Source organism: Anolis sagrei, chromosome 2 (genome assembly GCF_037176765.1).
Source record: "Anolis sagrei isolate rAnoSag1 chromosome 2, rAnoSag1.mat, whole genome shotgun sequence".
In the NCBI taxonomy this organism is placed as follows: Eukaryota; Metazoa; Chordata; class Lepidosauria; order Squamata; family Dactyloidae; genus Anolis; species Anolis sagrei.
Genome location: NC_090022.1, coordinates 300670776 through 300742705, shown reverse-complemented (window position 1 = coordinate 300742705; position 71930 = coordinate 300670776). Strand labels below are relative to the sequence as shown.

The 71930-nt window shown below is 44.2% G+C and overlaps 3 protein-coding genes across 3 annotated transcripts; all 3 read right to left on the bottom strand.

Annotated features, from left to right (window-relative positions):
• Positions 1–15582: 15582 nt before the first annotated feature.
• On the bottom strand, positions 15583–23353 carry RPP25L (ribonuclease P/MRP subunit p25 like). The gene is made up of 2 exons (XM_060761137.2): positions 23272–23353; positions 15583–20809 (listed from the first exon to the last, which is right to left on the bottom strand). The coding sequence occupies exon 2, from the start codon at positions 20799–20801 to the stop codon at positions 20244–20246; it is 558 nt and encodes a 185-aa protein (XP_060617120.2). The 5' UTR covers positions 20802–20809; positions 23272–23353; the 3' UTR covers positions 15583–20243.
• A 5235-nt stretch (positions 23354–28588) lies between these two features.
• LOC132766808 (NACHT, LRR and PYD domains-containing protein 3-like) lies at positions 28589–51062 on the bottom strand. Its single transcript, XM_067464695.1, is given in 7 exon segments — positions 28589–29103; positions 30288–30476; positions 32437–32646; positions 35420–35590; positions 38049–39717; positions 46365–46736; positions 50826–51062. Coding segments are annotated over 6 exon segments (2685 nt in total). The 5' UTR covers positions 46648–46736; positions 50826–51062; the 3' UTR covers positions 28589–28940.
• A 6843-nt stretch (positions 51063–57905) lies between these two features.
• Positions 57906–71572, bottom strand: DCTN3 (dynactin subunit 3). Its single transcript, XM_060761143.2, has 7 exons — positions 71415–71572; positions 69488–69572; positions 67761–67847; positions 65087–65170; positions 62966–63024; positions 60642–60701; positions 57906–58331 (listed from the first exon to the last, which is right to left on the bottom strand). The coding sequence occupies exons 1-7, from the start codon at positions 71529–71531 to the stop codon at positions 58242–58244; spliced, it is 582 nt and encodes a 193-aa protein (XP_060617126.2). The 5' UTR covers positions 71532–71572; the 3' UTR covers positions 57906–58241.
• Positions 71573–71930: the final 358 nt, after the last annotated feature.

Here is a 71930-nt window from a genome sequence, read left to right as displayed (position 1 = left end):
ACCACTGTACTTACTTAGGCGATCCCTCGTTGGACGAGTAAGATGGTCTTCCATTATGGATTTCCTTGTGGGTCCGTATGTGGCTGTGGAGCCCTATTCTTGCTCTGCATCTTCTTCCGCAGTGAGGGCATTGGTTTCCAGGTGGAAGGCGGTCCCGGTCGGGGTTGGCTTGACGCGCCTTCCTCCTGGCACGTTTCTCTCTTTCACCCTCCACTCGTGCCTCCTCGAATTCTGCAGCACTGCTGGTCACAGCTGTCCTCCAGCTGGAGCGCTCAAGGGCCAGGGCTTCCCAGTTCTCAGTGTCTATGCCAGAGTTTTTAAGGTTGGCTTTCAGCCCATCTTTAAATCTCTTTTCCTGTCCACCAACGTTCCGTTTTCCATTCTTAAGTTCGGAGTAGAGCAACTGCTTTGGGAGACGGTGGTCAGGCATCCGGACAACGTGGCCGGCCCAGCGGAGTTGATGTTGGAGGACCATCGCTTCAATGCTGGTGGTCTTTGCTTCTTCCAGCACACTGACGTTTGTCCGCTTGTCTTCCCAGGAGATTTGCAGGATTTTCCGGAGGCAGCGCTGATGGAATCGTTCCAGGAGTTGCATATGACGTCTGTAGACTGTCCACGTCTCACAGGCATACAGCAGGGTTGGGAGGACAATGGCTTTATAGACAAGCACCTTGGTCTCCCTACGGATGTCCCGGTCCTCAAACACTCTCTGCTTCATTCTGGAAAATGCTGCACTTGCAGAGCTCAGGCGGTGTTGTATTTCGGCGTCGATGTTGACTTTGGTGGAGAGGTGGCTGCCAAGGTAGCGGAAATGGTCCACATTTTCTAATGTTACACCATTAAGCTGTATTACTGGCATTGGAGAGGGATTGGCTGGTGACTGCTGGAACAGCACCTTGGTTTTCTCAATGTTCAGTGACAGGCCGAGCTTCTCGTATGCTTCTGCGAAGGTGTTTAGAGTGGCTTGTAGATCTTCTTCTGAATGCGCACAGACGACATTGTCATCAGCATACTGGAGTTCTATAACAGATGTTGTTGTAACCTTGGTTTTGGCTTTCAGTCTGCTGAGGTTGAATAGCTTGCCATCTGTCCGATAGATTTTTTCCACTCCTGACCACTGTAAAGCCACCCACTACATGGCTAGCAGCCTCCTCCCAGTAGAATCAAATCAAGGAAAAGCTTTATGAGAACTACCACTCCTCTTGGCTTCCCCCCAGCAACAGCAAGGGTCTCCCTCTGGGCAGCTAGACCAGGAAACCCCAACTGTATGATTCCCCCACAAAGGAGGGTTTTCCTCCAGCGGCAAACCAAGAATGGACAACCTGGAAGTCCCTGAACAGACTCAGAAGCGGAGTGGGCCGATCAAAAGACAACCTGGCCAAATGGCATGACCTAAAAGAATCCCACACCTTATTTATTATTTTATTTATTTATTTGACTTGTACACCACCACTCCCAATTTGGCTTGGAGCGGTTTACAGCAGTAGATTAAAACAATACAACCCACTTTAAAATACAATAAAAACGAGAACAGGCATAGTCCCGAGTTATTCACCCATCGAAAGCTTGTCGGAAAAGAAAGGTTTCACAGGCTTTCCGAAAAGCAAGTAGCTCTCGGATGGTTCGGGTTTCAACTGGCAGGGCATTCCATGAATAAGGGGCCACAATTGAGAAGGCTCTCTGCCTAGTTGAGGACAGATGGTAAGTCTGGATGTTGGGGACTTTAAGCAAATTTTGGTCTTTGGACCGAAGTAATCTCTGGGGTTGGTAGGGGGATACGCGGGCCCTCAGGTACGCCGGCCCCAGACCATATAAGGCCTTAAAGGTTAGTACTAGCACCTTGAAAGTGATCCGGTCCTCAATCGGAAGCCAGTGCAGCTGTTGTAGAATTGGGGTGATACGACACCTCGCTGGTGAGAAGATGAGCCGCTGCATTTTGCACCAGTTTCAGTTTCCAGATCACTGACAAAGGAAGGCCAATGTAGAGGGCGTTACAGTAGTCAAGCCTCGAGATGACCGTCACCTGGATCACCGTAGCCAGGTTGTTCCTAGATAGTCAAGCCTTGAGATGACCGTCGCCTGGATCATCGTAGCCAGGTCATTCCTAGATAGTCAAGCCTCGAGATGACCGTTGCCTGGATCACCGTAGCCAGGTTGTTCCTAGATAGTCAAGCCTTGAGATGACAGTCGCCTGGATCACCGTAGCCAGGTCATTCCTAGATAGTCAAGCCTCGAGATGACCGTCACCTGGATCACCGTAGCCAGGTCATTCCTAGATAGTCAAGCCTCGAGATGACCGTCGCCTGGATCACCGTAGCCAGGTCGTTCCTAGATAGTCAAGCCTCGAGATGACCGTCGCCTGGATCACCGTAGCCAGGTCGTTCCTAGATAGTCAAGCCTCGAGATGACCGTCGCCTGGATCACCGTAGCCAGGTCGTTCCTAGATAGTCAAGCCTCGAGATGACCGTCGCCTGGATCACCGTAGCCAGGTCGTTCCTAGATAGTCAAGCCTCGAGATGACCGTCACCTGGATCACCGTAGCCAGGTCGTTCCTAGATAGTCAAGCCTCGAGATGACCGTCGCCTGGATCACCGTAGCCAGGTCGTTCCTAGATAGTCAAGCCTCGAGATGACCGTCGCCTGGATCACCGTAGCCAGGTTGTTCCTAGATAGTCAAGCCTCGAGATGACCGTCGCCTGGATCACCGTAGCCAGGTTGTTCCTAGATAGTCAAGCCTTAAGATGACCGTCGCCTGGATCACCGTAGCCAGGTCGTTCCTAGATAGTCAAGCCTCGAGATGACCGTCGCCTGGATCACCGTAGCCAGGTTGTTCCTAGATATTCAAGCCTCGAGATGACCGTCGCCTGGATCACCGTAGCCAGGTCGTTCCTAGATAGGAAGGGAGCTAGTCGCCTAGCCTGATGCAGGTGGAAAAAGGCAGACTTGCTTACAGCAGAGACCTGGGCCTCCATTGTGACCAGCAGAGGGTCCAATAAGACACCAAGACTCTTTACAGAAGGTGACGGACATAGTGTCTCGCCATCCAGGGTAGGCAGCTGGATCTCCCTCCCACCCGGACGGCCCAGCCAAAGGATCTCCATCTTCGATGGGCTCACCCTCAACCTGCGACTGTGGAGCAGAACAGATAACGCTGCATCTGTATGCTTGCCCATTGTGCCCTGCCTCATGTACAGAGGAGGAATTGGAGTCTACAGACAGTGCCGTTGCTGTTGCCCGTTTTTGGTCAAAAGATATTTAGCTTTTTAATGATTGTTTTGTGATTTTATTGTTGGAAACCGGCCCGAGTCCCCTGATAGAGGGGAGAAGACCGGTATACAAAATTGCTAAATAAATAAATAGCTTCCTGCGCTCCTTCTATTTTTATCGGATTTATACTAATTTACGTAATGCTTTTGATATGAAATAAAAATTTAAAATTATTATTATTTATTTACTATGCTCACCTCGATAAAATAGTAAAGAGTAGAGACATCACACTGGCAACAAAGATCCGCCTAGTCAAAGCCATGGTCTTCCCTGTAATCACCTACGGATGTGAGAGCTGGACCTTCGGGAAGGTTGAGCGAAGGAAGAAAGATGCCTTTGAGCTGTGGTGTTGGAGGAAAGTGCTGAGAGTGCCTTGGACTGCGAGAAGATCCAACCAGTCCATCCTCCAGGAAATAAAGCCCGACTGCTCACTGGAGGGAAAGATACTAGAGACAAAGTTGAAGATTTTCCCAGGCTCAGGCAGGCCTTCAAATGCTAATGAAGGTGATCAGCTAAACATTCACACCTAACTGCAGCAGACAAGAGTCCTTTGTCCCACCCTGGTCATTCCACAGATATATAAACCCATTTTTCCTACTTCCAACAGACCTCACAACCTCTGAGGATGCTTGCCATAGATGCAGGTGAAACATCAGGAGAAATGCCTCTAGAACATGGCTCTATAGCCCGAAAAAACCCACAAGAACCTAGTGATTCCAGCCATGAAAGCCTTCGACAATACAAAGTTGAAGTCCTTTGGCCACATCATGAGGAGACAGGAAAGCCTAGAGAAGACTATTATGCTGGGGAAAGTGGAAGGCAAAAGGAAGAGGGGCCGACCAAGGGCAAGATGGATGGATGGCATCCTTGAAGTGACTAGACTGACCTTGAGGGAGCTGGGGGTGGTAACGGCCAACAGGGAGCTCTGGCGTGGGCTGGTCCATGAGGTCACGAAGAGTCGGAAACGACTGAACGAATGAACAACAACAACTATGCTCACAAAAAAATTAATCAGGGAGAGAGTCAGGGTTCCACTGAAAATGAATGCCATCCAAAGGAGAAGGGTGCTCTTTTCTGGACCTCTTGCCTCTTGTCTATCTCCTTCTTGCATGGCTTTGTCCAGAACTGGACACAGGGTCATTGTTCCAAGTGAAGAGCCCTGACCAAAGCAGAAGAAAGTGGGACCACAACACCCTTTGATCTGGATATTGTGGTCCTCTTCCTGCAGCCAAGAGCTCTGCCGTGAGCAGCGATCTGTCATGAGAAGACAATAGAAAGAGCATTGCAAATAGTCTGCATCAGGACATGCAGAAATGTTCGGTACAGAGTGTTCTCTCCCATCATGAAGGCGCATGAGGAAAGGGTTTGGCGCATGATCCCGGGCAGCTGCATTCCCTCCTTCGAGACACGCAATCCCTATTGATGCAGCCGAGGATCACGTCAGGCTCGGCACTCCAGTACTTTCCCCGTTGGGTGGCTTCAATGCCTTCCTTTTTGGCAGAAAGAAGAATTAATTGCAAGGGGAGCGAGGAGATTGCCTTGGATTTAGGGAGAATTCTTGGCCTGCTTAAATCGCACTTCCTTGGGAGTTGGCCCTGGTTTTATCTGGCTTGAAAAAGTACTTGAGAAACAACATGGATTTTGGTTTCCTTTTGTATAATCTAAGTGGAAGGAGGGTGGTTTTTTGAGATGATTTTCCCTGCTGATCCTGGGGATTTGGTGAGGCAAGGTTCATGGAGCGAGTAAACAGAGTTATTTTAGTTTCAGTGCCATTCTGATATTGGTTACAGAAACAAAGATAAATGAACGCATGAAGAATGGATTGAGCCTTTCCTAAAAGGATTACAGAGCTGAGCTGCAGACAAGAGATTAAAGAACTAATTTGACTTAGTTTGGTGGAGATGCCTTTGGCAGTCCTACTATATACGTCAGGGCCATGCATTATTATAGGTGCGATCGGAATTCTAATATCTAAAGATCTTAATCTTGGATCTCTGGCGTCTTTTGGGAAGGATTGATAGGATCACTATATAATAAATAATAATAATAAATGTTATTTATACCCCGCCACCATCTCTCCCGATGGGGACTCGGGGCGGCTTATATGAGGCCAAGCCCAAACAACGTATTACAGCAAAATAAAACCAAAACATAAACATCAAGCAACATCATAATTACCTAAAAACAAATGAATACGTTAGCAATATAACATTACAATAAACTAGGGCTGTCCAACCACGGAAAAAATTGTTTCTAAAATCGATTCGTTTTTAGGGGTTTTTTGCGTTTCGTTATTTAAAAGAATTCCAAAATTTTTCTTTAAAAAAGTTTGATATTTACGAAATTTCGGAAATCACAAAAAAAATACGAAACAATTAAGAATCGATTACGAATTGATTCGTTAATGGCGGACGCAATCGCGCAATACGCTAAAAAAACTTCTGAAGCTTCCCTCTCCCTCTGTTGTTGACTGTTGGTGTGATAATTATATTTTTTTTCACTGAGAAAACAAACAGCAACACTAAAACTTGCACCAGACATGCGGAAATAATAACGAAACAATTACGAATAAATAACGAATCAATAACGAATCAATTCCGAAACAATTACGAAATGAATTGGAAAAATTCGTTTCGTTTTTTAGATGCTCCAGAATGGTTCGTTATCGCTTCGTTATCAAAAAAATAACGAATTTTTAACGAATTACGAAATTACAAAACGAAACCGCCCAGCCCTACAATAAACACAATCACAATGACAGTGAGCGGGCCATGTGATGGCGCGAGTGGCGCCACCTATATGTAGAATTGTAAGTTGCAGGATTTGAACTGTTGTCTCATGCCTGATTTTGCCTTTTTACCCTGTAAATGTATAGTTGGATTGATTGGTTTTTATAGCTGTCAATCAATGTTGTTTGCACCAGTTGAATTGCTCCTCCTGCTCAATTGTTTGACCCCACCTCTTCCTAGAGAGCAGGACAGTGTTTCCTTTTCCATTCCACCATCAAACTTTCTATCAGATGGACGTGAGAGAGAGACTTGGCTCTGAAGCCCCTGATTAAGTTACCTCTCAGCACCAATTCTGAGGTTCTTACCCTTGAGACTTATGCTTCATGTTCAGATCAACCTGGACGATGTTGAAAAGTCTCAAGCACTTTCAAACCAGTTCTTTGGCACCAGAGGAAGGCTTTGTCCCTTCATAATATAGGCCATTGGAATGGGGTTGTGATTATTCCGATATTCACAGCCAAAGAGGGACCTGGAAAAGCTTCTCAGCTGTGAAATCTCCTTGGACACAAGACAACCAGAGACTGTAATGTATATTTTCCTTTACCTCTTTGAAACTTACAGCTTATTGTCTTAAAGAGATAACTCTTTGTGAACAATAAAGCCTATTTTGAGTTATCTACAGTGTTTTGGCCCTTGGGAGTTCCAGTTTTCCTAAAGGAGGGCAAGAACCAGTCCCCTGAGGGAAAGATGTCACGTCCATGCCTCTTTCACTAAGAGTTATAGCCCCCAGGTGCGACGGCAGAGGCCACATGTGCAGCATAAAATGTTTTAAAACTTGGGTGAGATAAAGGGTGAGATAAATATTGCTTTAACTGTTTTTAATTTTGCTTTTGGTGTTATATTGTTTGTGTTGTGTTTTGTGGCCTTGGCCTTTGTAAGCCGCATCGAGTCCTTCGGGAGATGCTAGCGGGGTACAAATAAAGTTAATAATAATAATAATTAATAAATAATAATAATAATAATAAAGGAGCAAACTGTATTGTCGAAGGCTTTCATGGCTGGAATCAATATTTTCTTGTGGGTTTTTTCGGGCTATAGGGCCATGTTCTAGAGGCATTTTCTCCTGACGTTTCGCCTGCATCTACGGCAAGCATCCTCAGAGGTAGTGAGGTCTGTTGGAAATAGGACAATGGGTTTATATATCTGTGGAATGACCAGGGTGGGACAAAGGGCTCTTCTCTGCTGGAGCTAGGTGTGGATGTTTCAACTGACCACCTTCATTAGCATTTGAAGGCCTGGCTGAGCCTGGGAGAATCTTTTGTTGAGAGGTGTTAAGATGTGCCTGGTTGTTTCCTCTCTGCTGTTTTGCTGTTGTAATTTTAGAGTTTTTTAATACTGGTAGCCAGATTTAGTTCATTTTCATGGTCTCTTCCTTTCTGTTGAAATTGTCCACATGCTTGTGGATTTCAATGGCTTCTCTGTGTAGTCTGACATGGTGGTTGTTGGTGTGGTCCAGCATTTCTGTGTTCTCAAATAATCTGCTGTGTCCAGGCTGGTTCATCAGGTGCTCTGCTATGGCTGACTTCTCTGGTTGAAGTCGTCTGCAGTGCGTTTCATGTTCCTTGATTTGTGTTTGGGCAATGCTGCTGCGTTTGGTGGTCCCTCTGTAGACTTGGCCACAGCTGGATGGTATACGGTAGACTCCTGCAGAACAACATACAAACAAACTACAGACCCACCAAGAAAATCCAACAAATGCTACGTTTAGCAAAGGACAAGAGGGATCCTCTCACCTCTGCAGGAGTCTCCCGTATACCATGCAGTTTGACACCAATTTAATTGCTATGGCTCAATGCTGCCAAAACTAAGAAACTGAAGTTCAACAGTGACAAATGCAAGACACTCCACTTAGGCAGAAAAAAAGGAAATGCAAAGATACAGAATGGAGGACAATGCCTGACTCGAGAGAAGGGTATGTGAAAAAGATCTTGGAGTCCTCGTGGATAGCAAGCTAAACATGAGCCAGGAATGTGATGTGGCGGCAAAAAAAAGCCAATGGGATTTTGGCCTGCATCAAGAGGAGCCTAGTGTCTAGATCCAGGGAAGTCATGCTCCCCATGCTCTATTCCGCTTTGGTTAGACCACACCTGGAATATTGTGTCCAATTCTGGGCACCGCAATTCAAGAGAGATATTGACAAGCTGGAATGTGTCCACAGGAGGGCGACTCAAATGATCGAGGATCTGGAGAACAAGCCCTAAGAGGAGCGGCTTAAAGAGCTGGGCATGTTTAGCCTGAAGAAGAGAAGGCTGAGAGGGGATATGATAGCCATGTATAAATATGTGAGAGGAAGCCACAGGGAGGAGGGAGCAAGATTGTTTACTGCTTCCTTGGAGACTAGGTCACGAAACAATGGCTTCAAACTACAAGAGAGGAGATTCCATCTGAACACGAGGAAGAACTTCCTGACTGTGAGAGCTGTTCAGCAGTGGAACTCTCTGCCCCGGAGTGTGGTGGAGGCTCTTCCTTTGGAAGCTTTTAAACAGAGGCTGGATGGCCATCTGTCAGGGGTGATCTGAATGCAATATTCCTGCTTCTTGGCAGAATGGGGTTGGACTGGATGGCCCAGGAGGTCTCTTCCAACTCTTTGATTCTATGATTCTATGAAATGCAGCAGTAATCCTCACTGAAGGCTTCGACCAGAGTTCACTTGTGGCCTCAGAGATGCAAACTGGTTCCCTCAAGGCAGATGCCATTTGGCCTCGTTAGCAGACACAAAGCTCTCTCCCTGCCTGGTACCCAAACTGGGCAACTTGAGAGAGACCCATTCCCTCCTGGGTTTGTAATTCTGGTCTCTTCCTTCCTTCCCCTCCCTTGGCTCAGAGCTGAAACGTGCTGTCAAAAGCCTGTTTTATGAAAGCCATAAATCAGCAGCGGCATTTTCCAGGAGAACTGGGGCAGAAATTAATCAAGGCTGGCTTTCAAGTTCATCCATTACTGCACAGAGAGGACAGAACTCCTTCTACCAGATCCCGCCAACAGAATGGGAATCATCGAATCCTAGAATCAAAGAGTTGGAAGAGACCTCATGGGCCATCCAGTCCAGCCCCATTCTGCCAAGAAGCAGGAATATTGTATTCAAATCACCCCTGACAGATGGCCATCCAGCCTCTGTTTAAAAGCTTCCAAAGAAGGAGCCTCCTCCACACTCTGGGGCAGAGAGTTCCACTGCTGAACGGCTCTCACAGTCAGGAAGTTATAGAATCATAGAATCAAAGAGTTGGAAGAGACCTCATGGGCCATCCAGTCCAACCCCATTCTGCCAAGAAGCAGGAATATTGCATTCAAATCACCCCTGACAGATGGCCATCCAGCCTCTGTTTCAAAGCTTCCAAAGAAGGAGCCTCCACCACACTCCGGGGCAGAGAGTTCCACTGCTGAACGGCTCTCACATTCAGGAAGTTCTTATAGAATCATAGAATCAAAGAGTTGGAAGAGACCTCATGGGCCATCATCCAGTCCAACCCCATTCTGCCAAGAAGCAGGAATATTCCATTCAAATCACCCCTGACAGATGGCCATCCAGCCTCTGTTTAAAAGCCTCCAAAGAAGGAGCCTCCACCACACTCCCTCCGGGGCAGAGAGTTCCATTGTTGAACTGCTCTCACAGTCAGGAAGTTTATTTATTTTATTTATTTATTTGCTTCATTTTTATACCGCATTTTTCAGCCCTTGACAGGCGACTCAATGCGGTTTACAGTGCAATTAAAACACAACAATACAACAACAGGGTCGACGAAGTCGCTCCACAACAATTAACAATCAGACAGGACAAATCAACAAACAACATATATAACGCCTCAGTTGAAATCAGATCCATTCTCATAGTCATTGTGCCGTTCCTATGTTTCAATTACCGTCTTCCTTAATTGGTTGCATTGTCTAGCCAAACGCTTGTTCGTAAAGCCAGGTCTTGACCATTCTCCGAAACGCCAGTAACGAAGGTGCCTGTCTGATGTCTGCTGGCAAGGCATTCCATAGCCAAGGGGCCACCACTGAGAAGGCCCTGTCTCTCGTCCCCGCCAAGCGCGCCTGTGACGCAGGCGGGATCGAGAGCAGGGCCTCCCCAGACGATCTTAATGTTCTAGTCGGTTCATAGGTGGAGATGCGTTCGGAGAGGTAAGCGGGGCCAGAACCGTTTAGGGCTTTATAGGCCAAAGCCAGCACCTTGAATTGTGCCCGGTAGCGGATTGGCAGCCAGTGGAGCTGGCTCAGCAGAGGAGTGGTGTGCTCCATGAGTTCTTCCTCATGTTCAGATGGAATCTCCATTCTTGTAGTTTGAAGCCATTGTTCCATTGCGTCCTAGTCTCTCTCCAAGGAAGCAGAAAACAAGCTTGCTCCCTCCTCCTCCCTGTGGCTTCCTCTCACATATTTATACATGGCTATCATATCTCCTCTCAACCTTCTCTTCTTCAGGCTAAACATGCCCAGCTCCTTAAGCCGCTCCTCATAGGGCTTGTTCTCCAGACCCATGATCATTTGAGTCGCTCTCCTCTGGACACATTCCAGCTTGTCAATCTCTTTCTTGAATTGTGGTGCCCAGAATTGGACACAATATTCCCAGTGTGGTCTAACCAAAGCAGAATCGAGCATGGGGAGCATGACTTCCCTGGACCTAGGCACTAGGCTCCTATTGATGCAGGCCAAAATCCCATAATATGTTTAGTATCTGCCCTTCAAATGTGGTGCCCAGAATTGGACACAATATTCCAGGTGCGGTCTAACCAAAGCGGAATAGAGGGGTAGGAAGTGGGGTGTGGGGTGGTTTCTGGGCCATTTGGCCATGTTCTAGCAGCATCCTCATGGAGAACAAGTTAAACATGAGCCAACAATGTGATGCGGTGGCAAAAAAAGCCAATGGGATTTTGGCCTGCATCAAGAGGAGCATAGTGCCTAGATCCAGGGAAGTCATGCTCCCCATGCTCTATTCTACCTTAGTTAGACCACACCTGGAATCACACAGTGTCCAATTCTGGGCTTCCGACTCTTGGTGACCTCCTGGACCAGCCCAGGCCAGAACTCCCTGTCGGCCATAGCCACCCCCAGCTCCTTCAGAGTCAAGCCAGTCACTTCAAGGATAACATCCATCCATCTTGCTCTGTCGCCCCCTCTTCCTTTTTCCTTCCATTTTCCCCAGAATCATTCTCTTCTTCAAGAGTTTAGATTCCACAAAAAATGACTTTATCACAGAATCATGGTATCATAGAGTCAGAAGAGATCCCAGGGGCCATCCCACCCAACCTCTTGCTGCCATGCCAGAAAAGTACCACTGAAACACCCCCAAGAGATGGCCATCCAGCCTCTGCCTAAGAGACTCCAAAGAAGGAGCCTCCACCAGACTCTGAGGCAGAGAGTTCCACTGGTGAACAGTTCCTACCATCAGGAAGTTCTTCCTAATGTTCAGGTAGAATCTAAACATCATTAAGTTTAGGAATATATCAGATGCGCATGTGGGGGTTGTACTCTTTTTTTAAGGCTGGCTTAAACTAGTGTTTTTAATAAGGTTGCTTTGATGAAAACAAGCAAACTACTTTTGCATTATGAACTGTTTGGGCGATATTAAATTTTGCTGTAAACTACCTTGGGTTCCATATTGGGAAAAGGGAGAGATACAAATGAAAATAGTAAATTAAAAATGCAGAGGCCCTTTAGGGCAAGAGCTTGGAAACTACTATGGGAAGTGCAGCCATAAATGGCAAACAAAGCTCTGCTCCAATGTATTTATTTACAATATTGGGTTGTTGTATGTTTATTGGGCTATATGGCCATGGTCTAGAGGCATTCTCTCCTGACGTTTCGCCTGCATCTATGGCAAGCATCCTCAGAGATAGTGAGGTCTGTTGGAACTAGGAAAAAAGGGTTTATATATCTGTGGAATGACCAGGGTGGGACAAAGGACTCTTGTCTGCTGGAGCTAGGTGTGAATGTTTCAACTGACCACCTTGATTAGCATTTGATGGCTTGGCAGTGCCTGGGGGAATCTTTTATTGAGAGGAGATTAGATGTACCTGATTGGGTTGTTGTAGGTTTTTTCGGGCTATATGGCCATGTTCTAGAGGCATTCTCTCCTGACGTTTCGCCTGCATCTATGGCAAGCATCCTCAGAGGTAGTGAGGTCTGTTGGAACTAGGAAAAAAGGGTTTATATATCTGTGGAATGACCAGGGTGGGACAAAGGACTCTTGTCTGCTGGAGCTAGGTGTGAATATTTCAACTGACCACCTTAATTAGCATTTGATGGCTTGGCAGTGCCTGGGGGAATCTTTTGTTGAGAGGTGATTAGATGTGCCTGATTGTTTACTCTCTGTTGTTTATGGTATTTATATTCCGCCCTTCTCCTTACCCCGCAGGGGACTCAGGGCGGATTACAATGTACACATATATGGCAAACATTGAATGCCAAAGACACACAACAGATATAGACAGACAGTCAGAGGCTATTTAACTTTTCTGGCTCCCAGGGGAGCTGTCGCTTTCATTGTCCATCTACGGCACTGATGAAGTACATCTGCATTACCTGCATGCTTTTTGCTGGAGTCTTTTTATGGCTTCGTAAATTACTTAAATTAGTCTCCCCACACATAGGTGGTACCTAATTTTCCTACTTGACAGACACAACTGTCTTTTGGGTTCCAAAGGTCGACAACAAGCTAACACAATTGGTTGGACGCTCACTCTGACCCGGGCTGGCTTCGAACTCATGACCTTTTGATCAGAAGTGATCTTAATGCAGCTGACACTCAGCCAGCTGTGCCACAATCCCGGTGCACAATGTACATTCATAAAGGAATGTACTCCCCATAAATCAGTGGTCCTCAACCTTCCTAATGCCGTGACCCCCTAATACAGTCCCTCATGTTGTGTGACCCTCAACCACAACATACTTTCGTTGCTACTTCATAACAGTCATTTTACTACTGTTATGACTCATAATGTAAATATCTGATATGCAGGATGCATTTTCATTCACTGGACCAAACTGGGCACTAATACCCAATACACCCAAATGTGAATGCAAGTGGGGTTGGAGGAGGATTGATTTTGTAATTTGGGAGTTGTAGTTGCTGGGATTTATGGTTCACTTATAATCAAAGAGCATTCTGAACTCCACCAGCGATGGATTTGAACCAAATTTGGCTCCCATGACCAATGGAAAATACTGGAAGGGTATGATGGGCATTGACCTTGAGTTTGGGAGTTGTAGTTCACCTATATCCAGAGAGCACTGTGGACTCAAACAATGGTGGATCTGGACCAAACTTGGCATGAATACTCAATATGTCCAAATGTGAATACTGGTGGAGTCTGGGGAAAATAGATCTTGACATTTGGGAGTTGTAGTTGCTGGGATTTATAGTTCATTACAGTCAAAGAACATTCTGAACTCCACCAACAATAGAATTGGCTCAAACTTCCCACATGGAATCCCCATGACCTACAGAAAATACTGTGTTTTCTTATGGTCTTTGGTGAACCCTCTGTCACCCCCTCGCGACCCCCTCAGGGGTCCAGACCCCCAGGTTGAGAAATACTGCCATAAATGAAGTCTAAGCTGGAGAGCCTTCTTTGGATTGAACAGAACTGTGTGCATATTTTAAGACAACCAACATGCAAAAACAAACAGCACAAAAGATTAAGGAGAACGTTTTCCAAAGGGAGATGAATTGAGACTGAAAAATAGATAGAGCAGGCAAGCATAGACCTTTGGGCCCAGTTGCTGTCAGCGAGAAAGTGTTTCAGAGAGGCAGACACGAGAACAGAGGAGAGAGACTGGCAGAGATGCCGCCGGATAGGCTTCAGAGCAGCAGCACCGAGGGAACTGAGTGACTGGAGGATTCCCCCAAAGTGGCTGTCATTAAGACCGGCTTAATCTCCAAGGCAACACAAAAGCACTGGCAAGACTTATTCTCCATGATCAAAACTCAAATTTCTCATTATTTGAGTTGTCAAGATGGGCTTTGCTCTATGCTTGGAACAAAAGCGTAGTAAATAATATACTGTATTGTCGAAGGCTTCCATGGCTGGAATCCCTAGGATCTTGTGGGTTTTTTCGGGCTATAGGGCAATGTCTCTAGAACATGGCCCTATAGCCCGAAAAAACCCACAAGAACTAAACAATATACTGCATACTAGCCGTCCCCCTGCCACAGGTTGCTGTGGCCCACTCTGGTTGTCATGGGGGTTCTGTGTGGGATGTTGACCCAATTCCATAGTTGGTGGGGTTCAGAATGCTCTTTGACTGTAGGTGAACTACAAATCCCAGCAACTACAACTCCCAAATGTCAAGATTCTATTTCCCCCCAAACTCCACCAGTGTTCACATTTGGGCATACTGAGTATTCGTGCCAAGTTTGGTCCAGATCCATCCTTGTTTGAGTCCACAGTGAACTCTGGATGTAGGTGAACTACAACTCCAAAACCAAAGGACACTGCCCACCAAACCCTTCCAGTAATTTCTGTTGGTCATGAGAGAACTGTGTGCCAAGTTTGGTTCAATTCCATCGTTGGTGGGGTTCAGAATGCTCCGTGATTGTAGGTGAACTATAAATCCCAGCAACTACAACTCCCAAATGTCAAGATTCTATTTTCCCCAAACTCCACCAGTGTTCACATTTGGGCATATTGAGTATTACTGTAGAGTTTGGTCCAGATCCATCATTGTTTGAGTCCACAGTGCTCTCTGGATGTAGGTGATCTACAACTCCCAAACTCAAGGTCAATGCTCACCAAACCCTTCTTGTGCTTTCTGTTGGTCATGGGAGTCCTGTTATGCTACGTTTGGTTCAATTCCATTGTTGGTGGAGTTCGGAATGCTCTTTGATTGTAGGTGAATTATAAATCCCAAGAACTACAACTCCCAAATTACACAATCAATTTTTTTGAGTGAAGGACATACATTGAGTTGTTAGGTGTCTTGTGTCCAAATTTGGTGTCATTTCGTCCAGTGGTTTTTGAGTTCTGTTAATCCCACAAACGAACATTACATTTTTATTTATATTGATTACTATTATTTTATTACATTTATTATTGTTGTTGTTATTACATTTATTATTTTACTCTATTATTGGCATTATTTACATTTGTATTATTTTATTCTATTACTATTTTACTACATTTATTTTACTCTATTTATTATTATTATTAGTATATTCATTATTTTACTTTATTATTGTTATTACATTTATTATTTTACTTTCTTTATTATTATTGGAAGGATACATAAGCACATTTACACTGAAAAAGGTTAGAATAATGGTTTAATCAAAGTTGGTCACTTTTATTTTAAATTACACTTTTATGTAAACATTGAAAAACATTTAACCTACTGTTTCCTCAATTAATATAATTTTATTGGTATCTATATTAATTTTGTGACGATGGCCACCAATTTGTGAAGAGTTGGTAAAGGAGCCACCAATTTGTAAGGGTTTACTAATTTGATAGCATAGCTAATAGCTAGTAATATTGATTTAGTCTTTCTTTTGTGTAGCGTGACTTAACTTGGAAAGGAATTGTAAGAGACAGAGCTTTAGGAAAAACAGTAACAAGTTTATTGAAATGTAGAAGGAGCGTGATGGTTTCAATGTTTCTTACTCTTAGAGGCACATATCTTCAAAGGTTACATTTATAGCGTTTCTTGAACAATTCTGGAAAGGATTCTTCCTTCCACTAAACAGGTTTCAAACTGTGTTTCTTTCCCTAATGGATTACTTCGGTTACAAGCTTATTCTTTCTTTGTGATGTTTCTGTTGCAATAGAGATTCTCACTGGGTTTCTCTCACCCTTTCTCTCATACACTAACTATTAATATAAATAGGTCAACTCGACTTATTTAAACTACTCAGGCTAAAAGCCAAAACTTTCCTAATTCTTACTACTATAGAGTCAGCTTTTCCCTATAGTTTTAAACTACAGATTACTTCCCTGGTTCTCACTACACAACAGAATCAGCCACTCCTGTAGTTCACTGACTACAGACTAACTGTTTTAAAATGGCTGCACTGCCAAGTGGCAGTTAGCTCCGCCCCTGTTTCCATGGTAACCCAGCTCAACATGAGCTGAGCTGGCTACCATCCCCCTTAGTTATGCAACTTTAAATACTTACCCTTTAAAACATCTATCTATAATTATACATAACTGCAAGTTAAAATTTACACTTCACCACAAATTTTGTATTACCAGTAGCTGCTGCATTTCCCACCCTCGACTTATACTCGAGTCAATAAGTTTTCCTATTTTTGGCAGGTAAAATTAGGTGCCTCGGTTTATATTCGGGTCGGCTTATACTCAAGTATATACGGTATTTGAAAAGATGTCATATTGAGGAGAAGGCGAGGCTTGTTTTCTGCTGCTCCAGACATTGGGATACAATGCAGCCCTGGATTCAAATGTCAGGAAAAGAAATCCCACCTAAACATTAGGAAGAACAGGAGCCCCGGTGGCACAGTGGGTTAAACCCCTGTGCTGGCAGGACTGAAGACCGACAGGTCACAGGTTCGAATCCGGGGAGAGGCGGATGAGCTCCCTCTATCAGCTCCAGCTCCTCATGTGGGGACATGAGAGAAGCCTCCCACAAGGATGATAAAAACATCAAATCACCCGGGTGTTCCCTTTGGCAACGTCCTTGCAGACGGCCAATTCTCTCACACCAGAAGCGACTTGCAGTTTCTCAAGTCGCTCCTGACACACACACACACATATATATAGGAAGAACTTCCTGACAGTCAGAGTTGTTTGACAGTGGAAAACGCCCAGTAAAGTTTCCTTCTCTGGAGGTTTTGAAACAGAGGCTATATATGCCAGGAGAGCCTGGATTGTACATTCCTACCTGGCAGAAGGGGGTGGACTGGATGGCCCCTTGGGTTCCTTCCCAAATCTGTGCTTCTATGAAATGTTCTCACAAATTACAGGATTTGATTCCAAGCTTAGCATTTGCCTCTGCTGTCTGATTATCAAATGCCAGACTTGGAAATGACCACATGGTCACAGTCAGACCTCCACAACTGCAGGTTTCAATTTTGTGATTTGTCACAGATTTGATTAAGGCGACTCTGCAGATATTAACTATAGGGCTGCATTTGGAGACCTAGAGATTCCAGGAGAGGCCACATCAATCAAATCCATGAAGAATGAAATCCACAAAAGTGAAACCCAGAAATGTGGGCTGACTGTACATTACTCACAGATATGATTAATATGTTCTCTTCAGGAATCTCTAGGTTCTCCAGGGTGACGTGACATTAAACCTCTGACAGAAGCTGACCACAGAGTTAACCTGTAGAGAAGTGCCTTCTCGTTAGCGGAAGTGGGTTTTAATTTGGTTTTCACAACTCCACAGGGGTTCTGCATCTCCTAACCTATACAAAGGTGCATACCAAATATATTATATTTTAGTAGCTGAACTGTTGGCATTAATATCAGTTTCTCCAAATATTTTTCAAAGGAAAGAAAAAATATGCTTGCAAACTAAATCCCCAGCACCAATGCAGAAGGCTCAACGGAGAATGAAACCCTTTTGAGCATCAAACCTCAAATCCCTCTGGGGAGAGAGGGTGGCTTATAAATATAATAATAATAATAATAATAATAATAATAATAATAATAATAGGGTTGTTGTAGGTTTTTCGGGCTATATGGCCATGTTCTAGAAGCATTCTCTCCTGACTCTTTGCCTGCATCTATGGCAAGCATGCTTCTAGAACATGGCCATATAGCCATATGTTGTGGCTCACTTTGAGCTTTCTGAGCTTGAGTTTCCTCAGGATGAGGAGGATGATGGGTTACAGATTTCTGAGCCTGTTCCTGTTATTGAGGCAGACAGTGCTGATTCTGAAGAAGAGACGGCATTTCTGTTCCCCAGGGAAAGGAATGTTGTTTTAGAGAAAGATAGTGAAACAGCTGCAGATGGAAGTCGGCCCCATCTGGGAGTTCAGGGCCTCTCGGTTCTCAGGATAATGAGGTATCCGGCCTTGAAGATGGAGATTTGATTAGGGAGGACCGTTTGCAATTAAGGGTTTGCCGAAGTGCGCGCCTTACCAACAAATGTGAAATTCGAGGTCAACGTAATCCTTTCATGTTGGGGAAACATATTTAACGATCTGATTGAAGTCTGTCCGTTGTCAGTGCAATGTTGCTTATACCCTGTTAACTTCTCTGAAATTACCTAGGCTTTTGGGAAAAGCTTCTAGCTCTTTGGGACTTTGGTTTTGCTCTTGATTTTTTGGGGACTTTGACATGCTGCCATGGATTCTTGTTTAACCAATGCTAAAGGAGTATACTTCATGTTATTTGCCTCTGGATCTTGGGAACTTTGTCTTTGCATTGAAGACTCTGTTTTGGCTATTGAACTTTTACAACTTTACTTCTATGTTTTTGATTTTGCTTTTTCTTCAATAAACTACAAAACCTACAGCCTTGGTGTGTGGTGATGTCTTGAGCAAGGTGAATCTATCCTGAGTTGCAACACCATGAAAGCCTTCGACAATACATTATTATTGTTGTTAATATTATTATTATGGCCTAGAGCAGAGAGGATCAAAGTGCCAGATAGTAGAACATCAACTAAAGATCAATACTTTTGACACAGTCAAATCATGCTGCATTAAGAGACTCAGATGAAGGCAAAGCAGGGACTGATGTATTCAGACACAGTAGAAAAGAAATACCAGGCAAACCAAGTAACATCTGTGCGTTGAAGACAAGTGAAAAGCTCAATAGCAAAAAATATACATTGCCCCTCCCATTATGGACAAATATATATATAACTAGCTGTATCACCACGCGTTGCTGTAGCCAACCTTCCCTCTCTCTTTCTCCCTTTCTTTCCCTCCTTCCTTCCCCCCTTTCCTTCCTTCACTTTTTTCTTTCCTTCTCTCCTTCCTTTCTTTTCCACCTCTTTCCTTCCTCCCCCTTTTACTTTCCCTCCCACTCTCTGCTTTCTTCTCTACCTCCTTCCTTCCTTCTCTTTCCCTCTTTCTCTCCTTCTTTCTTTCCTTCTTCCCTCCTTTTTCTTTCCATCCCACTTTCTCTTTCTTCCTTCTCTACCTCCTTCCTTCCTTCCCCTCTCTTTCTTTATTTCTTTCTCTCCTTCCTTCCCCCCTCTTTACTTCCTTCCCTTTTTTCTGTATAGTCATTTAGCTTTTCATCATTTAGCTTTTTGGTGTTTTAAGTCCTTTCCGCTCTTTTTTGGGGTGGGGTGGGGGAGGTTATGAGTGATGGTCAATCACTGGCCTGTTAGATGTCTTGTGTCCAAATTTGGTGTCAATGCATCCAGTGATTTTTGAGTTATGTTAATCCCACAAACGAACATTATATTTTTATTTATATAGATTTCAAATCCCACAATCAGTAGTTCTTACAAGATTCTGAGATAGTTAAGAGTCTTTTTAACTTATGAAAAGACAGATCCTTGGCACAATCACATAAGTAAAACCCAGCAAAACTGACAAGCACCTTCCTATCTTTATGCTAAATCAAGATTTGATTCTCCTTTCTTGAATGACCAGGAAGGTTTAAGTTTCTTATTTCAAGTACTGAGCTTCCCAGAAGCTGTAAGGAGTTAGCAAAAGTTTCATAGTAACAGCAAAACAATTCATGATTTGGGAGTGGGTGTCCAGTAAGTTGTCCCATAATATGGGAATCTGACCAAAATTGCAAAGTGCAAGACTCTTGCAACGGCAAGAAAACAACCAGATAACAGGAGGGGGAAAACTGACTCCATCAGCCATCCTTGTACGAGAGAGGGACATCTTCCCACTGAGGAATATCTTGCATTTCCTTTCCACGACTATTCCAAGTATCCCTTTCCTGAACAGACTTTATGTAATACAAAGAAGGCTTCCCCCATAAGGTAAAAACCCAAAGCTAGGAGGCTTTCCACTTCAATCCATCCAATACAACTTAGTGTTTACATTCAGACAGACCCTTCTATCCAATATATCTTCCATCTCTCACTGCTTCTAAACGTAAACTGAAAACTCTCTGTAAGGGAAAGGCTCAAAGCTAGAACACCTTCATGTTCAATCCATCCAATATGACTTGGTATTTGCGTTCAAACAGACACACCTGCCCTTTTCCCCCCACTCCCTCGATGTAACTTCCCACTCTCACTGTTTCCAACATTAAGGTGAAAGCTATCTGGCTTTTCTTGGTTCTGGAGACAATTCCTGGCACTCGGAAGCTCAGCTTCCTCAAGGCTTCTTGTAGGAGTCCTCCCGTCCGAGGGAGCGAGGATGCTTCCCAGTCCGGCCAGCCCCTCTCCCTCCTCCTCCCTGCTTCCTCTTGGCCTGGCCTTGAGATTCCGACTTGAGCGTCTCCAACCAGAAGGCATCGAAGGACCCCGGGGCTTGATACCCCGGCGCTTGAGTGTCCAGGGGGTCTTTGCTTAGCAGGACACAAATGGCAGGGATGTTCCGCTTCACCGTCAAAGGGTCGAGGCCAACCTCCGGAACGATGGGTTCCCAAATCTCCTCTATTTGCTTGAAGAACACTTTGGTGATCTGGTGGAGGTGCTTCATCCTCCGCTTCATGATCTCCACGCAGGTGATCGTCTTGCTAATCGCTTTGCCCACCCCGCTGAAGAGGACCTGCCTCATGGCCTCGGACTCCATCTTGCCGATGGCGTAACCCATCAGGTTCCGGATTTTGCTGCCATCCTTCACTTTCATCTCAATGATATCAGGGGGCAAGTTGGCGAAAGGAAGAGGAGAAGGCTTCTCCACCGTTTTGGATTTCTGATAGTTCTCCATGATCAACACTTGATATCAAGCAAAGAGAAGAAAAAGAAAACTTAAACATCTAATCAGAATGTTAGTGTCTAATGCTAGGACAAGCAATATGAATTTTGCATATATACATATTATTGTTGTTGTTGTTTATATATACCTCCCTTTATCTCTACCAAAGGAGACTCAAAGCGGCTTACATTAAAAGTATGAACACATAATTTAAAATATACAAATATTAAAACAGAATTAAACGTAACGGTACTAACAAAATTGCAGTTAAAATCCATTAAAACATATTTAAAGCTAAAAACCACAGCACCTCCTGACTTTCCACAAAGGAAAGAAAAAGCATAATAAATAAACATAATCATTGTCATAAACATAATAAACAATATATAAATATATATACACACAGAGATATTTATTTATTTGACTTGTATACCGCTACTCCCAATTTGGCTCGGAGCGGTTTACAGCAGTAGATTAAAACAATACAATTAACTTTAAAATACAATAAAAACAAGAACAGACATAGTCCCGAGTCATTCACATATACACACATACAATGTTTATTATGTTTTATGATGTTTCACACACACACACACACACACACACACATATGAAACATAATAAATCATAATAAAACATAATAAACTATATATATATATATATAGGTTTGGAACCTCCTTGGTAGGAAAAATAGTAATTAATAAACTGGCTTGGAATTTCCTTTATGGAAAGAAAAAGCATAATAAATAAACATAATCATTGTTATAAACATTACAATATATATATATATACACACACACACACACACAATGTTTATTATGTTTTATGATGTTTCACACACACACACACACATATATGAAACATCATAAAACATAATAAATCATCATAATAAAACATAATAAACAATATATATATATATATATATATATAGTGTTTATTATAGATAGATAGATAGATAGATAGATAGATAGATAGATAGAGGTTTGGACCCTCCTTTGTGGGAAAAATAATAATAAATAAACTGGCTTGGAATTTCCTTTGTGGAAAGAAAAAGCATAATAAACAAACATCATCATCGTCATAAAACATAATAAACAACATATATACACACACACACATATACACAATGTTTATTATGCTTTATGATGTTTCATATATATAGGTTTGGAGCTTCCTTTGTGGAAAATAATCATAATAAATAAATATAATCATCGTCATAAAACATAATAAACAACATATAAATATATATACACACACACAATGTTTATTATGTTTTATAATGTTTCATATATATATATATATATATATATATATAGGTTTGGCGCCTCCTTTGTGGAAAAAAACATAAACATGTTATTATTAATAAATTATTATTATATATTATATAGGTTTCATAGAATCATAGAATCAAAGAGTTGGAAGAGACCTCCTGGGCCATCCAGTCCAACCCCATTCTGCCAAGAAGCAGGAATATTGCATTCAAATCACCCCTGACAGATGGCCATCCAGCCTCTGCTTAAAAGCTTCCAAAGAAGGAGCCTCCACCACACTCCGGGGCAGAGAGTTCCACTGCTGAACGGCTCTCACAGTCAGGAAGTTCTTCCTCACGTTCAGATGGAATCTCCTTTCCTGTAATTTGAAGCCATTGTTCCATTGCGTCCCAGTCTCCAGGGAAGCAGAAAGGAAGCTTGCTCCCTCCTCCTCCCTGTGGCTTCTTCTGACATATTTATACATGGCGCTGACCATATCTCCTCTCAGCCTTCTCTTCTTCAAGCTAAACATGCTCAGCTCAGCTCCTTAAGCCGCTCCTCATAGGGTTTGTTCTCCAGACCCTTGATCTGCTCCCTGTGGCTTCCTCTCACATATTTATACATGGCCCTCATCATGTCTCCTCTCATCTTTCTCTTCTTCAAGCTAAACATGCTCAGCTCCTTAAGCCGCTCCTCATAGGGCTTCTTCTCCAGACCCTTGATCTGCTCCCTGCTCCCTGTGGCTTCCTCTCACATATTTATACATGGCCCTCATCATATCTCCTCTCAGCCTTCTCTTCTTCAGGCTAAACATGCCCAACTCCTTAAGCCGCTCCTCATAGGGCTTGTTCTGCAGACCCTTGATCATTTGAGTCGCCCTCCTCTGGGCACATTCCAGCTTAGAGTCAATATCTCTCTTGGAGCCTCCTTTGTGGAAAAACGCATAATATTATTAATAATATTATATTATTATATATTATATTATATGGTGGTGGAGGCTCCTTCTTTGGAGACTTTTAAACAGAGGCTGGACGGCCATCTGTCAGGGGTGATTTGAATGCAATATTCCTGCTTCTTGGCAGAATGGGGTTGGACTATGATTCTATGATTATATATAGACTTGAAGTCTCTTCTGTGGAAAGAAAAAACATACGGTAATAATAAACATAACAGTAATAATATAACAACAAGTTCTCTCGGTATGGTGTAGGCCCCACTCCGCTCCCGCTCACCTGCTGCCTGCCTGCTTTCCTGCTCAGAGGGCGCTCAGGGAAAAATGGCGCCTCTCCTGCTTCCTACAGAGCCGGCTGCTCTTCCGCGCATGCGCGTCACAGGCGCCTCCTTATGACGCAGAGGAGAAGCCAGGAAGAGAGGTTTCCCCGCGCAGAGCGAGGAGCGAAACCCCGCCCCCGCCTTCCCATTGGACGAACCGCCAAGCAAGACCACGCCCCTCGGTTGAAGGAGTACATTGCTCAGCCGGCCTCCAGGGGGCGTGTTGGGAAATTTAATTCAAAATCCTAATTCTAAATTTCAGATGATTTCTGTTGGATTTTATAAGACACTAGCTATACCTGCCATGCCTTGCTATGGCCAACCTTCCCTCCCTCTTTCTCTCCTCCTTTCTTTCTCTCCTTCCTTTCATCCCTCTTTTTCTTTCCCTTCTTCTTTCTTCCTTCTCTAGCTGTTTCTTTCCTCGCTTCCTTTGCTCTTTGGTTCCATCCTTCTCTCTTTCCTTCCTTCCCTTCCCCTTTCTCTCTTTTATTCCTTCTCTCCTTCCTCCCCTCTTTCATTTTTTTATTTCATTCTCTCTTTCTCTCCTTCCTTCCTTCTTTCTCTTCTTCCCTCCTTCTTTCTCTCCTTCCTTCCTTCCTTCCTTCTTTCTCTCTTTTATTCCTTCTCTCCTTCCTTCCCTCTTTCACTTTTTTATTTCATTCCCTCCTTCTCTCCTTTCTTCCTTCTTTCTCTCCTTCCCTCCTTCTTTCCCTCTTTCTCTCCCTTCCTTCCTTCTCTACCTTTCTTTCTTTCCTTCTCCCCTTCCCTCCTTTCCCTCTTTTTTCTCCCTCCTTCTCTCCTTCCTTCCTTCTCTGCCCTTCTTTCTTTCCTTCTTTATCTCCTCTCTTCCTTCCCTCCTTCTCTCCTTCCTTCCTTCTCTGCCCTTCTTTCTTTCCTTCTTTATCTCCTCTCTTCCTTCTTTCCCTCCTTCTCTTCTTCCTTCCTTCTTTCCTTCCTTCTCTCCTTCTTCTTTCTCTCTCTCCTTCCTTTCTTCTCTACCCTTCCTTCTTTCCTTCCTTCTCTCCTTCCCTTTTTCTCTCCCTCCTTCCTTCTCTACCCTTCCTTCTTTCCTTCTTTATCTCCTTCCTCCCTTCTTTCCCTCCTTCTCTTCTTCCTTCCTTCTCTACCCTTCCTTCTTTCCTTCCTTCTCTCCTTCCCTCTTTCTCTCCCTCCTTCCTTCTCTACCCTTCTTTCTTTCCTTCTTTATCTCCTCCCTTTTCTCCTTCCTTCTCTCCTTCCCTTTCTCTCCCTCCCTCCCTCCTTCCTTCCCTACTCTTCCTTCTTTCCTTATCTCCTCCCTTCCTTCTTTCCCTCCTCTCCTTCCTTCCTTCTCTACCCTATCTTCTTTCCTTCCTTCTCTCCTTCCCTCTTTCTCTCCCTCCTTCCTTCTCTACCCTTCTTTCTTTCCTTCTTTATCTCCTCCCTTCTCTCCTCCCTTCTCTCCTTCCCTTTCTCTCCCTCCCTCCCTCCTTCCTTCCCTACTCTTCCTTCTTTCCTTATCTCCTCCCTTCCTTCTTTCCCTCCTCTCCTTCCTTCCTTCCCTACCCTTCCTTCTTTCCTTCCTTCTCTCCTTCCTCTCTCTCCTTCCTTCCTTCTCTACCCTTCCTTCTTTCCTTCCTTCTCTCCTTCACTTCCTCCTTTCCCTCCTTCTCTCCTTCCTTCCTTCTCTACCCTTCCTTCTTTCCCTCCTTCTCTCCTTCCTTCCTTCGCTACCCTTCCTTCTCTCCTTCCCTCTTTCTCTCCCTCCTTCTCTCCTTCATTTCTTCTCTATCCTTTTTTTCCTTCCTTACTTCTCCCCTCCCCTCCTTCTTTCTCTCCTTCCTTCCTTCTCTACTCTTCCTTCTTTCCTTCCTTCTCTCCTTCCCTTTTTCTTTCCCTCATTCCTTCTCTACCCTTCTTTCTTTCCTTCGTTGTCTCCTCCCCTCCTCCTTTCCTTCCGTCTCTCCCTTCTGCTCTCCTCCTTTCCTCCTTTCTGTGTATGTGTTTTGTGTGTGTATATGCATATATGTGTGTTTGTGTGTGTGTATATATGGTTTTGTGTGTGCGTTATATTTTTTGTTTTTGTTTTTTGGCTTTTAAAGTCCCTTCTGCTGTGTTTTTCAGTGTTTTTATGAGTGAAGGACATAAACTGGGTTGTTAGGTGTCTTGTGTCCAAATTTGGCAATTCGTCCAGTGATTTTTGAGTTATGTTAATCCCACAAACGAACATTACATTTTTATTTATATAGAATATATTATTTATATTACATCTCTTAGTGCTGTGTTAATTATTAATGTAAAACAAACGAGTAATTACAAATTATTATGATTCAAATAGATTTTATAATTATACTACTTATAATTGTTTATTTTACATTATTTCCATTAGATTTTATCATGTATTATATTATATAATGGAACGGTACCGTATTGTTTATATTTATATCACATCTTTTCTGTTTATATTATTTCTTTTGCAATTATATTAAGTTTTGAGGCTTTTCTTGTGCATTTTTTCCTTATGCATTCAGACTCATTACTTCTTTTAGATTTTATAACTAGATGAATTATAATTAAGTGTTTATTTTATATTATTTCAACTATATTTTATAATGCACTAGCCGTCCCCTGCCACGCGTTTCTGTGTCCCACATGAGGGTTCTGTGTGGGAGGTTTGGCCCAATTCTATCGTTGGTGGTGTTCAGAATGCTCTGTGATTGTAGGTGAACTATAAATCCCAGCAACTACGACTCCCAAATGTCAAGATTCTATTTTCCTCAAACTCCACCAGTGTTCACATTTCGGCATGTTGAGTATTCGTGTAGAGTTTGGTCCAGATCCATCATTGCTTGAGTTTACAGTGATCTCTGGATGTAGGTGAACTACAACTCCAAAACCAAAGGACACTGCCCACCAAACCCTTCCAGTATTTTCTGGTGGTCATGGGAGAACTGTGTCCCAAGTTTGGTTCAATTCCATCGTTGGTGATGTTCAGAATGCTCTTTGATTGTAGGTGAACTATAAATCCCAGCAACTACAACTCCCAAATGACAAAATCATGTTTTTGAGTGAAGAACATACATTGGGTTGTTAGGTGTATTGTGTCCAAATTTGGTATCAATTCGTCCATTATATTTTTATTTATTTAGATTATTTATATCTATGTTTGTTTACATTACATTATTTATTTTAGCATTATTATGTCTATATTACGTATTTGGACATTATATTAAGTCTTGGGACTTTGCTTTTGCATTTTTCCTTATGCGTTCATACTCATTTTCATCACTATGATACGTCATCTTGTTGATGGGAAGCTTCCCAACAGAGTGGAAATCATCTCTCGGACAGCTATTCAACCTCAGCCAACTGAAAGCCAAAACCAAGGTTACAACATGTGTTATAGAACTCCAGTATGCTGATGACAACGTTGTCTGTGCGCATTCAGAAGAAGACCTACAAGCCACTCTCAACACCTTCGCAGAAGCATACGAGAAGCTCGGTCTGTCATTGAACATCGAGAAAACCAATGTGCTGTTTCAACAAAAGGCACCAGCCAATTCCTCTCCAATGCCAGATATACAGGGGCTGGATTGCCATCTGTCGGGAGGGCTTTGATGGTGCTTTTCCAGCATCATCATTAATAATAGCAACAACAATAATAATAATACTTTGCTGCCTCCTGAACATGGTGAAACACTGGAAAATGTTGATCATTTCTGCTCCCTTGGCTGCCACCTCTCCACCCAAGTCAACATTGACACTGAAATACAACACCGCCTGAGCTCTGCGAGTGCAGCTATTTTCTGAATGAAGCAGAGAGTGGATTGTTGTAGGTTTTTCCAGGCTATATGGCCATGTTCTAGAGGCATTTCTCCTGACGTTTCGCCTGCATCTATGGCAAGCATCCTCAGAGGTAGTGAGGTCTGTTGGAACTAGGAAAAAGGGTTTATATATCTGTGGAATGACCAGGGTGGGGCAAAGGACTCTTGTCTGCTGGAGCTAGGTGTGAATGTTTCAACTGACCACCTTGATTAGCATTCAATTGCCTGGCAGTGCCTGGAACCATCTTTTGTTGAGAGGTGATTAGATGTCCTTGTTTGTTTCCTCCCTGTTGTTGTGCTGTTCTAATTTTAGAGGTTTTTAATACTGGTAGTCAGATTTTGTTCAGAGAGTGTTCTGAAGCAGAGAGTGTTTGAGGACCGGGACATCCATAGGGAGACCAAGGTGCTTCTTTATAAAGCTATTGTCCTCCCAACCCTGCTATACGCCTGCGAAACCTGGACTGTCTACAGACGTCACATGCAACTCCATCAGTGCTGCCTCCAGAAAATCCTGCAAATCTCTTGGGAAGACAAGCGGACAAATGTCAGCATGCTGGAAGAAGCAAAGATCACCAGCATTGAAGCCATGGTCCTCCGCCATCAACTCCAGTGGACCGGCCACATTGTCCAGATGCCTGACCACCGTCTCCCAAAGCAGTTGCTCTACTTCGAACTCAAGAACAGAAAACGGAATGTTGGAAAAGAGATTGAAAGATGGGCTCAAAGACAACCTTAAAAAATTTCTTCTGGCACAGACACTGAGAACTGGGAAGCCCTTGCCCTTGAGTGCTGCAGCTGGAGGTCAGCTGTGACCAGCAGTGCTGCAGAATTTGAACAGGCACGAATGGAGGGCGAAAGAGAGAAATGTACCAAGAGGAAGGCGCGTCAAGCCAACCCCGACCAGGACCGCTTTCCACCTGGAAACCAATGCCCTCACTGTGGGAGAAGATGCAGGTCAAGAATAGGGCTCCACAGTCACCTACGAACCCACCACCAGGATACTACATTTGGAGGACCATCATCCTCAGACTACAAGGGATCACCTATAATTTTATAATTATATTAGAATATTTATAATTCCAAGATTTTAAGAATCCAGCAAAAGCTTTCAAGGCCAAAAACAATAATCAAAGAAATATGGGACTTGGAAGTCTATTCCTCTCTTAGTTGTTGGGAACTCCTGAAACAATAGAAAAGTATCAACTCCAGTGGACCGGCCACATTGTCCAGATATTGTCCACATTGTCCAGACATTGTCCACATTGCCCCAATACTTGGTCAATCTGCAGCATTTTTCCTGCAGCAAAATTCAGCATTAGGCCAAATCACCAGAATTTTTATATGTATGTAATGAACCATTTTTGCCTTGGGTTGTTGTAGATTTTTCAGGCTATATGGCCATGTTCTAGAGGCATTCCCACCTGATGTTTCGCCTGCATCTATGGCAAGCATCCTCAGAGGTAGTGAGATCTTTTGGAAGTAGGAAAAATTGGGTTTATATATTTGTGGAATGACCAGGGTGGGACAAAGGACTCTTGTCTGTTGGAGCTAGGTGTGAATGTTTCAACTGACCACGTTGATTAGCATTTGTCTCCTTCTCAACCTTCTCTTCTTCAGGCTAAACATGCCCAACTCTTTAAGCCGCTCCTCATAGGGCTTGTTCTCCAGACCCTTGGTCCTTTGAGTCTCCTTCCTCTGGAAACAGTCCTAAAAGAAGACGTAACCCTTACGGTCTTTTAGGGGAATGGGCAGAACCATTGTGATGTGCCAAACCAATCTCCTTGAAGTGCGCCTTGCAATCGTTCCCTCCTTCACCAGCTTCAGTGTCAAAATTGTTGGGAACGTGGAAACATGCCCCATGATCCTTCATCACCTGGGAAGGCCAGGTAGGAGGGCGAATAGTAGGAAACCACTGTCATTTCAGGACGTGCCGAAATAGCTGCCTGGAGCCTCGTCTTTGTGATCCGGTTCAGGGATCGCATGCTCAGTCTAAGAAGGAAAGAGGTAGAAAAGAATGCAAGGGTCCAAAAGGAGATTCCAGATGAAAATTAGGAAGAACTTCTAAACAATCTAAACAATGGGGGCGCAGTAGTCCAAAAAGTAACTTTTCACAGCATTGCCCGATGCTATTGAGAGTCATGGGGTGCGTCTACAAAGTAGAAGGAATGCAGTTTTGTCAGGTAGGAAAATTCTGTATTAGATATAAATGTATGGCATGTACCTTCAGTGTGTGGAAAAATACAGTTCTAATGAACATGTGTTCACTGTCTACTGAAGGGTGAAGACCAATAGAGATGTAGTCCTAGAGGGACAACTTAGTTATTTCCTCCCTGGAGGGAGAAATGGGGGTTGGCTTTTATGTGAACTTCCTCTTTGCCATGTGCTTCCTCTTTGATAGCTTGTCATGATCTCTGTGTCTGTAATCCATCGCCATTCTCGTTCCGTGAGTCTCTTGCTAGCTTTATGAGTATCTCTGTACACTGATAACAGACCTGGAAGTAGTTGCATGTAGCAACGACTAAAGAATCAACTTCCAAAGGAGTCTGGATGAAAGCCAGAGCTCAGGTGTGCTTATTGAAGTGGTGAGATACTAAACAAGGTCAGAGGCTGTGCTATAAAATCTCTCCTACCTGTGATCAGGACTCTGCAGTGTTTTGGATTGGAACTAACTGCTTGCCTTTGAGATAATCCACCCCACCGAGCAGAATGCAGTGAGTGGAGGAATTCACGTGCCTACCTAACAGGGGTGTTGTGTATGTTTTACCTCTCCCTTCTACCCCCGTGACAAGTTTGATACCATTTAAACTGCCGGGGCTTAAAGCTATGGAGGATTTAAGCAGAGGCTGGATGTCCATCTGTCAGGAGTGGTTTAATTGTGTCTTCCTGCCTGGCAGAGTGGGGTTGGACAGGATGGTCCCTTGGGGTGTCTTCCAGATCTAAGATTCTGTGATTCAATTATTCCCGAGAGTGCCAAAGAATACTGATGCATTCCCAAACTACAACTCACACGATTCCCAGGATTCAATGGAGGCTAAAGGGACATCAAATTGCTGTGTATCTTGACCCTTGCTCCTCTGCCAAAGCCTTTCTTTCGGGAAAATTGATTGCAAGATTGTGAGCAGTACTGAACTGGTGAAAATAAAATCGTAAAGATAACAATTAGCCAGACTTACGCCAGACTCCGGAGTTTGCAGTGGGACTTTTTCAGTGCAAGGCACAGCTGCCGGACGCCATCATCCCCAAGGCTGTTGTCCCCCAGGTTAAGCTCTGTCAAACTCAGACTAGTTTCCAAAACGGAGGCCAGATCTGTGCAGGCGGCGCCCGTAAAGCTGCATTGGTGCAACCTGCAAAGCAAAGAGACAAGAGTGTCAGTGACATCGGCAGCACAGCAAGGCAGGAACAGATCAATCACAGCCACCTAGGCTATAAACAACTTTATTTTACAACTATATACATTAGAAGCTACTTAACATTCAGCACATTGTAAACTTGCTTTTTTTTCAGTCAGAATGTAACATTGCAAACAACAGTTATCAGTACTAGTCCACACCTCCTGCATTTCACTGTGTCCATTTGTTCTACACACTTGATTTATGACCTCACTAAGAATACAGTTCCCTTCATGGTTCAGTTAACTCTTTCCATACAGGAATACATTACACTCGGCACATAGTACTGCATTTAAATCTACATTATAAATTGCAAACAGCTTCAACAAAGAGCACATGGCCAGAGTAACATACAATTTACCCCAGGTGTCATAGATAACAGAAGTTAGACATTTTCTGGCTTATGCATGATTCCCTTTGTGTGGAGACTCTGTATCCGACATCCTTTCAGGCTTGAAAGGTATTAACCTCTGTTTGTTGCCTTGAAACCCGGTCTGCATTATCCTTGCCTGTCAACGAATTCACACTGCTCCTTTAGTGGTCAGCTGGTTTTGGCTTAATGCAGAAGTCAAATCTATATTATTTCTTTTAATTATTTAAGTTGTTTCTAGGGGAGGCATCTATCCTGTAAAATTAATGCAATTTGACACCCCTTTAACTGCCTTAACCGAGGGTTTTGAAATCCTGGGAACAATTTCATCAGAAAGGAGGAAACAATGAAAATGAACAAAATCTGGCTACCGGTATTACAAAACTCTAAAATTACAACAGCAAAACAACAGAGAGGAAACAAACAAGGACATCTAATCACCTCTCAATGAAAGATTCCCCCAGGCACTAGCAAGCCACACCAAAAAACTACCAGGCCATCAAATGCTAATCAAGGTGATCAGTTGAAACATTCACACCTAGCTCCAACAGACAAGAGTCCTTTGTCCCACCCTGGTCATTCCACAGATATATAAACCCAATTTTCCTAGTTCCAACAGATCTCACTACCTCTGAGGATGCCTGCCAAAGATGCGGGCGAAATGTCAGGAGAGAATGCCTCTAGAACATGGCCATATAGCCTGAAATAACCTACAACAACCCAGTGATTCTGGCTGTGAAAGCCTTCAACAATACATTGAACAAGAAATACTGTTTACCCACAAGCAGAAAGAAATTACATATATTAGAAACCAACAGTTTTTCATGACTTTATTTTCCAAATCATCAGACTGGGCCACAGCAATGCCTGGCAGGGGAGGGATAATAATAATAATAATAATAATAATAATAATAATAGAATCCTAGAATCAAAGAGTTGGAAGAGACCTCATGGGCCATCCAGTCCAACCCCATTCTGCCAAGAAGCAGGAATATTGCATTCAAATCACCCCTGACAGATGGCCATCCAGCCCCTGTTTAAAAGCTTCCAAAGAAGGAACCTCCACCACACTCCGGGGCAGGGAGTTCCACTGCTGAACGGCTCTCACAGTCAGGAAGTTCTTCCTCATGTTCAGATGGAATCTCCTTTCTTGTAGTTTGAAGCCATTGTTCCATTGCGTCCTAGTCTCCAGGGAAGCAGAAAACAAGCTTGCTCCCTCCTCCTCCCTGTGGCTTCCTCTCACATATTTATACATGGCTATCATATCTCCTCTCAGCCTTCTTTTCTTCAGGCTAAACATGCCCAGTTCCTTAAGCCGCTCCTCATAGGGCTTGTTCTCCAGACCTTTTATCATTTTAGTCGCCCTTCTCTGGACACATTCCATAATAATAATAATAATGCATTTTTTAAAATTCAGATAAGTCAAAAAATGGACAAGGTAAAACCATGCCCATGCTTAAAAAGACAATTAGATTCCAAAGGTGAAATTTCTGGAAAAGGATCAAAAACCAACCTATATGCTGGGAATGCAAGAGGCATTGCAAAGTACACACTTCTTCAGGTGGATTTGGCTGGCTCTTCCAACAAGTGCCTCTCACTTACTTTATCCTTTGCAGTCCGCACAGTGGATTCTTCATCCCTTTGCACAATATATGGATTCCCAGGTCTCCCAAGGGGTTTCCTCCAAGATCGAGCTCAATGAGGCATGGCTTGGAGGCCAGAAGTGCAGAAAGGGGCTCACAGGCAACAGCTGTCAGGTGGCAGCCATGAAGCCTGCAGGAGAGAAATATGGTCTCAGCAAACATGCACTCTGTTTTTATTACTCTGGGCTTTATTTCCTGAAGTATGGACTGGTTGAATCTTCATAGAATCATAGAATCAAAGAGTTGGAAGAGACCTCCTGGGCCATCCAGTCCAACCCCAATCTGCCAAGAAGCAGGAATATTGCATTCAAAGCACCCCTGACAGATGGCCATCCAGCCTCTGTTTAAAAGCCTCCAAAGAAGGAGCCTCCACCACACTCTGGGGCAGAGAGTTCCACTGCTGAACGGCTCTCACAGTCAGAAAGTTCTTCCTCATGTTCAGATAGAATCTCCTCTCTTGTAGTTTGAAGCCATTGTTCCATTGCGTCCTAGTCTCCAAGGAAGCAGAAAACAAGCTTGCTCCCTCCTCCCTGTGGCTTCCTCTCACATATTTATACATGGCCCTTATGATATCCCCTCTCAGCCTTCTCTTCTTCAGGCTAAACATGCCCAGCTCCTTAAGCCGCTCCTCATAGGGCTTGTTCTCCAGACCCTTGATCATTTTAGTCGCTCTCCGCTGGACACATTCCAGCTTGTCAATATCTCTCTTGAATTGTGGTGCCCAGAATTGGACACAATATTCCAGGTGTGGTCTAACCAAAGCAGAATAGAGGGGTAGCATGACTTCCCTGGATCTAGACACTATGTTCCTCTTGATGCAGGCCAAAATCCCATTGGCTTTTTTTGCCGCCACATCACATTGTTGGCTCATGTTTAACTTGTTGTCCACGAGGACTCCAAGATCTTTTTCACACGTACTGCTCTCGAGCCAGGCTTTGTCCCCCATTCTGTATCTTTGCAGTTCGTTTTTCCTGCCAGTGTGGAGTCTCTTGCATTTGTCACTGTTGAACTTCATTTTGTTAGTTTTGGCCCATCTCTCCAATCTGTCAAGATCGTTTTGAATCCTGCTCCTGTCCTTTGGAGTAAAGAGACACAATCATTTCAGGGCAGGTTAAATTATCTGTCTGGTCCTGGACCCAGTTCTGTTCAACATCTTTATTAATGACTTGGATGAAGGTGTCTGGTGGAATCTCTTTCCTTGGAGACTTTTAAACAAAGGCTGGATGGCCCTCTGTCAGGGGTGTTTTGATTGTGCTTTTCCTGCCTGGCAGGGGGTTGGGATCGATGGTCTCTTCCAATTCTGTTATTCTATGATTCTATGGTTCTATCTCAACACAAGGACACAGACTTGTGGGACCTGTGAGTGTATGCTGTGGTATCCTAATGATGGAAGGGACCCCCAAAGGCCATTGAGTCCAACTCCCTACTGCCATTCCTCTTGGGAGTTGAGTGGAGACTTCTTCTCCAGAAGTTGTTAACCAGAGGTTGGACAGCCATCCATGAGAGGGCTTGGACTGTATCTTCCTACCTGGTAGAAAAGGGTTGGGCTGAATGGCCCTTGGGTTCTCTTACATCTCTAGGATGCTTTGAATGCATGGCACTGTCTAAGCCCTCCTGACAGATGGCCATCCAGCCTCTCTTTCAAGATCTCCAGAGGAGGCTTTGCCAGACACCCAGGAAGCAGTGATTCCTCTTGTATGCTCTAACTTTCAGGACATTTTTCATAATGTGTCCAGAGGAGGGTGACTAAAATGAGTCTGGAGAACAAACCCTATGAGGAGTGGCTTAAAGAGCTGGGCATGTTTAGCCTGCAGAAGAGAAAGCTGAGAGGAGACAGGATGAGGGCCTTGTATAAATATGTGAGGGGAAGTCATAGGGAGGAGGGAGCAAGCTTCCTTTCTGCTTCCCTGGAGACTAGGACGCAATGGAGCAATGGCTTCAAACTACAAGAAAGGAGATTCCATCTGAACATTAGGAAGAACTTTCTGACTGTGAGAGCTATTCAACAGTGGAACTCACTGCCCTGGAGTGTGGTGGAATCTCCTTCTATGGAGGCTTTTAAACAGAGGCTGGATGGCCATCTGTTTGAATGAGATTTTCCTGCTTCTTGGCAGAACAGGGTTGGACTGGATGGCCCAGGAGGTCTCTTCCAATTCTAGGATTCTATGATTCTATAATATTTAGGTGGAACCTCTTTTCCTACAATTTGAATCCAATGTGTCCTTATCTCTAGAGCAGAACAATGGGATATTATATCAAATATTAAAACAAGGCCATCATGTCCTCCCTTCGAGGGAAGGAATAATAGTGTAAGTCTATCTTGTTTTGGTCAGACATCTTTTTGGATCGTCTCAGAATGCATCCTAAGACAAACCAGTTGCATCCTATGAGCGACTAAAATGATAAAAGGTCTGGAGAACAAGCCCTATGAGGAGCGGCTTAAGGAGCTGGGCATATTTAGCCTGAAGAAGAGAAGGCTGAGAGGGGATGTGATAGCCATGTATAAATATGTGAGAGGAAGCCACAGGGAGGAGGAGGGAGCAAGCTTGTTTTCTGCTTCCCTGGAGACTAGGATGCAAGGGAACAATGGCTTCAAACTACAAGAGAGGAGATTCCATCTGAACATGAGGAAGAACTTCCTGACTGTGAGAGCCGTTCAGCAGTGGAACTCTCTGCCCCGGAGTGTGGTGGAGGCTCCTCTTTTGGAAGCCTTTAAAGAGAACCTGGATGGCCATCTGTCAGGGGTGATTTGAATGCAATATTCCTGCTTCTTGGCAGAATGGGGTTGGACTGGATGGCCCAGGAGGTCTCTTCCATCTCTTTGATTCTATGATTCTATGACAAACCATCTCCCTTTTCGGAATCTGGTCCCACTCTGGATCTGGAAGGAGTTGGTTACTTACTGGAGACTCTGCAGTTGACAGTGTGAACTGAGTAGTCCTTGGCACAGTTGGGTCACACACAAGTCGCCCAATGGATTTTCAGACAGGTCCAGACTGGTCAGCCTTGCGTTGGCTGCCACAACTGAAGAAAGGTCTTTGCAGGTGGAAACCGTAAGCCCACAACGGTTCATCCTGAGGAAAAAGGAGCAAGGAAGTTAGTGGGAAAACACATGTAGAAGCCAACCCAGGCCCTATCTGGTCAAACACTGGGACAGCACTGGGGTCATAGAATCATAGAATAATAGAGTTGGGAGAGATCACATGGGTCAACTAGTCCATCTCCATCCTGCCCTGCAGGAAAAGCCCAACCAAAGCACCCCTGACAGATGGCCATCCAGCCTCTGTTCAAAAGCCTCCAAGGAAGGAGCGTCCACCAGATTCTAAGGGAATTGAACAGCTTTTACAGTCAGGATGTTTGTTCAGGTGGAATCTCTTTCCCTGCCATTTGGACCCTTGGCTCCACTGAGTCCTAACAACAACAACAACAACAACAACAACAACAACAACAACAACAACCAGTAGTGCCAGAGGAGGGCGACTAAAATGATAAAAGGTCTGGAGAACAAGCCCTATGAGGAGCGGCTTAAGGAGCTGGACATGTTTAGCCTGAAGAAGAGAAGGCTGAGAGGAGATATGATAGCCATGGATAAATATGTGAGAGGAAGCCACAGGGAGGAGGGAGCAAGCTTGTTTTCTGCTTCCTTGGAGACTAGGACGCGGAACAATGGCTTCAAACTACAAGAGAGGAGATTCCATCTGAACATTAGGAAGAACTTCCTGACTGTGAGAGCCGTTCAGCAGTGGAACTCTCTGCCCCGGAGTGTGGTGGAGGCTCCTTCTTTGGAAGCTTTTAAGCAGAGGCTGGATGGCCATCTGTCAGGGGTGATTTGAATGCAATATTCCTGCTTCTTGGCAGAATGGGGTTGGACTGGATGGCCCATGAGGTCTCTTCCAACTCTTTGATTCTATGATTCTATGATTCTATGCAGTGGGTTAAAGCACTGAGCTGCTGAGCTTGTTGACCAAAAGGTTGCAACTTTGAATTCAGGGAGCGGCGTGAGCTTCTGCTGTCAGCCCTAGCTTCTGCCAACCTAGCAGTTCAAAAACATGCAAATGTGAGTAGATCAATAGGTACCACTCCGGCGGGAAGGTAACGGTGCTCCATGCAGTCATGCCAGCCACATGACCTTGGAGGTGTCTACGGACAATGCTGGCTCTTCGGCTTAGAAATGGAGATGAGCACCAACCCCCAGTGTTGGACACGACTGGACTTAATGTCAGGGGAAAACCTGTGCCTTTACCTACCATCTTCCCAAAGGGATTCAGGGCGACTCACAGAAGCACTCCTAGTCTACAGAGCAGCAGAAAACAAGCCTGCTCCCTTTTCCATATGGTATGCTTTCACATACTGTATTTATACATGGTTCTCATGTCTCCTCTCAACTTTCCTTTCTTTAAGTCACTCCTCAGAGGGAATCATAGTCTCCTGGCCTTTGATCCTTTTAGCCACCTTCTTTCTCTGGACTCCTTCCATCTTGTCAATACCTGTCTTGAATTGTTGTGTCCAGAACTGGACATAGTGTTATTCTATGTGAAGAGGTCTGACCAAAGCAGAAGAGAGAAGCACCATGACTTCCCTCAATCTTGCACAATCTTTCAAACCAACTAAGCTTAATGCCTATTTTGTTCAAGTTCTCGTAAAGAAACATCATTGTTTTATTGTTCACAACATCTGCCTCACGTGTTCCTCTGTGTAGGAAATTTTAAAAGCAATTTACTGAAGAAGAAAAAGTTTTAATGGTGGCAGCGTACATCTAAAGGAGAAATCTCTCCAGTGTTACCTCAGAGCAAAGCCTGTGCATGAATCCAGCACATTCTTGCCTAAAGATATCTATAATAAGCCAAGGGCTTAACATTGCTTTTAAGGTTGGTGGGTGCCAGGGTTTTTTAAAAAGGTTTTCTGGCCAGAAGAAAGTTCCAGCTTCATTCCAGCTTTTTTATTTTTGGGTTTTACTTAAAGAAGCCAAATTAATTTCTAAGTGGTGTTCAGCCTGTGGGGATTTATACCCCCCAAATAAAGCCTCCATCCATTATATTTGGTTTGCAGCAGTTGGGACTTGTTCACAAATAAATCCCTAACTATTATACCCCATCTACAGCATTTCCTACATCTACCAAGCTTGTAACTCTTGTAACAGACTCTGGTCTGTTACCTGTACATGGGATGCCTGCCAATGGGACATGCACCATCACATTGTGTAGACCAGTGGTTCTCAACCTGGGGTCCCCAGATGTTTTTGGCCTTCAACTCCCAGAAATCCTAACAGCTGGTAAACTGGCTGGGATTTCTGGTAGTTGTAGGACAAAAACATCTGGGGACCCCAGGTTGAGAACCACTGGTGTAGACGGATGGAGTACCCTTGGTGTTATGCACTTTCAAAAAGTTCCTGACAACTTTGCTGCGTCCGGATGGCAAAATGTAAATGGGCATGAAAAAGAAGGCAGTGTTCAAGGCTAGGCACTCATGTTGGACCCAAGGAGACCCCAAAAAGACATGTGATGCCATGGAGATCCTTTCTGATGCACTTACCTGATCCCTGAAGGCTTCCGCAGCCCTGGTAGGAGTTTCCCCAGTCTTTCAGGCCCCAGCTCACAGCCAGAGAGATGAAGTGACTGGAGAGAGTCAGAAGCTGACAAGCAGAAGGCAACGGCTGCAAGATCTAGGTTGGTGGAGAGCAGGTCCCTGAGATCCAGATCATGAATGTGTCTCATGATGTTCTTGGCAAACGGGATGTCCTCGGTCTCATACAGGCAATGGCACAGTTCTAGCAGCTTCTCTTTGCTCTGAAAGGACTGAGACTTAACTTCCTTCTCCAACCATATCCCTAATTCTTGCCAAAGTCCTTTCCTGGATGTCCTGCAGCCCCAACTTTCTTGAAGGATGTCCAGCCTCCTCTCTCCGCAGAGGCCGAAAAGGAAACGCAGAAGCATAGTGAAGTTGGATTCAGTCCGGTGTCCAAATACTTCCTCCAGTTCTTGGAAGGATGATATCGTGTTCCCATCTGAGTCTAGGAGACAAAAGGACAAGGCGGCCAACAATTCCTGGAAACCTAAGTGGGTGAACTTGCATGTCATTGTTACATGGCTGTCTTGGAGGAGAATACCCGAGTGTGCTGAAGGGTTGCCCAAATCATGTCCTTTGAGCACTTCTTCATCAAAGACCTCAGCTTTGTGGAGCAGTCCCTCTTTGGCCAAGCAGCATAGTCCTTCAACGTTGACCGAAGTAGAATGGGAGCCCAGGAACTTCAAGAGGAGCCACACATAAATGTCTGTGACCGTTGCCTTCTCTGGGATATCTTTGAGGGGGTCTCTTTGGGTTGTCTGACTGAAGATGGAGCAGATCACTAAACATGAAGCGGGGAGGAAGCACATGCAGGAAAGAGTCTCGTTGCTCCTTGTAAGCTCAAAGACTCGAGAACCATCTTCTCTGTCCTCAAAGAAACGTTGGAAATACTCCTCCTTCTGAGCTGGGTGGAATCCCAACACTTCCACCCACCTTGCTGATCTCAGATATTGTAGGAGGGACCCCATGGCCTTAGGTCTTGTGGCTACCAAGAGGTGGCATTTGGCAAGGAGCTTTCTTCGAAGCAATCCAAACACTAGGTCAGCTACAGGCTGCTTCTTCTGCACGTCGTTGCTTGGACTTTCACTTGGAAGATGGCTAGGATTAAGTTCATCAAAAGCATCGAGGATAATGAGCAGGTTGTCTTGGTGCATCAAGATGTCCTCCACTGCAAGAGTCCCTTGTGGACAGCTATTGGCTATCAGGTCAACCAGACTCATGGTTTCCCTAGTAGCATCCAATGCTCTGCAAGATACATAAAAGGCATAGGCAAACTTGGCTGGCCAAGACTCACCAGATGCCCAGTCCAACATCAACTTCTGTAGAGTCATAGTTTTCCCTATTCCAGCCAGCCCAAACAACACAGCGGTTCTGGAGCTTCTCCCCTCATCATCGGGGCCAAACAGTCCCTCCAGGCCAAGACTTGGACATCTCTCTGGGTGAGCCTCCATCTCCTGATGTTTCCTTTCCATGGCCAGGAGTCCATGGGCTCTTTCCTCAGGATCTGGTTTCCTGCCCCTGAGAAAGAGCCCAGTGTATCTTTGGTGGTGGCTCACTTTCTGACCAGAACGAGGGTTCAGTTCAGGGATGTGACAGAAGATGTCTTGGATGTGCCTCTGATATTTCTTCTTGCATTCTAATGGAATCACACAGAATTACATTCAGGAGGGACATAACTCAAGGAATGACCACCTGATCCTCTACCCAACCCTTCTGTAGCATTCCCTGCTCACCTTCCCCTCTATGCATTCTATGCTCTACCCATCCTACAATCTACTCATCTTATGTTCTACTCATCCTATGCTCTACTCATCCCATGTTCTACCCACCCATGCTCTAGCCATCTTATCCTCTAATCATCCTATGTTCTACATATCCTATGCTCTACTTATCCCATGTTCTACCCACTCCTGCTCTAGTCATTCTATCCTCAACTGATCCTATGCTCTACCCATCCTATGGTCTTATTCATCCTATGCTGTATCCACCATTGCTCTTGCCATCTTATCCACTACTCATCCTAGGCACTACTATGCTCAACTCACCCTTTATCTTGCCCGTCCTATGTTCTACTTGTCCTATGTTCTATCCATCCTCTGGTCTACTTCTTCTATGCTCTATTCATCCCATGTTCTACCCATCCCTGCTCTAGCCATCCTATCCTCTACTTATCCTATGTTCTACCCATCCTATCCTCTACTTATCCTATGTTCTACCCATCCTATGATCTACTCATCTATGCATTACTCATCCTATGCTCTACTCATCCTATGCTCTACCCATTCCTGCTCTAGCCATTTTACCTTATCTATTCATCCCATGTTCTACCCATCCTATGATCTACTCATCTATGCATTACTCATTCTATTCTGTATTCATCCTATGGTCTATTCATCCATGCACTGCTCATCCTATGCTCTAAACATCCTATGGTCTACTATGGTCTACTCATCCTATGTTCTACTCCACCAGAGTGTGGTGGAGGCTCCTTCTTTGGAGGCTTTTAAACAGAGGCTGGATGGCCATCTGTCAGGGGTGATTTGAATGCAATATTCCTGCTTCTTGGCAGAATGGAGTTGGACTGGATGGCCCATGAGGTCTATTCCAACTCTTTGATTCTATGATTCTATAATTCTATTCATCCATGCACTACTCATCCTAGGCTCTACTCATCCTATACTCTACCCACCCCTGCTCTAGCCATCTTATCCACTCTCATCCTATGCTCCACTCACCCTATAAGATGGGAAGAGCATAGGACAAGGAGAACATGGGATGGACCCATCCCATGTTCTACTTGTCCTATGTTCTCCCCATCCTATGTCCTACTTATCCTATGATCTACTGGAGGTAAGGATGCTGTAATGCAGGCATGGGCAAATTTGGGCCCTCCGGGTGTTTTGGACTTCAACTTCTACAAATCCTAACAGCCTACTGGCTGTTAGGATTTGTGGGAGTTGAAGTCCAAAACACCTGGAGGGCCCAAGTTTGCCCATGCCTGGTCTATAGTTTTCCATGGGTGTCTTCTTCCAGATGCTTCTGGCAATACATCTGGCAGGAAAGCCAAAGGAGTCCAAAGCTGAGTGATCCACAAGGGGTGCCAAGGTGGATTGGAGCCTCAAGTAAGGAAGACCGAAGTGTGGCTGCGAGGCCCTGGAAGCCCAAGCCAGAGTCAGGATGTGTGCGCAGGGCATCTCTCCTCCTCTTGCTCTGAAAGAGACAGAGGTGCAACATCCTGAGTATCCCAGAAGGACCATTTCTGTCTCCACCTCTGGGAGTGTCCACACCATAGAGTTAATGCAGTTTGACATCCCTTGAACTTCCATGGCTCAATGCTGTGGAAACATGGGAGTTGTAGTTTGGCGAGGCACCTCCCCCTTTTTGGTAGAGAAGACTGGGGACTTTGTAAAACTACAACTTTTCCCAGAAATGCACAAAGGAATCAACTTTTATTCCACCAGCTTCCACTCTTCTTGTCATTTCAGTTCTACTCATCCTATGAACTCATGCTCTATTCATCCTGTGCTCTACCCACCCTTGCTCTAGTATGTCATCCTCTGCCCATCCTATGCTCTACTCAACCTATGGTCTATTCATTCATGCATACTCATCCTATGCTCTAACCATTCTGTGCTTTGACCATCCTATGCTCTACTCATCATTTCCTCTACCCATCCTATGCTCTATCCATCCTATGCTCTATTCATCCCATGGTCTATGTATTCATGCACAACTCATCCTATGCTCTAACCATCCTATGCTCTACTCATCATTTCATCTACCCATTCTATGCTCAACTCATCCTATTCTCTATCCATCCTATGCTCTATTCATTCATGAACGACTCATCCTATGCTCTATTCATCCCATGGTTTATTCATTCATGAACTACTCATTCTATGCTCTATTCATCCTATGCTCTATTCATTCATGAACAACTCATCCCATGATCTACCCATCCTATGCTCTATTCATTCATGAACTACTCATCCTATGCTCTATTCATCCCATGCTCTATTCATTCATGAATGACCCATCCTATGCTCTATTCATCCCATGGTCTATTCATTCATGAACTACTCATCCTATGGTCTATTCATCCCATGGTCTATTCATCCATTAATGACTCATCCTATGCTCTACCCATCCTATGTTGTTGTTCATTCGCTCAGTCATTTCCGACTCTTCGTGACCTCATGGACCATCCCACGCCAGAGCTCCCTGTCAGCCGTCACCACCCTCAGCTCCTTCAAGGTCAATCCAGTCACTTCAAGGATGCCATCCCTCCATCTTGCCCTTGGTCGGCCCCTCTTCCTTTTTCCTTCCATTTTCCCCAGCATCATTGTCTTCTCTAAGCTTTCCTGTCTTCTCATGATGTGGCCAAAATACTTCATTTTGGCCTCTACTATCCTTCCCTCCAATGGGCAGTTGGGCTTCATTTCCTGAAGAATGAACTGGTTGGATCTTCTCGCAATCCAAGGCACTCTCAGAACTTTCCTCCAGCATCACAGTTCACATCCTATGCTCTACGCATAATTCATCATAATTTCATCTACCCATCCTATGATTTACTCATTCTATGGTCTATTCATTCCATGGTCTATTCATTCATGAACTACTCGTCCTATTCTCTACCCATCCTATGGTCTTCTCATCATTTCATCTACACAATCTATGCTTTCACCATCCTATGCTGTACTCATAATGTCATCTACCCATCCTATGGTCTATTTATTCCATGGTCTATTCATTCATGAACTACTTGTCCTATTCTCTACCCATCCTATGGTCTATTCATTCCATGGTCCATTCATTCATGAAGTACTCATCTTATGCTTTACCCATCCTATGGTCGATTCATTCCATAGTCTATTCATTCATGAACTACTCGTACTATTCTCTACCCATCCTATGGTCTACTCATCATTTCATCTACTCCATCTATGCTTTAACCATCCTATGCTCTACTCATAATGTCATCTACCCATCCTATGCTCTACCCATCCTAATCTCTACCCATCTTATGCTCTATTAATCTCATGGTCTATTCATTCATCCACTACTCATCCTATGCTCTAACCATCCTATGCTTTAACCACCCTACTCATCATTTCATCTACCCATTCTATGCTCTACCCATCCTATGGTCTATTCATCCCATGGTCGATTCATTCATGAACTACTCGTCCTATGCTCTACCCACCCCTGCTCTAGCCATCTAGGTGATCAAACCTAAAGATAGATAGATATTTATTCCAAACATACTGGGTAGCTCGTGAGGCTGCTCAATTTGCTCACTGCTTTTCTTTCTGTTTTGCTGCTTCGGCATGCTCAGTAAGACAGTCTAGACCAGTGGTTCTCAACCTGTGGGTCCCCAGGTTGGCCTACAACTCCCAGAAATCCCAGGGAATTTACCAGCTGTTAGGATTTCTGGGAGTTGAAGGCCAAAGCATGTGTGCGGGAAATGTTTTGCTCAGAATGCACACCTTATAAACCACTGGAAATCCCATATAGGAGAAAAACTATATAAATGCCCAGAGTGTGAGAAATGTTTTGCTGACAGGCGAGGCTTAGTAAATCACCATAGAATCCATACAACAAAGACACATCAGTGTCAAGATGATGGGAAATACTATTTTGCTAGTGCCACTGGGACTGGTGCAGCTGGCTGAGAGTCAGCTGCATTAAGATTACTACTGACCGAAAGGTCATGAGTTTGAAGCCGGCCCAGGTTGGAGTGAGCTTCTGACCAATTTGTGTAGCTTGCTGTCGACCTTTGCAGCCCGAAAGACAGTTGCATCTGTCAAGTAGGAAATTTATTTATTGATTGATTTGCTTTATTTATATACCGCTTTTCTCAACCCTCAGGCGACTCAAACATACTGGGTGTTGCAATCCAGAGCAGGGAACGAGGCCCTAAGATAACTATCCACCACACTTGGCTGTGAAAAACAATCCTTTTTTATTGAAGAAAAATGGTTACAAAATAAAGGAAAAATGCAAGTCAAAAGCCACAGCAAAATCAGCAAACATGAATTTAAATGGACAAAGCAAAACCAAAAGCCTCTCTGAGAAATACTGGAACCTGTTAGCAATCCACTAACCGTACTTGATATCCTAGAAATCTTCCCAAACTATGGCCAGGGAACCGGGAGAACTGCCAAGGTCTTCATCAATTCTGAAACGATGCCTGAACTGAGGCAAACAGCCTGGCGTATTGCAATTAAAACTCAAGAATCGGTTCCGTGAACCGCCCTTCTGTTTTGAAGCCAATGTTTTTAATTCTTGGATTCGGGAGGATCGACGCAAACTGAGTGATTTACTTCTGTCTTCCCAAATTTGGCCCCTTCTGTTGTCATTACAGTTAACAGGTGCAGAAGGGAGGGAAAGTTCAAGGTCTCCCTCTGAAACGTTCTCAGGAACACTGGTACTTTCATTTTCCAAATCCACAGAAGTTCCTTCCTCACTAATTTCAGGAACATTGGCATTTTCCAAACCTACAGCAGATTCTTCCTCACTAATTTCAGGAACATTGGCATCAAAAGGTACATTTCCACTAGCATCAGTAACTATACTTTCATTAGCATCAGGAGGAACAAACAGAGAATCAGGTTCAAGTTCAAACTCAGGCTGAACCCCAATACTGGGTAGCTAGTGAGGCTGCTCTATTTAGCTACCGCTTATGCAGGTAGGCTAATTTACAACGCCATAAAAATCTCCAGCAAGCATGCAAAGAATGAGGAAGCACTTCATCAGTGTCACAAATGGACGGTGAAGCTACAGCTCCCCTAGTGGCCAGAATACACTCATGAAAAAGCTGGAATGTTAAATAGCCTCTGTGTGTCTGTCTATATATGTTGTGTGTCTATGGCATTAAATGTTTGCCATGTATATGTACATTATAATCCGCCCTGAGTCCCCTGCGGAGTGAGAAGGGCGGAATAGAAATAGTGCAAATAAATACATAAATAAATCTGTGGACCCACAAGTTGAGAAGCACTGCTCTAGACTGAGGCAGCAGCTGTTTAGCTTTAGAGCCCTATGTTTCTGTTTATGGTAAACAAGGAAATCAACCCCAAAGGTTCCACCCTTCGGCAGAACAAATGAAATGTACAGGTATAGGGTGAGTGACACGTGGGATGGAAACAGTCCATGGGAAAGGGATCAAGGAGTCTTAATAGATGACAAGCGGAACATGAGCCAACGGTGTGACGTGGCTGCTACAAAGCCCAATGTGTTTCTATAGGAGGATAGTATCCAGATCAAGGGAAATCCTCAACCTCTTTGCTTCTGCTTTGGCCAGACTTCACCTGGAATACCTTGTGTCCAGTTCTGGGCAAGGCAATTCAAGGAGGAGATGGACAAGTTGAGAAGTGGATGTTATTCCAAAGCAGAAAAGAGGGTGAGTAAGACTTCCTTGGTCTAAATTCCACTAGAGTTGGAAGAGCCATCCAAAGGCCATCCAGGCTAACCCCTTCCTGCTAATTAAAGCCATCCCAACAGATGGCCATCCAACCTCTGCTTGAAAGACTCAATAAGACTCCTAGGCAGTCCATCTTCTATCGAAGGGGCCCCCAAAGGCCATCTAGTCCAAACCACTTTTTCCTTGCAGAAAGACACAAGTCAATCCCTCCTGACAGATGAATCATAGAATCATAGAGTTGGAAGAGACCTCCTGGGCCATCCAGTCCAACCCCATTCTGCCAAGAAGCGGGAATATTGCATTCAAACCACCCCTGACAGATGGCCATCTAGCCTCTGTTTAAAAGCTTCCAAAGAAGGAGCTTCCACCACACTCCAGGGCAGAGAGTTCCACTGCTGAACGGCTCTCACAGTCAGGATATGGTGTGATATTCAATTAAAGTCCAAAGGGGCCCCAAAGGCCATCCAGCCCAAACCCCTTTTCCCTTGCAGAAAGACACAAGTCAATCCCTCCTGACAGATGAATCATAGAATCCTAGAATCAAAGAGTTGGAAGAGACCTCATGGGCCATCATCCAGTCCAACCCCATTCTGCCAAGAAGCAGGAATATTGCATTCAAATCACCCCTGACAGATGGCCATCCAGCCTCTGTTTAAAAGCTTCCAAAGAAGGAGCCTCCACCACACTCTGGAGCAGAGAGTTCCACTGCTGAACGGCTCTCACAGTCAGGATGTGGTGTGATATTCAATTAAAGTCCGAAGGGGCCCCCAAAGGCCATCCAGCCCAAACCCCTTTTCCCTTGCAGAAAGACACAAGTCAATCCCTCCTGACAGATGACCATCTACACATGTATCTATTACCTTTCTGTTTCCACATCTGGAACCTGGAGGCCGAATCCCGCATGTTGATCATCTTGAGGACGTGGACGGTCACCTCTTTGGCCCCTTCCTGCCCGTAGGCCCCCAGCAGGAGCTGGACGGTGTCCACGGTGTCCGCACTTGCCAGCTTGCTCTGCGGGATCCGGTCCTTTCCCTCCATCTTTAAGAAGCAGAGCTTGTTCTTGAAGCGCTTGAAGTTTTCCCCGCGAAGGTCGTCCAAGGCGAAGAGGAGGGCATCTTCCAGGGATTCTTCAGGTTCTTCCATTTCAGTCCTGCAGAAAGGAAGGCTGCCAATGCCCTTTCTTTCTCTCCTTCCGCACAATGCAACACAACCTTCCTCTCAAATATCATTCACTGAAAAAGAAGAGCAGCAGTCTTTGCACAAGGCACCTCTGGGAGCAAAGGAAGCAGAGCCGAGCCATGCAAAGGGCCAGCTGCTCTTATCTCGCAATGCAGTTCCAAAGTACAAACCTACGGCACTTATCAAAGGAGGCAAACAGAGAAATATGCTGCCAGAAAGCAGGGCCAGCTGAACTCTGCCTAGAAGTTGTGGTTTCCAGAAAGAGAGCCTTAAAACGTTACTAGGGCTCTTCCGGAACAAGACAACTCAACTTTTCACCTTTATTTTTGACAAAAAAAGAGAGCTCTGCCTGCCAAAGTGAAACTGGGAGTGCATCTACACTGTAGAGTCAATGCAGTTTGGCACCACTTTAACTGCCATGGCTCAATGCAATGGAATCATGAGAGTTGTAGTTTTGCAAGTTCTGGTCCCTCACTAAATTATATATCCACTAGCTGTCCCCTACCACGTGTTGCTGTGGCCCAGTCTGTGTATATGTGTTTTATTTATTTATTTACCTTACTTATATACGGCTGTTCTGAGCCCGAAGGCGACTCACAGCGGTTCACAACAAATACGAACAGCAAAAATTCAGTGCTACAGTATAGAAACAGTTAACAACCTAACACATTACACAATTAATTAACAGTTACTACAATACCCATTCACTGTCGTCTCGTCATCAAAAACATGTTCCAGATTCATCATCCATTGATCCATTCCAGTGTTCATTAACCAATCATTGCACTAATTATTCGAACGCCTGCTCAAACAGCCAGGTCTTCACCTTTTTGCGGAATACCATTAGAGATGGTGCTAGTCTAATGTCCGTAGGAAGGGCGTTCCACAGCCGAGGAGCCACCACCGAGAAGGCCCTATCTCTCGTCCCCGCCAGCTGAGCTTGAGAAGCAGGCGGGATCGAGAGCAGGGCCTCCCCGAAAGATCTCAAAGTCCTGGTGGGTTCATAGGCAGAGACCCGGTCAGATAGGTAGCTGGGGCCCGAACCATTTAGGGCTTTAAAGGCCAACGGCAGCACTTTGAATTCAGCCCGGTAGCAGATAGGTAGCCAGTGGAGTTGGCGCAACAGGGGGGTTGTATGCTCCCTGCGCTCCGCTCCTGTTAAAATCATGGCTGCCGAGCGTTGGACTAGTTGGAGCTTCCGAGCTGTCTTCAAAGGCAACCCCACGTAGAGAGCGTTGCAGTAGTCTAGGCAGGATGTAACCAGAGTGTGGACTACCGTGGCCAAGTCAGACTTCCCAAGGTACGGGCGCAGCTGGCGCACAAGCTTTAACTGTGCGAATGCTCCCCTGGTCACCGCCGAAACCTGGGTTTCCAGGCTCAGCGATGAGTCCAGGGTCACACACAAGCTGCGAACCTGCGTCTTCAGGGGGAGTGCGGCCCCATCCAGCACAGGCTGTGACCCTATACCCTGTTTGGCCTTGTGACTGACCAGGAGGACCTCTGTCTTGTCTGGATTCAATTTCAATGTGTTCGCCCCCATCCAGACCGTTACAGCGGCCAAGCACAGGTTCAGGACCTGAACAGCCTCCTTAGTAGCAGGTGGAAAGGAGTGACAGAGTAGGACATCATCTGCGTACAGATGACACCGTACCCCGAAACTCCAGATGATCTCCCCTGTTTTGTATGTGTATATATTTGTGTATATGTGTATATATGTGTGTTTGTGTATATATGTGGTTTGGTGCATGCGTTGTAATGTTATTTTTTTGTTTTTTGGCCTTTTAAGTCCTTTCAGCTGTGTTTTTTTAGTGTTTTTATGAGTGATAGTCACTCGTTGGCCTGATGGGTGTATTGTGTCCAAATTTGGTGTCAATTCATCCAGTGGTTTTTGAGTTATGTTAATCCCACAAACAAACATTAAGTTGCAATCCAGAGCAGGGAACGAGGCCCTATGATAACTATCCACCACACTTGACTGTGAAAAACAATCCTTATTTACTGAAGAAAAATGGTTACAAAATAAAGGAAAAATGCAAGTCAAAAGCCACAGCAAATTCAGCAAACATGAATTTATATGGACAAAGCAAAACCCAAAGCCACACTGTAAAATACTGGAACCTGTTAGCAATCCACTAACCGTACTTGATATCCTAGAAATCTTTCAAGACCATGGCCAGGGAAACCGGGAGAACTGCCAAGGTCTTCATCAATCTGAAAGGATGCCTGAACTGAGAAAGTCAGCGCGGTGGAAGGCACTTAAAGCCAAAGAATTGGTTCTGTGAACCGCCCCTCTGCTTTGAAGCCGATGTTTGTATTTCTTTTAATCGGGAAGACCTTCGCAAGCTGAGTGATTTACTTCTGTCTTGCCAAATCTGGCCCCTTCTGTTCTCATTAAAGTTACCAGGTGCAGAAGGGAGTGAAAGGTCATGGCTTCCCTCTGAAACATTTTCATGAACACTGGTACTTTCATTTTCCAAATCTACAGAAGTTCCTTCCTCACTAATTTCAGGAGCATTGGCATCAAGAGGTACATTTTCATTAGCATCCGTAAATATATTTTCATTAGCATCAGGAGGGACAAACAGAGAATCAGGTTCAAGTTCAAACTCACGCTGAACCCCAACACATTATATTTTTTATTTATATAGATAGCATTGATCCAGGGCAATTAAAGTGCTGTCAAGCTGCATTAATTCTGCAGTGCAGATGCAACATTAGAGATTCCTAGAGAAAACAAATCTCAATGACCTGGAGTTACCTTGGGTGCATCTACACTATAGAATGAATGCAGTTTGGCACCACTTTAACTGCCTTGACTCAATGCAATGGGACCCTGGTAGTTTGGGTAGAGATGCAATTCCATCGTGTTGATCCATGGCAGTAAAAGTGGAGTTGAACTGTATTAACTTTATAGTGTAGATGCAACCCTAGTAGTTGCTTCTGGTTGCTTCTGTTAGAAATGTAATACAATGGTCTGGTTGCCCCTGACACGATAAATAAATAACCCTAGTGGTATTGTCGAAGGCTTTCATGGCTGGAATCACTAGGTTCTTGTGGGTTTTTTCGGGCTATAGGGCCATGTTCTAGAGGCATTCTCTCCTGACGTTTTGCCTGCATCTATGGCAAGCATCCTCAGAGGTAGTGAGGTCTGTTGGAATTAGGATAATGGGTTTATATAATCTACAAACCCACCAAGAAAATCCAACAAATGCTACGTTCAGCAAAGGACAAGAGGGATCCTCTCACCTCTGCAGGAGTCTACCGTATACCAGGCAGCTGTGGACAAGTCTACAGAGGGACCACCACACGCAGCCACATTGCCCAGTCAAGGAACGTGAAAGGCACGGCAGACTCCTTCAACCGGAGAAGTCAGCCATAGCAAAGCACCTGATGAACCAGCCTGGACACAGCATATTATTGGAGAACACAGAAATGCTGGACCACTCTCACAACCACCATGTCAGACTACGCAGAGAAGCCATTGAAATCCACAGGAAGCATGTGGACAATTTCAACAGAAAGGAAGAGACCATGAAAATGAACAAAATCTGGCTACCAGTATTAAAAAAACTCTAAAATTACAACAGCAAAACAGCAGAGAGGAAACAACCAGGCACATCTTAACACCTCTCAACAGGAGATTATCCCAGACTCAGCCAGGCCTTCAAATGCTAATGAAGGTGGTCAGTTGAAACATTCACACCTAGCTCCAGCAGAGAAGAGCTCCTTGCCCCACCCCAGCCATTCCACAGATATATAAACCCATTGTCCTAATTCCAACAGACCTCACTACCTCTGAGGATGCTTGCCATAGATGCAGGCGAAACGTCAGGAGAAATGCCTCTAGAACATGGCCCTATAGCCCGAAAAAACCCACAAGAACCTAACCCTAGTGGTCCTTAGAAAGAACAAATCTGCAACTAACCCAATCCACGAAGGTGCAGAGGGATGACTATATTCCAAAATCTGAAAGGAAACAAAAACAAACCGAAGGTGCTTCTGGTCCCAATCATTTTGGATAAGAGAGTCTCCCTGTGCAGCTTCAATTCCAAAGGCTATGGATTGCACCTGATCCTTGCATCTGCTGTGACTTTTCCTTGTCCTCAAAGGGCCAAAGTTTTTTGTTTTGTGGTTTTACCAACCGTGAAGAAGGAGCCGCAAGTTCGGTGCTTTCCCACGGTTTCCAAAGGAAGGCCAGAGCAGCAGCAGCATCAGCAGCATCAGCATCACTAGAGCAAAAGTGAAAGCATCCCTTTCTGAGGCCTCTTTCCATTCCATTCTCTGACGCAAGCAGCAGGAAGGCCCTTTCCCCTCTTATCCTCCATCTCAACGTCCTTTATGGCAGCGGACCATAACAACCTCTCAAAGCAGCAGAAAAACCCTCCCACTCGGCTGGTTTGTCATTGCAAATCCCAAAGCCCTTTAAACAGCAAGTCAAACAAACATGTGGAATTTTGTGATCTCTAAAGACTCACACTATCCCTCTGTATTCCACCTACTACTACAAATCTCCAGTTGGTCACAAAACATAAATACAAAATCAAAACAAACACACAAGCATGTAAAACAGTTCAAAAAAATCTCTTATTTTATTTTTTATTAATTATTTGACACAAACAACCTCATATATAATCAGAAAATCATGGAATCATAGAATCCAAGAGTTGGAAGAGACCTCCTGGGCCATCCAGTCCAACCCCATTCTGCCAAGAAGCAGGAATATTGCATTCAAATCACCCCTGACAGATGGCCATCCAGCCCCTGTTTAAAAGCTTCCAAAGAAGGAGCCTCCACCACACTCCGGGGCAGAGAGTTCCACTGCTGAACGGCTCTCACAGTCAGAATGTTCAGGTGGAATCTCCTTTCTTGTAGTTTGAAGCCATTGCTCCATTGCGTCCTAGTCTCCAGGGCAGCAGAAAGGAAGCTTGCTTCCCCCTCCCAATAATAATAATAATAATAATAATAATAATAATAATAATACTTTATTTGTACCCCGCTACCATCTCCCCAAGGGACTCGGTGCGGCTTACATGAGGCCAAGCCCAAATACAACAATACAAGCAATAACAACAGTACAAGCGAATTAGAATTAGAATTTTGTGATCTCTAAAGACTAACACTATCCCTCTGTATTCCACCTACTACGACAAATCTCCAGTTTGTCACAAAACATAAATACAAAATCAAAACAAGCACACAAGCATGTAAAACAGTGCAAAAAATCTCCATTCGCTTTCTCTTTTTTATTTTCTTTTTTATTAATTACTAGCTGTCCCCTGCCATGCGTTGCTGTGGCCCAGTGTGTTGATCTGGAAAATAAAGTAATGAGAAAGTGGTGGTTTCTAATATATGCAATTCCTTTCTGCTTGTGAGTAAACAGTATTTCTTGCTGTTTCTTTGTCAGTGTGGATGTGGAGAGTGTCTGGTTTGCCCATCCTGGAACATGCAAGATATCATTGTACTTCTTTAAGGGTCCCTTTCAAATCTATGATACTATCTCTCTCTCTGTGTGTAAATCATATCTATCTATCTATCTATCTATCTAATCTATGGCTGGATGGCTCTTTGTCAGGAGGGCTTTGATTACATTTTCTTGCCCTGCTGAAGGGAATTGGATTGGATGGCCTTAAGTATTTTATGTTGGTCATGGGGGTTCTGTGTGGGAAGTTTGCTTCAATTCTGTTGAATGCTCTTTGATTTTAGGTGAACTGTGAATCCCAGTGACTACAAATCCAAAATGTCAAGGTCTATTTCCCCCAAACTCCATCTGTGTTCACATTTCGGCATATCAGGTATTTGTGCCAAGTTTGGTCCAGATCCATCATTGTTTGAGTCCACAGTGCTCTCTGGATCTAGGTGAACTACAACTCCCAAACTCAAGTTCAATGGCCACCAAACCCTTCCAATATTTTCTGTTGGTCATGGGAGTTCTGTGTGCCAAGTTTGGTTCAATTCCATCGTTGGTGGAGTTCAGAATGCTCTTTGATTGTAGGTGAACTATAAATCCCAGCAACTACAACTCCCAAATGACAAAATCATAATTTTTTGAGTGATGGTCACTCCTTGTGTTGTGAGACATTTTGTTGCCAAATTTGGTGTGATTTCATTCATTGGTTCTTTTGTTTTTAAGGAACTCATTATGCATAGAGCATTTTTATAGATATAGATTTAAGCTGATTGGTTCCCTGGCCAGCCAATTGTACATTTTGAAGCATCCATTTGTACATGCATTGTCAACAGGTACACCTGGTCAGCAATTTCTCTGACCTGGCTTGGCACCTGCGGTGGGCTTGGAAGGGATTAATCTGACCTCCTCTCTGATGAAAGCTTCACAGGCTTCTGGGGATGAAGGTTTGTTGAAATGAGCAGCAGTTGAGATCTCTGGATCAAAAGGGGTCTGCTAGAAATAGCTCTTTGATAGCAGATAACGTGGTACTTAGGTCCTTTTGCCTTGTATCTTGGCTGTTACCTCGTGGTTAGAATTCTCAACCTTGACTTTGTTCCTGTAATAATGTTCTGGATTCTGCTATTCCTATGACCTTGCTTTGGACCTTGTTATCGCCTGAAACCTTCAATCTGAACTCTGGACTGACTTCCTGGCTTGATTTACGGACTTGAACTAAAGTTTGACCCCTGTCTGTCTAGCTTGTCTTTAGAACTCAAATTTTGTTTCGTACTCTAGCATTCTGGAACATTTGAACTCTTGGCATCTGACTAACTTCAGATATTATTTATCCTTGCTCCTCAACTGGCTAGACTAAGGTCTGTGGGTTGAATCTGTTGAAGCTGTTTGCAATTTATAATGTAGATTTCAAAGTATGCTGTTTAAAATGCAGCTGCTATGTACCAAGTGTAATGTATTCCTGAGTTAACTGAACCATGGAGGGAACGGCATTCCTAGAGAGGTCATAAATCAAGTGTGTAGAACAAATGGACGCACCGTCATACGTCACTCTGAAATGCAGGTGTGGACTAGTACTGATAACAGTTGACAAGTTTGCGATGTTATGAACGGATGGTAAAGAAGCAAGTTTACTATGTGCTGAGTGCTAAGTAGCTTTTAATGTATAGCTGTAAAATAAAGTACTTTATAGCCAAGGTGGCTGTGATTGATCTCTTCCTGCCTTGCTGTGCTGTCAATGTCACTGAAAAATTTGGCCCTCTAAGGGCCTTCCCTGGCCCCGCAATTACCCCCATGCACACACCATGGCCATGGTGGCCTTTTTTCCTCGAGAACACAGCAGCCTTTTCTGCTCAACCACCATTATTCAATTTGTAAAATGAAGTTATATCTGTAACTAGAAATGAAAGTGTATTTAAACTAGAAGTAGCTTTGGATCTTACCTCTTACAAGTTGAACTCTTCTTCCACTGAATAACTCACAGAAGTTGATGCAAATTGTTTTGTAAATGATTTTATTTTGTAAATAACGCCTGGGGTATGGAACAAAGAGATAGAGTGGCTCTGGGCCCAGAAAAACACACCTCTTTTACCTGTCTGGCCTGCCCTTGTATCCTATTACCATACCTCCTCTTCTGCCTTTCAGATCTCGCTCTGAAGACTGCAGTGAAGCGGTGGAGGTGCGCATGTGCGAGATCTGAGAGGCAGAGAAGGAGGGACAGTAACAGGAAAATTACCATATTGAAATCAAATCTGATGCTTTTTCAATTTTTATTTGGTGTGTGTTGGAAGAGCGGTAGTCTTATACGGCGAGTATATCCCAAATTCTATATTTTAACTGGAAAAGTTGGCGTCGTCTTATACGCCCAGTTGTCTTATATGCCAGAAAATATGGTAGTTTACATTTCTTAGCAAGTTTCAGTCTGTCCAAATTACAGTCGAGTCTCACTTATCCAACATAAATGGATACGTTGGATATGTTAATGTAAGATTAGTGTAATGTGAATGTTTAAATATAATTTTGTGCAATGCCTGTGAATGTAACCGGTTTGCTTTAGCAGAGAGTATATTGACACTGAAAGGGTTAAATAGTCAAACTTTAATGAACTGTGAAGATGTGACCCTGAGTTTGCCTGGAACGCGTAGGGAGGATCCAGAGATAAGGTTTCGTTCGTCCTTCTTACTTCGGTGTGTCTTTTGTGTTGTTCCTGTCTGTTTGGTTGGATGTAAATGCAAATGTGTGCTGCATTTTTGCTCTACTCAGTAAAGCTAAATGTTTGCTTTTACTGAAGTCTCAAAGTGTCCATTCTTCTAAGCTTCAAAGCTTCTGTCGCACTCTGACAGGATAAACGAAAACGTTGGATAATAAGGATTAACAAAAGGCCTACTAAACCTCAAATTATGTTATGATTTTACAAATTAAGCACCAAAACATCAGGTTTTACAACAAATTGACAGAAAAAGCCATTCAATACACAATAACGTTCTGTAGTAATTATTGTATTTATGAATTTAGCACCAAAACATCATAGAATCATAGAACCAAAGAGTTGGAAGAGACCTCCTGGGGCATCCAGTCCAACCCCATTTTACCAAGAAGCAGGAATATTGCATTCAAATCACCCCTGACAGATGGCCATCCAGCCTCTGTTTAAAAGCTTCCAAAGAAGGAGCCTCCACCACACTCCCTCCGGGGCAGAGAGTTCCATTGCTGAACGGCTCTCACAGTCAGGAAGTTCTTCCTCGTGTTCAGATGGAATCTCCTCTCTTGTAGTTCCATTGCGTCCTAGTCTCCAGGGAAGCAGAAAACAAGCTTGCTCCCTCCTCCTCCCTGTGGCTTCCTCTCACATATTTATACATGGCTATCATATCTCCTCTCAGCCTTCTCTTCTTTAGGCTAAACATGCCCAGCTCCTTAAGCCACTCCTCATAGGGCTTGTTCTCCAGGCCCTTGATCATTTGAGTCGCCCTCCTCTGGACACATTCCAGCTTGTCAATATCTCTCTTGAATTGTGGTGCCCAGAATTGGACACAATATTCCAGGTGTGGTCTAACCAAAGCAGAATAGAGCATGAGGAGCATGACTTCCCTGGATCCAGACACTATGCTCCTCTTGATGCAGGCCAAAATCCCATTGGCTTTTTTTGCCGCCACATCACATTGTTGTTTAACTTGTTGTCCACGAGGACTCCAAGATCTTTTTCACATTGTACTGCTCTCGAGCCAGGCATCGTCCCCCATTTTGTATCTTTGCATTTCGTTTTCTTGCCAAAGTGGAGTATCTTGCTTTTGTCACTGTTGAACTTCAATACATCACAATGTATTGAAACAGCTGTGGATCCAGGCGGGAGGCAGACTGCGTTGGATAATACAGAACGTTGGATATGCGAAGGTTGGATAAGCGAAACTCTACTGCATTATAATTGCTTTAAATTTGGAATTGTATTGGAATTGTGTGTCTTTACCTAAATGAGGTCCAGAAATCCCATGATATAAGGTGAGAAATAAGCAGTTTAATAAATAAATACACACAATACTGGAATGCTTTGTCCCATTTTGCAGTGAGACGTGATGGCTTGTGTTCCACTCCAACTTGGAGATTCTATGGTGTTAAAATAAATAAATTTGAACTGAGTTTTTAGAAATGGTTTCAGTATATGAAAGAATGAATACTTTAATATACAGTATTACTGTTGGAACTCAGCCTGTGATTGTGTTTAAGGATCAGGGTGCTTTAGATGTAGGGAGTGATGACAATGAGTTTCAAGATGGCAATGGTCTGGTCAAAGATACTGACTAGGAGATCCCTGTTCAAAGTGTAGTTTCTCATGAGAATGTCCCTGAAGGGTGTGGAGATGATGGTGTGCTTCCTGAATTGCTACCATAGAATTCCCATGATTTGGAGCTTGAAAACAGCTCAGCACCTGACCCAGCTGCAGAAATTAATGAGCAAATAGATAGACGGGAGGAGATTAGTCAAAACAGAAGAGCCGAACAGTGGCTTTGGCGTTCTGCCAGGTTCAGAGAGAGAAAGATAACTCACAGCTAAAGCGAAACCAATTTCTGAGCGCTTGGGACATACCCTAACGAGGAGATAAAAGTCCCAAGTATAGGATCTGTAGTCAGACGAAGCATCGTTTGGAATCAGTCAAGTTCTCGTCCTTGTTTCTTAGAAGCTTTGCTTGGAAAGATTAATGCTTAAGTGCCTTTGTTTCATGGTTTTTATTCTTGGATTCTATGAGTTTATATTCATGCCTTGGATTCATGTTTCCTGGTTTCTTGGATTTTATTAGAGAAGTTTTTGCCTTTGTTTTTCATGGACTTTGATGAACTATTATCCTGCAGTACTGTTGTGGCTGAGCTGTTTTCTGATGATGAGGATGATGGGATTCAGATTCCTGCTGGGATTCAGCTTCCTGGCTTTGTCTGTGCCTCAAATCTCTGGACCTGCTTCTGAGGCTCCCACAGACAGTGCAGTGTCAACACAGCCATTCCCAGCAGAAAGGAATTTTAACAAAGGAGATAGCGAGCAGGTGCCTTCCCACGCTGATACCAAAAGTGTAGATAGTGACTTGACCCAGCAAGCTCGTTTTGATCTGAGGGTCGGGCGGAGTTCTCATCTAGCCGGCAGACGGGAAGCCAGCTCGGTGAAAGGTCATCGCAATGCTTTTATGATGAGAGCCTAATGTTTTCATGTTAGAAAGGTATTTAGGCTTTTTGCAAACCCTGAGAAAGCGTCAGTTCAACGTAGCTTACTAGCCTGAAAGCTTCATGGAATAACCTTAGCCTGGAAAGCAGTATGCTTGGGATTTCTTGCATTGTGACTCTTGGGGCAATTGTTTCATTGCTTGTACCTAGGATTCTGGTTTGAACTTTGCCAATAGGATTGTGTCTCCTGCTTTTACCCCAAGATCTTTGGAACTATATTCTGCATTTAACCTTTATCTTTGGAACTTTGCAATGCTTATTCTTTATTTTGACTTGGATTTTTTCCTCAATAAACTATAAAACTACAGCTCTTGTGTGGTGGTGTTTGGAAGCAAGGCGAAGCTTACTCTGAGTTGCAACAACTACTTTGTTCCGGCTTATCTTCCTACCTAATTGGATTTACCTATTTTTTCATAGTGTTTTTTACTTTACTGCTTTTTAATTATCTTCAATAAAGGGATTGCTTTTCCTACTCAACTGCGTGGTGTTTAAATTCAGAGGGTTTTTTCTGGTCTGGAGTGCAACAATTACTTTGTGCCGCCAGTTTTCATAACAGTGGCCTATAAATCTTACAGGCAAATAATGAATCCTAGTGTGCAAGGAAGAGTCATGCGTACTGTGGGAGTCATTAGAGTTTTATTGTGGTCCATAGTAACAGCAACTAGAATGATGGGCCATGCAATGCCAACTGGTGGGATAAATGGAAAGCAAAAATAACTTAAGGGGAATTATTAAGTCAGAATAAGAAAAACAGAACACACAGACAGAGGTGTCGCTCCACTTTAAGATCGCCAACCATCTGATAAACAAGTCTGGCTTCCGATAAACATCCCAGCAATTCTTGGGGTGCCAACTCAAGGGTCCGGGATACGATGCTCTCGGATCTGAAGGAGGAGAGGAGCAGCTTTCTTAAAAGGAAATATTATGCAAGGAGACACAGGGCCCTGCCTTCACTCGGGCGCAGGCTTCACTTGCTTTGCGGCTTCCAGTTTGGTCAGCAATTCATCCCACTGGACAAACTGTTTAGACAGGAGAAGCGTCTGGAGGAAGCTTTTAAGGAAAAGAAAGGTTGGGAAGGGACCAAGTAGCACAAGAGCACAAGAGCAAAAAGTTGGAGCTGAGTGCTAGAGAAAAAAGGCATCTTTAATAGGGGTGTACAGAATTCCAGCAATCGATTCAGAATTTGGCTATTTATTTATTTAGGGCATTTATATCCTATTACAACCTTTGCAGAGGGACTCAGGAGGCAAACAACTGGCACAGCATAGTGCCCACAACAAGAAAAAGGATAAATATACATATTATAACAAAACAATATAGAAAAATAGAACAAATCGCTGAATTATCATCCTAAAAGCAGTCCATCATAGTCCATTAAAACCATAACTTTGTCAGAAAGTCAATCTAGTCCGCAAAGGCCTGATCCCACAGTCAGGATTTCACTTTTTTCCAGAAGGTTAGGAGTGATGAGGCAGATCTGATCTCGTTTGGGAGGGAACTCCACAGCTAAGGGGCCACCACAGAGAAGGCCCTGTCTCTCATCCTCACCAAGCACGATTGTGATGGTGGGGGGACCGAGAGCAGGGACTCCCCTGATGATCTTAAGATCCTAGGTGGTTCACAGCAGGAGATACGTTCAGTCAGGTAAACTGATCCAGAACCGTTTAGGGCTTTATAGGCCAACGCCAGCACTTTGAATTGTGCTAGGAAGCTAATTGGCAGCCAGTGGAGGTGGCGTAACAAGCACATCATGCGCTCTCGGTACCCCGCTCCTGTGAGCAACCTGACTGCCGAGTGGTGGACTAACTGAAGCTTCCGAACAGTCTTCAAAGGCAACCCTACATAGAGTGCACTGCAGTAGTCTACTCGGAATGTAAGCAGAGCATGACCTACCATGGCTACATTTGGCGATTTGTAGATACAGATTTTTAATTTTTTTCTCTCTCCTCCTGAAAGGAGGAGACAACTTGAAAGACAAAAAAGGGGGGAATTCTGGGACTTGAAGTCCTGGACAATGGAGAAGAAAACCAAACCAGCCTGTGATTGGCTGAGGCAGACCATGTGATGGAGCAAATATGGCTGCACTCAGTCTTCATCACCCCAAAGGAGAGATAGTACTGCTTCAACAATGGAGGGAAAATCCTTAAAATCAGTGGATGACTAAGTTTGTCTGAAACTTTGCTGGAATGATGCCCTACTCATATTCTGTTGCTGTGGCTAAATAAAAAAAATACATCTAAAATTTCCACAAAATCAGTAGATGAGAGAAACGTCATGAAATTTAACAGACTTAGAGCTGTAGATGTGACCTACAAGTCTACCAGGTTTCATTCTGATAGTAGTAAAATTGATGGAGAAACAAGCCTCTATGCCAGTGGACCGAAATGAAAACGGAACTTGGGGTTCCCTCCTAATTTCCCAGAATCTCGCAACGAAAGTAAAATGGATTTCTGCCATTTCGCACACCTTTACTCTTTAACAGCTGGTGGAAAATATTAAGTCTGGCTGTAATGCGGCTTAACACTATATTGTCGAAGGCTTCCATGGCTGGAATCACTGGGTTGTTGTAGGTTTTTCGGGCTATATGGCCATGTTCTAGAAGCATTCTCTCCTGACATTTCGCCTGCATCTATGGTAGGCATCCTCAGAGGTTGTGACTTCACAACCTCTGAGGATGCCTGCCATAGATGCAGGTGAAACGTCAGGAGAGAATGCTTCTAGAACATGGATATAGCCCAAAAAACCTACAACAACCCCACTTAACACTACTTGAACTGCCCTGGCTCAGGACTGTGGAATGATGGGATTTGCAGTTTGGTGAGACAACAACACTCTCTGGCAAAGAAGGCTGGAGACTTGGTAAAACTACAACTCCTACAATTCCACAGCCCTGAGTCATGGCAATTGAAGTGGTGTCAATTATTATATTATATTATTATATTGATAATATTATTATGTAATACAATATACTTCTACTAATAATAAAATGATATTATAATTATTTATTTTATATTAAATGTAATATTACTAATAATATTACAGTGTAATGTTATAGTACAATGTAATATATAATATTAATATTGTGCTATGATAATAATATATTGTATTTACTTTTTACTTGTAAGCCACTCTGAGTCCCCTTTGGAGTGAGAAGGGCAGCATACAAATGTTGTAAATAAATAAATAAAATAAATAAACTTGCATTCATTCTACAAGTGTAGACATACTCCAGGAATGCTGAGCGCTAGAAGAAAGCCTTGTTGGCTTCAGAGGGGCAGGTTTCATCCACAGAGTTTGCCACCCTCCTTGCTGAAACTCTTCCCCCAACAGCTCTGCGTTAAAAAGGATACCATTGTGTTGTAATCATCCAGGAGTAACCGAACGTTCTCCGTCACCGCTTCACTCTGGTCCTGCAACATTAAAGGAGTTAAGCATTTCTCCTCCTCGCTCCTTCGGTGTTTTATGGCTAAACAACAACTCAACTGAATCTGGCTTCTTGCAAAAGAACTCTCAGACCGCAATGCTGAAAACACTGGGTGCATCAGTACTATGGGATTATAATGCAGCCTGACATCACTTGAGCTGCTGCAGTTCAAGGCTACAGAGAATCCTGAGACTTTGTGAACCGCTACTACTTTTTGGCAGAATCCTAGAGTTGGAGGAGACCTCCTGGGCCATCCAGTCCAACCCCATTCTGCCAAGAAGCAGGAAAATTGCATTCAAAGCACCCCCGACAGATGGCCATCCAGCCCCCGTTTAAAAGCTTCCAAAGAAGGAACTTCCACCACACTCCAGGGCAGAGAGTTCCACTGCTGAACGGCTCTCACAGTCAGGAAGTTCTTCCTCATGTTCAGATGGAATCTCCTCTCTTGTAGTTTGAAGCCATTGCTCCATTGCGTCCTAGTCTCCAAGGAAGCAGAAAACAAGCTTGCTCCCTCCTCCTCCCTGTGGCTTCCTCTCACATATTTATACATGGCTATCATATCTCCTCTCAGCCTTCTCCAAGCTAAACATGCCCAGCTCTTTAAGCCGCCCCTCATAGGACTTGTTCTCCAGACCCTTGATCATTTTAGTCACCCTCCTCTGGACACATTCCAGAGCTAAAGACTTTGTAAAACTAAAAAGTCCATGTTTACATAGTATTAGCAACTGTATGGCAGTTAAGGTGTCACACTGTATTAATTCTTCAGTATAGATCAGTGGTTCCCAACCTTTTTTTGACCAGGGACCACTCTCTAGCAATAGTACCAAAAGGGTTACGAATCAGTTTTTGGACAACTTTTAGATTCAGTTTGGTTATTTGGTGCTGATTCAGAAAACTGCATTGGATAGGCCACATCAGCTCTAGTTTCTGATATAAAACATATGTCATCCAGGAGTCACTATCTGCTCGCCCACAGAATCCTTGTTTTCTGCTTCTCTGGAGACCGGGACATGAAACAATGGCTTCAAACTACAAGAGAGGAGATTCCATCTGAACATGAGGAAGAACTTCCTGACTGTGAGGGCCGTTCAGCAGTGGAACTCTCTGCCCTGGAGTGTGGTGGAGGCTCCTTCTTTGGAAGCTTTGAAACAGAGCCTGGATGGCCATCTGTGGGGTGTGCTTTGAATGCAATATTCCTGCTTGTTGGCAGAATGGGGTTGGACTGGACGATGGCCCAGGAGGTCTCTTCCAACTCTTGGATTCTAGGATTCTAGAATCCATATTTAATAAGCCTCAGCACTGTAAGAGGGTTTCACACAACCAGTCACTCTTGTTGCAACAGTGTAGTAACCGTGAGGCTGTGGACCATATTTTAGTTTTTGCAGACCACTGGTGGTCCATGGACCACAGGTTGGGAACCACTGCTGTAGAGGCACCCAAAGTTTTGTCCCCTTTGCAGCCCACTCCAGCTCAGCTTTATATTTTTTGACTTTACGTTTGCTCCAGATTTCTTGTGATGTGGCCTACACTCATAAATGCATTTAACCGAACTGCATTATATTGGTCTACACCAGTCATGGGCAAACTTGGCCTCTCCAGGTGTTCTGGACTTCAACTTTCACAATTCCTAACAGCCAGTTAGGAATGCTCTGAACATTCAACAGATATATAAACCTCTCTTGCCTAGTTTCCAACAGACTCCTCAACCTCTGAGGATGTGGGCAAAACATCAGGACAGAATGCTTCTGGAATATGGCTAGACAGCCCGGAAAACTCACAACGATCCAGTGATTCCAGCCATGAAAGCCTTCGACAACACAGCTGGTAGGCCAGTGGTTCTCAACCTGGGGTCCCCAGATGTTTTTGGCCTTCAACTTCCAGAAATCCTAACAGCTGGTAAACTGGCCGGGATTTCTGGGAGTTGTGGGCCAAAAACATCTAGGGACCCCAGGTTGAGAACCACTGTGGTCGGCTGTTCGAAATTGTGGAAATTGGAAGTCCAAAAGTCCTGGAGGTTCAAAAGTTTGTCCATGCCTGGTCTACACTGACCATGTAATGCAGTTTCACATCAAATTATATGGCAGTATAAATGGGGCCAATTAAATGGGAGTAGAACTCAGGCCTAGATTCCCCACATCCCCACCAACACATCCTCCAAAACATTGAGAGAGCTTTGCTTCTATTTTTTGCCCAAAGTTTTAAAAAAGGTGAAAGCTTAAACTAAACATAGTTTTCTAGGATCTGTCCTACCTGCTGCTGAATGTGGATCTGTGAAAGTCTCTGCAGTTTGGCCGCGTGATCAGGAGCGGCTGCAAAAGAAAGATGAAGATAAGAATACCAAATTCTCAGGAACGATATTTATAGAACCATAGATTCTATGAATCACATATGAAGTGAAAGGCTAGAACAATGTCGAACTCCAGGACAGGAAAAGCCCTCCGACTTTAAACACCACACCGTTGAAAGGAAAACAATCCTTTTATTAAAGATAATTTAAAAGCAGTAAGGTTAAAAAAAACACTTTAAAGAAATAGGCAAATCCAATTAGGTAGGAAGATAAGCAGGAACAAAGTAGTCCAAGGCAATAGTCCAGCAAAATCCATAAAAAAAAAGTCAAAACTTCCCAAATGAAATGCAAGAAATCAGGAAAGTAAGGTTGCTTACCTGTAATCATGTTTCTTCTAGTGGTAACTGTGAAATTCACACCTGTGGTATTTCCCTGCGTCCACGCAGCTGACTCGGATCTTTCTTGAAAGCTTTTCCTAATTAGGGACTCCAGCCCCGCCCATCTACTCCTAATAAAGCCAGGCAGCGGGGCTTGGAGCCTTAATTCCTTTTGTCCGCGAAAGCAGCAACAACTCGGTGTTCTCTCTTAAAACAACTATTGGTTTGACTCAAGGACTCCAGTTTGACTACTCTAACAGACAGCAATTCCAACTTGTGTTCTGGGACCTTTGTTTATCCTATTTAAGCTAGTGGGAGGACAAACCCACTCCCTCCCTCTAAAAAAAAAAAAATGCCGTGTCCTCTGAGGCGCAGGCTTTTTTGCCTTTGGCAATGGGCAGTAACTTACCTTCTTTTTCTTCTGTTCCCCTCGCTCAGAAAGCAGGAGGGAAGAAGACTTTTACCAGCCTACCACCCCTTACAGACCCAGGAACTGGTAGAGCTTGTGGCAACAAACTGCCACTGTGGCTTTGTGCCAATAACTTTGTTTTGGGTTGCAGCCACGCCTCTCAGCTGTCTCTGTTTTTTAAGGACAGCTTGCTCTCACTGCCCGTGCTTTCCCTGCCCCATTTACCCCAGCAGGCAGTGGACGCTGCAACGATCCGAGAAAGATCCGAGTCAGCTGCGTGGACGCAGGGAAATACCACAGGTGTGGATTTCACAGTACCACGCAGAAGAATCACAGAATCTTAGAATCAAAGAGTTGGAAGAGACCTCCTGGGCCATCCAGTCCAACCCCATTCTGCCAAGAAGCAGGAATATTGCATTCAAATCACCCCTGACAGATGGCCATCCAGCCTCTGTTTAAAAACTTCCAAAGAAGGAGCCTCCACCACACTCCGGGGCAGAGAGTTCCACTGCTGAACGGCTCTCACAGTCAGGAAGTTCTTCCTCATGGATCCAAGGCATCAATATAAAAGCATAGACCAAAAACACGAAACAAAGGCACTTAAAACATGAATTTTCCAAGCATGTTTCTATAAACAAGGATGAGATCTTGACTTGATTCCAAACAATGCTTCATCTGACTACATATCCAGTACTTGGGACTTTTATCTCCTCGTTAGCTAAGTCTCTAGTGCTCCGAAATTGGTTTCGCTTTAGCTGAGAATTTCTTATCTTTTTCTCTCGGAGCCTGGTAGAACACCAAAGCCACTATTCAACTCTCCTGTTTTGACTATCTCCTCCCGTCTATCTATTTGCTCATTAACTTGTGCAGCCGGTGCTGAGCTATTTTCATGTTCCCTAAAGCTCACCATCATCCCCATACCCCTCAGGGACATCTCCTGGTTATTCTCTGCATCAATATAACTGGCCAAACCATTGCCATCTTATAACTCATCTTGCAACTCATTGACATCATTCCCCACATCCAAAACACCCTGATCCTGAAACACAATCACAGGCTGAGCTCCAACAAAGAGCTATGCATCTCTGCCCAACTGACCAATGAGGCAAGCACTAGCCAACTGGACATCTAAACCTCTAGAGACAGTGGACAGAAGGCATGAATGAGAAGAGATGGTGAAGTCTCCCTAATCACCTGAGCACTAGAGGATATAAGAATGAGAATGAAGGCAATTGTAAAGCCAAGGAAATGCCAAAGGCTTTGTACAATGCGGAAAGTTGAGCCCCTGGGATGCTCACCTTTGATGTGGGCGCTGTCCAGGTAAGGTTGCAGGCTGCTGACCTGCTCCAGAAGTGCCGCCTGAGCCATGATGGACTGCTCCTCTGAGAAGGAAGAACACAACCACAGGTTTCAGTGGATAGCAATCAATAAATAACACAGCCCTTGTCCAAGAGGTGCAAATGGACAATCCAATTAAACTGGCTTTTCAGCCATATAGTCAAATATAAGAATGCTTACGACAACAAACAAAGCAGATTCTACTCCTAAGCAAGCAGCACCGAGTTCAACAGAGTTTACTAAGAGGAAACTGTGTACAGGATTGTAGTCCAAAAACACAGCTTGCATTCAATGAATCGTACAGTTGGAAGAGATCCCAAGGGCAATCCAGTCTAACCCCCTTGTGCCAGGCAGGAAAAGCACAATCCAAACACCCCTGAGAGATGGCCCATCAGCCTCCAAGCACAGAGCTTCCACTGGACTCCGAGGTAGAGAGTTCCACTGTACTAGTAATTTTATTGATTAGCCCTTAGGCCATATCATAGAATCATAGAATCAAAGAGTTGGAAGAGACCTCATGGGCCATCCAGTCCAACCCCATTCTGCCAAGAAGCAGGAATATTGCATTCAAATCACCCCTGACAGATGGCCATCCAGCCTCTGTTTAAAAGCCTCCAAAGAAGGAGCCTTCACCACACTTCGGGGCAGAGAGTTCCACTGCTGAACGGCTCTCACAGTCAGGAAGTTCTTCCTCATGTTCAGATGGAATATCCTTTCTTGTAGTTTGAAGCCATTGTTCCGCGTCCTAGTCTCCAGGAAAGGAGAAAACAAGCTTGCTCCCTCCTCCCTGTGGCTTCCTTACAATAAGAAACAGAACAGCAAGGCCTTTCAAGACCCGATCACACTCCACGTAGTTAGTTAAAATAATACACTTATAACAATACAGTAAATAAATAAATATAAGACATGGTAAAACTGATAAACTGAGCATATACATAATATTTTCTTATCACCCCTACAATTTACCCCAATCAGTGGTTCTCAGACATATTGTTTTGCTTAAGTACAGAGCTGTTTTATATGTCATTTTTGAGTCTTGGCCACACATAAAATATGTTGTTCTGATGTGAAATTCCCAATACATTGTCCGTTTGATATTGAGAGTTCCACTGTTGAACAGCATTTCTTACGGTCAGGAAGTTATTCCTAATGTTCAGGTGGAATCTCCTTTCCTGTCATTTGAACCAAATGCAACTTGCAGTCTTGGTCTCCAAAGCAGAAGAAAACAAACCTGTTCCCTCCTAATTACATCCTTGCCATTCAAAGCAATACAAAGTACTATTTGAGCATAATCTACAGATATTTGGACGGTATTATATGATCACTGTTTGGAGAGCACAGGGAAGGATTATTTATTTATTTATTTATTTATTTACTGCACTTGTACGCCGTTCTCAGCCCTAGGGCGACTCACGGCGGTGTACAACATGTAAAAACAGGTATAATTTACAACATAAGCAATATCACAACAACATTAAACAACATCACTATCAATAATACAATTACACTAAATCATTCGCGACGTCTCATTGTTGAATCAAAATCCAAATCTCGTTATCCATGTTCCGTTCCAATCGTCATTGCCAGTTATTGCAGCACTTACCCAAACGCCTTCTCAAACAACCACGTCTTTAGTCTCTTGCGGAATGTCATAAGGGAGGGCGCCAGTCTGATGTCCACAGGGAGGGTGTTCCACAGCCAGGGGGCCACCACCGAGAAGGCCCTATCCCTCGTCCCCGCCAGACGTGCCTGTGAGGCAGGCGGGATCGAGAGAAGGGCCTCCCCGGACGATCTCAAAGTCCTCGTGGGCTCATAGGCCGAGATGCGGTCAGACAGGTATTTTGGGCCGGAACCGTTTAGGGCTTTGTAGGCCAACACCAGCACCTTGAATTGGGCCCGGTAGCAAATCGGCAGCCAGTGGAGCTGGGACAACAAGGGCGTTGTATGCTCCCTGCGTCCCGCTCCTGTTAGTAACATGGCTGCCGCGCGCTGGACTAGCTGGAGCTTCCAGGCCGTCTTCAAGGGCAGCCCCACGTAGAGAGCGTTGCAGTAGTCAAGGCGGGATGTGACCAGAGCGTGTACTACCGTGGCCAAGTCAGACTTCCCGAGGTACGGGCGCAGCTGGCGCACGAGCCTAAGCTGTGCAAATGCTCCCCTGGTCACCGCTGAGACCTGGGGATCCAGGCTCAACGATGAATCCAGGATCACACCCAAGCTGCGAACCTGCGCACCCTTTGGTGTTTGCGGTGCTGCCTGTGTCCCTGGTGAGAAGATTTCACCTCACTTTCTCTCCCTGTGATAATTGGATTTGGAAAACTTTGGGGTGTCATGGAAACGAGGACTGGAGATAAAACTTCTGTGGAGACACCTTTTCCCCGGGATAATAACTCTCCCAGGTGTAAATTTCTCTTCCTAGGGGTAGATTTCCTTTCACTTCCTGTTGTCTCATCCTGTTGTTGAGGTTTGTAACTTGTGGGCTGCCTGTATATGGGTTTATGCGTAACCCTATAATGCATTATTTGCCAGTGTAGAACCAGCCTATGTAAACCTCCTGAAAAATATGGCACCTACATTTAAAATACAACCAAAACAAATGAATTGCTTAAAATTTGCAGCCTTCCATTTAAGAATTACCTGCCAAGATAAATTGCAGCTTCATCGCATCTGGAATGGCCATTCGATCAATGTATTGAGGATCCAAGTATTTTATGATGTCTTCAACTTGTGTCAGTGATGGCAAAACAAACACAAAACACAAACAGAGAAGTGGAATTTTAGAGACTGCAAGAACAGAGATATATCTGAGGAAACTGACTGCAATACACAACAGTTTATGCTAAAATAAGTGTGTTAGGTTTGAAAGAAAAAAGGGATGTGCTGTTGTTTTCTTGGGACAGCCTGACCTTTTTTGTAGAAAAAGCATTGTCAGTTGATGTCTAATGCCTAGAAGCACACAGCCAGTTACAAACTCCTATAGCTCTCAATACATTTTCTTGAAACTTAGTGGCAGCCACAGAGGACTATGGAGAGCCAGTTAGTGGTTTGAGTATTGAACCAAGACTCTAGAGCAGTGGTTATCAACCTTCCTAGTGCCGCGACCCCTGAATAAATTTCCTCATGTTGTGGTGAACCCCAAACATAACATTATTTTCATTGCTACTTCATAACTTCATTTTGCTACTGTCATGAATCGTCATGTAAATATCTGATATGCAGGATGTATTTGCATTCACTGAACCAAATTTGGCATAAATATCTGATACACCCAAATTTGTATACTGGTGGGGTTGGGGGGAGGTTGATTTTGTCATTTGGGAGTTGTAGTTGCTAGGAATTATAGTTAAAACTACAATCAAGGAGCATTCTGAACTCCACCAGCAATGGAATCGAACCAAATTTGGCATACAGAATTCCCACGACCAAAAGAAAATACTGGAAGGGTTTGGTGGGCATTGACCTTGAGTTTTGGAGTTGTAGTTCACCTACATCCAGACAGCACTGTGAACTCAAACAATGACGGATCTGGACCAAACTTAGAACAAATACTCAATATGCCCAAATGTGAACACGGGTGGAGTTTGGGGGAAAGAGACCTTGACATTTGGGAGTTGTAATTGCTGGGAATTATAGTTCACCTACAATCAAAGAGCATTCTGAACCCCACCAATGATAGAATTGGGCGAAACTTCCCACACAGAACCCCCATGATCAACAGATCAGTCATTGATGACCCCTCTGACACCCCCACATGACCCCCCTAGGGGTACTGACCCCCAGGTTGAGAAACGCTGCTCTAGAGACCATTGGATGATATCAGGCAAATCACACTTTCCCAGACTCAGAAGAAGGTAAACTTCCCTCTGAACAAATCTTGCCAAGAAAACTCCATAATATGTTAACTGTAGGGAACTATATATTATCTCCCCATTATTATAAAGTTTCCAGTTTTCAAAATTCATATAAAGCTTTAAATACTTAATTATAACTTGAGAACAAAACAAATGTCTGTGATGCTCTAACAGCTACTTCTGATTATTCTATATTTATTCTATTCAAACCAGGAACTACTGTACACACACCTCCCAAGGTTCAATGCCACAGTTGTAGTTTTACAGGTCTTTGGCGTTCTCGGCCAAAGAGTGCTGGGCCTCACCAAACTACAACTCCCAGGATTCCACAGCATTGAGTCATGACAGCTAAACTGCTGTCAAACTGAATTATTTACACAGTACAGATGCACGCTATGTCTCCCAGAATGCACTCTCCAAACTTCTCTGATGGTCAAAAATCAGAAGAACTCTTTCAATTACACTAACAATAGATCTAAAGCTTATTCATGAAAAATGTAAAAGAGAACTTACTTTTTTTGAAAAGGATTTTAACCCTCTCTCTCTTACTTGCTATGTTGTTCAAAGTCACCTGTACTTTGCCTAAGCCGTCTCCTATCTGAAAAAGAAAATAAGTTTGTTAAGAGAATGCAGATGAAGCTGAGCAACTGAAATGACCACAGAGGGAGGTAAACTGTGATTCCCTTGATATCCTGAAAAATGGCATCTTTTATGTTCTAATACCTACCAAGTTTGATCCACCAAATAATGTTTTCTTAGCAGAGCAAAGAGACATATAAAAGCAGTCAGATCCAAGGGTTTGTCTGATTTGGATTTAAGACCAAAGGGATGCAAGATTAAGGCTGCATCTACACTGTAGAACAGTGGTTCCAAACCTGTGGTCTGCATGAATGAAAATATGGTCTTCAGCCTCATCATTACTATACCATTGCCTCGGAACTAAAAGGCAACAAGAGCGACTGGCCTCACAAAACCCTCTTATGGTGCCGACACAACAGGGATGTCAGGAGTATAGCATTTTATTGGAGAACACAGAAATGCTGGACCACACCAACAACCACCATGTCAAACTACACAGAGGAGCCATTGAAATCCACAAGAAGCATGTGGACAATTTCAACAGAAAGGAAGAGACCATGAAAATGAACAAAATCTGGCTCCCAGTATTAAAAAACTCTAAAATTACAACAGCACAACAACAGAGAGGAAACAAACAAGGACATCTAATCACCTCTCAACAAAAGTTTGCTCTAGGCACTGTCAGGCCATTTTATGCTAATCAAGTTTTTACTTGTTTGTCGTGTCAGAGCAACCAGTCCATTATATTACATTTCTAACAGAACAAAGCAAACAAACAGAGAAAATACAAAATTTGTGAGTTTGGTAGTTGATTAAATGTCCTTTGACCGGTATCTGGCCCCTTGGAGTGCCTCTGGTGTTGCCGCAAGAAGGTCCTCCATGGTGCATGTGGCAGGGCTCAGGCTGCATTGCAGTAGGTGGTCAGTGGTTGGCTCTTCTCCACACTCACATGTTGTGGATTCCACTTTGTGGCCCCATTTCTGGAGGTTGGCTCTGCATCTCGTGGTGCCAGAGCGTAGTCTGTTCAGCGCCTTCCAAGTCGCCCAGTCCTCTGTGTGCCCAGGGGGAAGTCTCTCATTTGGTATCAGCCATTGATTGAGGTTCTGGGTTTGAGCCTGCCACTTTTGGACTCTCGCTTGCTGAGGTGTTCCAGCGAGTGTCTCTGTAGATCTTAGGAAAGTATTTCTTGGTTTAAGTCGTTGACGTGCTGGCTGATACCCAAACAGGGGATGAGCTGGAGATGTCTCTGCCTTGGTCCTTTCACTATTGGCTGCTACTTCCCGGCGGATGTCAGGTGGTGCAATACTGGCTAGACAGTGTAATTTCTCCAGTGGTGTAGGGTGCAGACACCCCGTCTCATTAAGAGCCACATCCACTGTTTGAGAGTGGCGAGATGTGTTCCACACTGGGCATGCATACAGAAGCGACCAGCATGCTAATCAAGGTGATCAGTTGAAACAGTTGAAACATTCCCACCTAGCTCCAGCAGACAAGAGTTCTTTGTTCCACCCTGGACATTATTCCACAGACATATAAACCCTTTTTCTTAGTTCCAACAGACCTCACTACCTCTGAGGATGCTTGCCACAGATGCAGGCGAAACGTCAGGAGAAAAATTGCCTCCAGAACATGGCCATATAGCCCGAAAAAACATACAACAACTCAATACTTTCTCGTTATTTTATTTTCCAGATCACCAGATTGGGCCACAGCGATGCCTGGCTGTGGACGGTTAGTATTATAGTAATATTTAAATAGAGGCTGGATGGCCATCTGCCGGGGGTGCTTTGAAGGGGGTTGAGGTCCCGGCGGGGAAGAAGGCTCTGAGCGGGGAGAAGGGGCCCGGCGGGGGCTGCGTTACCTTCCTGGCGGATCCGGAGGCGTCCTTCCCGGCGGAGGCTCCGAAGACGCGCCCCTCGAGGGCCTCCAGCCTGCCCTGGAGTTGGTGCAGCTCCGCAGACGACGCCGCCGACGCCATCTTGGACAAAACCCTCCAACCGGAAGCCCTTCCCAGAGGCGGGCCAATCAGGAGCCGCGGCTGCGGCGGAAGTGACGTATGAAATGCGCCTCAGAGCTGCCTCCCCGGAGGCGGACCAATCAGGAGCCGCGGATGCGGCGGAAGTGACGTATTACGTGCGCCTCAAAGCGGCCTCCCTCAGGTTGTGGGGAAGGAGGTTCAACAGGGAAGCGAAGGAGAGGAAAGGCCAGAGAGAGAGAGAAGACACAGGTGAAAGGGAGAGTTGGAAGCATAGAATTATAGAGTTGGAATCAAACCCAAATACCACCCAGTCCAACCCCCTTCTGCCATGCAGGAAAAGCACAATCAAAGCACCCCCGACAGATGGCCATCCAGCCTCTGTTTAAAACCCTCCAAAGG

Excerpts from the sequence above, each read along its gene's own strand:
- RPP25L (XM_060761137.2), bottom strand. The coding sequence starts at position 20,801 with ATGGAGAACTATCAGAAATCCAAAACGGTGGAGAAGCCTTCTCCTCTT.
- DCTN3 (XM_060761143.2), bottom strand. The coding sequence starts at position 71,531 with ATGGCGTCGGCGGCGTCGTCTGCGGAGCTGCACCAACTCCAGGGCAGG. Across the intron at positions 63,025-65,086 it reads GGACAGCGCCCACATCAAAG|CCGCTCCTGATCACGCGGCC; the intron begins GTGAGCATCCCA and ends TTTCTTTTGCAG. Across the intron at positions 58,332-60,641 it reads TGGATGATTACAACACAATG|ACGCTTCTCCTGTCTAAACA; the intron begins GTATCCTTTTTA and ends AGCTTCCTCCAG.